Below are 56,094 nucleotides of genomic sequence, written 5' to 3' on the forward strand. Positions count from 1 at the left end.
AGGGAGTAGAGAACTAAAAATAAATAACATGAGTATTACTTTGAAGTAAGTGTGGCACATCCTTAATGGCTCAATACCAGACGTCTGCCTTACTGCCTATGTGTGGATAGTCAATTTGAACCGAAATAATTACATTATCAGGTTGTTTTAATTGACTCATGATAGTGACCGTATCTACAGATAATTCTTCATGGTAAATATTGTATTCTCTCTGTCCTCTCATTTCTTTACGGTTACTATTTTGGATGTCCCTCACATTTCTTTACATTATTATAAATAGTAAGTTTTTCTTATCATTACACCCACCATCTTCCCCCACTATATCATATTTAACAATAAAAACAACTATTACACCCACTACTTTCCTGCACTATCTCAAATCTATTATTAAATATTGATGGGTCCCACGACTTTACCCACTTTTCATATAATTTTATTCATTTTTCATACATTGTCAAACAATTGAGGGGGACGGAGGGAGTAAGAGTTTTAGCAGTCAAGAACTCATGTATGCATTTAATTTAAGCTAGAAACAACATATGTCACTGTAATCCAAAGATTCCCCACTTTAAAATGATCTCTATTGAATTTTCCTCCGGTGCTATAATATAATTTCGAACTTGTCAAATCTTAATCATGTCTGCATAAGACAAATATAAACACAGATTCATGGCTCATCACTAACTCAGATCGAAATGAGATTACGACGATGAATAAAAAAACATTTAAGGTGTAACAACTCTAAATTAGTTGAGTGTGTCTCCTTTTTTTCCTTTTTAAATCTTACAGTATTTGTGTAATTTTAAAAACTAGAAAGGCAAATTTCTTTTGATATTCGAATTTTCGACAACTCGTAAAAAACGATATCTAATGTGCTGGGGAAGTTTGTGGTAAGCAGTCTCCATCGTTTACTAATACTCCCTCTGTTTTTTAATATTTGACGATGAATACAAAAGACATTTAAGGTGTAACAACTCTTCCAAGAAAAAGGCGCAACAACTCTAAATTAGTTGAGTATGTCTCCTTTTCTTCCTTTTTAAATCTTATTTGTGTAATTTTGAAAACCAAAAAGGCAAATTTCGTTTGATATTCGAATTTTCGACATTTCATAAAACAATAAAGAACGATATCCAATATGCTATGGAAGTTTGTAGTAAGCAATCTCCATCGTTTACTAATAAATGTCAACCTACTACAATTTATTTCTCTGAGCACGTTATGATTTGGAAGTTGATAGGTATCCTACTTCTGCATAACACTGCCGTAGGCTACTGGCTACTACAAAATCTCCAATAAATTTGTTTCTGTAGATTGAAAATCAGGTCATGGATGATAATAATAATATCAGTAGTCCACTGGTGACAGAGGGTTCCAGGAATGAACTTCAATCCTGCTTGGAAGATACAATCGAACAATACATTGGTGATTTCGGGTGGAGTCAGCTCTTCCAAGTTGTGATCGTCTCATTTGTCTGGATTTTCGACTCCCAACAAGCATTCATCAGCATTTTCACTGATGCACAGCCTCAATGGCATTGTGTGTCAACACTCAATGGAAACGCAAACACTTCGTGCAGCTCGGATATCTGCCTTCTTCCTGAGAGTTCATGGTCTTGGGATCTGCCTCTGCAGACATCTATTGTATCCGAGTGGTCTCTTCAGTGTGCAGGCTCAATGATCTCCGGGATGCCTGCTTCGGCTTTCTACATGGGTTCCTTTGCAGGGGGGTTTGTACTAGTAGGGCTAGCGGACTCTTCTTTTGGCCGCAAGAATACCATGCTCTTGTCATGCCTAGTGATGTCCTTGGCCGGGTTACTCTCCACAGTCTCCACCAATATTTGGGTCTACTCGATCTTTAGGTTTGTTTCAGGTTTTGGCAGGGCAAACATAAGGACTTGTTCGATTGTGCTCTCGTCAGAGCTGGTGGGCAAAAGGTGGAGGGGCCAAACCGGGACTGCGGGATTCTTTATGTTCACTGCAGGCTTTCTTTCTCTGCCTCTGATTGCATATCTGAACAAAGAATCCTCATGGAGAGTGATCTACCTATGGACTTGTACTCCGGCAATCCTCTATTGTTTTCTAGTATATTTACTTGTTAAGGAATCTCCCAGGTGGCTTTTTGTGCAAGGACGGAAGGAAGATTTTGTCAGAACCCTGAAAAGTATAGCTCCTACAGACAAGGCCGACGATCTTACCTTGGCTAGCATTTCAAACATGTCATTTGAACAAAAACTAGAGACGACAGACGTCTACTATGCCATTAAGAAGTTTTTCGAGAGAAAATGGGCAATACGTCGACTCATGACAGTTATGATACTTGGCTTTGGTGTAGGCCTTGTATATTTTGGAAATTGGAATGCCATTAGGGGTTGGGAATTTAAACTTCAACATCTACCTAAGCACTGCACTTAATGCCGTGATGGAGCTTCCGGCTGCCATCATCACCTTCATCATCATAGGAAAAGCAAACAGAAGAATTGCAGTACTAGGTTTCTCTATGTTATGCGCGATTTCTAGTTTGATGTGTGCACTGACAAGTTCAAGTAGATGGAAGGGAGTCCAAGTTGCGATGGAGCTACTGTCATTCTTCAGTGTATGTGCAGCGTTTGATGTGTTACTGATATACACACTAGAGTTGTTTCCAACTTGTATCCGGAACTCAGCAGTAACAATTGTGAGACAAATGATGACTTTTGGGGGCGCAACGAGTCCATTGTTGGTTGCTATCGGGAGAGGAGAGGGTGCAATCACGTACTTGGTTTTTGGATCTGTCGTCGGGCTCTGCGGGCTCTTTGTAGGGTGCCTACCAGAGACTAGAGGCGAGACACTTTGTGATACAATGGATGAAGAAGAAATAAAGGAAAACAGGAGAAAACATACAGCACTTGCTAATGAAGGTGTCTAGGAGTGAATAACAGCCTTTCTATCTGGGTACTCCCTACCTCATTTCTAGTCCTCCAGTTAGTTTCCCTTTGCACAATTTTTAAATTTAGCTGTGTGTAACCATAGGTATTGTGCAAGTGAATTTAAATTAAGACAAACAGAGCAAGATCACATAAATGTAAACAGAGCAAGATCACATTGCATCTCACACAGAGAGTTGTCTTGTTTATTCTGGAGTAAAGGTGCACATAAGTGTAACATGTCCTAGAAAATTAAGCAAGAGGAGCATCTGTGCTTTATCCAGTGTACAAGCTAGCCCTAAAATATTCATCTGGATTAATCATACTTTCAAATTTCAATATTAGCTTATAGAATGATCTGCTATTATAACAAGATACAAAGCTACAGCTTACCTTTGAATCCCATCGCTGCTCAAATATGGAGGGAGAAAAAGCAACTGGTGTTCAACTACTAATTGTAAAACATTTTCATCTTTCCAGAAAAATAGCTCTTCCTTGCAAAATTCCTCTGACGAGGTTCTAAATCCAGAACATCATATCATGTTTGATTACGGAGAATCAAGAATGGTATGTAATGATTAAAAATTGAATGAAATAAGAAGAAAAATATTAAATTAATGCAAAATTGTTATGATTAGATTTGAAAAATATAGTTCAAATTTTATTATATTACTTCTATATTTATTCACCGCCACATAAAATTTATTCCATTATATTCATTCATCACAACCAAACACACTATAAAATTGGGCTAACAATTTACAGATTTCTTTTATTCAACGGTCAAATCTACTTTAATATTATTATTTCTAATAATGTAATTAAACACATTTCTCAGGCCTTTTTAACTATATTTTGACAGGCCTAATTAATTAAATATTATATTAACAGGCCTACTAAAAATAAGTTGAACAAATGTATATATTCATAAGTCTATTCGTAAATTTGAACACACAATTCTATAACAACTACATTCTTAAACAAAAATAAATATAAGCAAATTAAATTTTGAAATTTAATAAGAGAAGAAATATTGTCAGTGCACAAGGGATATAAGCTATACGATGTTAGAATTTGTAATTGTTTGTCCTGAATAAACATTATCCCATGTTGATATTGACCAAGTACTTGTCACCAAACTTGTATCGTACACATCAAAACATCTTTCTGAGCAACACATAGGTGCAACTTACAACAGCCAAAGTAACTGCTACACAGTATTATTACAAGTTTGAAATATATTCATTCAAACTTTACATAAAATAAGCTATTATAGGGAACAAGCTTGTAAGAAAATAGAGAACTAAACTAAATCTCTTAGCAGCCACCAAAAGAAAGTTAACATGAGCACAATAATGATCTCTGTACCTAGCAGCTCAATTTACCTGAGATCCAACTAGTAAAATTCCAATAAAAAGAATTATCACATCTCATTCGTGCTATCAGACAAGCTTATTTTGACTGCTCTGAGACCTCCCCGACCAGCTTAGACATGAACTGCCATTTCTTATCAATTCCCCACCCTGGATTGCTCTGCAAAACACAAAAACGACATGAAGGAAAGCTGGAAGAAGATGTTAAACTAGCAACAGAAAACAGTGGCTTCTGATGGTACTAATGCAAACAAGAGCAATGCAGATGAACTGAAGAATTTTTCACATCATCCTTGCATTCTATTTATGTTGTACTTGTTTTCAAAAGTTCATTATACATGAATGGTTTGCCATTCGCAACCAGGTGTGGATATGATAATATGTCTAATATGAAAAAAGTTAATAAATATTTCAATTTCTACTCAAGTGAAGCCCCAACTACTTTTTAGGAGTACTTTCTATTGTTTTACAATGTTAAACTATAACAATCATATAAACATAACCTCATATCCCCTCACAGAACTAATGACAAATGTTAGGAAGATATGTCATATGAGTTTGGCAACTACACAAGCAAGTAAGATGGCCGAGAAAATGAAGTTCTTGCTACTCAAGTATATTCTATGTCGAGAAACTGTCCCGATGATACACACTTCAGGAATTGCATATTTGCTTATAGTAATAATTTCGTCATTATGAAATTATAGGCTCACAATCGCATTTATGAAGGAAATGAACCCATCGACTTCTTTTCATTCCAGAGCCTGATTGTCTTTAAGGTTTGTAAGAACCATCAAAGTAAACAATTTTAGTTTGTTTCTTGCTACAGTACGTGGAAAATTTTCTCCACTTATACAAACACAAATATGTGCAATTGTGTCAGGGAGGTCTTAGTGATGGATACAATAAACATATAGCAGAGAAGGAACTCCCGGACGATACTCATTCAGAGGAAGGGCTTGCTTTGTTTCGCTTTCAGGGCACTGGGCCAGAAAAATGCAAGCAACTCAAGTAGAAGCAGTAGGTAAAGTTCTGTGAGGAAGCTCAAACAAGATGTTAAACTAGCAACAGAAAACAGTGGCTTCTGATGGTACTAATGCAAAACAAGAGCACTGTAGATGAACTGAATAATTTTCGCACATCATCCTTTCGTTCTATTTAGTACTCGTTATCAAAAGTTCATTAAAAGTTTTACGCATGAACGGTTTGCCATTTGCAACCAGGTGTGGATATGATAAAAATTAATTAAATATTTCAATTTCTACTCAGGTGAAGCCCCAACTATTTTTTAGGAGTACTTTCTGTTGTTTTATAATGTTAAACTTTAACAATCGTCTAAAGATTGTTCTTTGTTGTCCTTTATATAAGGTGTTATGTGCAAGAGGGCAAACCTGAAGCGACAGAACAGCACGATTTGTAAATCGTGCAACAGAATCTGGTACACTTTTAGGAAGAGTTTTTGCAATTCTATCCAGCTCTTCCATCTGTTGCTTGGCAGTTATCCTCTCTGGTCCACTATAGTATTCAACAATCTGTTCCATAAGGGGAACATTCTTCATTGTTTCTTCCACAGCTTCCTGTACAACGACAAATAACAAGGAACATATAGGTGAAAACAGGAAAAAGGACATAACTGACCTTCATAAATATATATGCACAAGAAAAGGAATAATGGACACCATAAAATAGCTATTGTTATCATTCAAAAACTAAAGAAACCAGATCTTATTTGTGAAAGTGTGCCCAAAAAAAATCACTTTCTAACATCTAAGAGATGTAAATTTTAATTTTATACCAGAAACTATTAGTACATAAAAAAAAGTCCACATCCACAATTAAAACTTGAGTATTATTCATTGTCATGACAGCATAAAGGTTTGGCGGGGTGATAGCAGGACTGGTCAAGCACATAACTGGGCAGCTGGTTGCAAAGGAAATACGAAAACAATTTATCAGGTCTGTGTGTATGCTTCATTAAGGCCATGCATTAGTAACTGCTGTTTAGTCTAAAACAAGATAATGCATACTATATTCAGACTCATGCTGAAGGTCAATATATTATTCTTGGATGACATTTCGCAAATTTTCCATGTATGTAAAAACAGGGAAATTTGGGTGCAAAAGAAATATTAGATAATCTAGACAGGTCGCAGACATCTCTTTCTTATTATTAAACATTATTAAATGAATATATAAAATACTTCCCATTTGTATTGTAATAATCATAAAAAAGCTACTTTCCATGTTCAAGTCAGCTTATGCAAAAATATTTTTATTTCAAATATAGTGCGCAGACACCATTTTTCTTTAGAACATATACAACACTAACAAAATCAATATCAAAGAATATAAGTAGGGCATTCAGAACCCCATTTACAGTTTTCAAGTCATTTCAGATTTAACAAACCATTAAAAAAAAAAAAGAACTCTGAAAGTAAAATAAACAATAAGTTTCAAACAGTTGGATACACATTGCCAAGGCAAAGATATTACCTCCCACTCTTCATGACTTTGAATATTTTCATAAGCCATTACAAAAGGCTTGGCCTTCTCCAAACACTCCCGAAGAGTCATAGGAGGTTTCTCATCAATATCAGGGTTGCTTTCAAAATCCCCCATTAAGTACTCTGGTTCACACTCAATCTACAAAGAAAACCAACAAGTTTATAAACACATAATCCACCAAAATACATATTAAACTAGTGAACTCAAGCTACCACATCAATACCGAGTAATTAAGATGCATTGCATCAATAAAAGCATCTTGTTGGGGTGAAGGCAACACACTTTCACTCATTTCTTCAAAGCCTTCCACCAATTTATTCATCATATCCGGTCCAAGTTTTTGAGCCAATTTCTCACCATCAGCAGGATCACCAATAAAACTTGCATCTTCATCATCATCATCCTCGTCATCATCATCATCCTCATCTCGACGCTCCCCTCTCCCTCCAAACCTCCCCCCTCTCCCACCTCTCCCTCTAAACCCCCTCCCTCCTCTCCCTCTACCCCCCCGGCCAGCGCCTCGTCCACCACTCTCCATCACCCGCTCACCTCGTCCCCCACTCTCCATCACCCTCTCACCTCCATCCCCACTCCCATCGCCTCTCGACAAAATATCAATGGCATTTTTCCTCGCATCCTCGAGATTACTGAACTTCTTCGACGGGGTCCTCACACTCACATTTTCATTCACATTTGCCTTTACATTCTCACGGGTACCCACATTTTCCTGTCTAGCCCTAATAAACCTATTCTCTTGCTGCCTAACTCCAATTCCAGGCCCAAAACCTCCCCCATTAACCGATCCACGCCCCGCGCCACCTAATACATTCAAAATCCCGGAACGAACTTCACTCTCATTCCCTTTCCCTCTATTCCCAACAAGCTCATCACTCCGGTCACCCGCTAGCTCTTCCTCAAACCTCTGAATAAACTCGGGCACCTTCCGCCCAAACTCCCTCGGGTCGGGTCGGGCCGGGTCACCCAAAACAAAATCATCATCCACAAAAGCCCGAGCGCCTGGAGCCCTAATCTCATCGCCGCCACGGCCATGGCCGGGACCGGAGACATTGGTGTCATCATCTACGGGTTGACCGGGAGCGGTACGGCTGAAATTGAAGAGAGGATCCCCGCCGGCACCGCGGCCGCGACCTCGGCCTGCGCCGGAGGAGAAAGCGGCGGCGTGTTTGCCGATTGGGGTGGAGAATCTAACAAAACTTCGTCTCATGGCGGTGTTAGAGAATAGAAATGGTGGAATTTGTTTTGATTGGATCAGGGTTTTAGCTCATTTTCTTCTACTGGGCGGCTACTGTTTTGCCATCTTAACATTTTTAATTTTATTAAATTTTTGTAAATATAATGATGAGCAAGTAATTATAAAAATGCATATTAAATTGGTATTAGAAAAAAAAGGATATGTATATTAAATTGGAATTAGCAAAAAGAAAGAATAATATGTAGTACCAGATCAGGATTTATTTAAAATTCATGACACTAGAACAAATCCAAGAGTATCTCAACAGATGGCTTATAAAAATAATAAAATATGATGTCCCAATAGTTTAGGACATCACATTTATACATTCACTCCAATAAGAATTATGTTTTTTTTGAAACGCAAGCAACAGAATTCATTAGATAAAAAGGAAATACAGCCCCTGAGAGTCTACAGACCATGTCCCAGTCTTTCTTGCTTCTAACAAAAGAAAACCCTAACGAAGACTTAGAAGCTTAGGTCTACATCTAAAAAAAACTTAAAACTATCTCAACAAAGACCAGGACATACAGGGGAAAAACACAGACTAGACACCATAACCCATCAGGTGCAGAACATGCTCAATAGTCATGAAATCAGGTTCCATTGCAGGGACATTAGCAGGAACAATCTCATGCATGGTATCCAACAGTGCATGGCGGAGCACATCTCTAGCGAGCAGTCCATTTCCTACTGGAGCATTCAGATCAACCACATCTTTAGTACACACCTTTTAAGCAGTTGCCAAAGACTTATCTTCCAGCAGTCTTATGGCTTGAGAAGAAAGGAAACCCTTGACATGTGTCCCACTGTCATCAAGCATTTTGGCTTTGCCCTTGTCCACACGGGCTAGTGAGAGCGAAGTGGAAGGACCAACATGGTTCACAGGTGCAGCAGCCACACTGGGAACAACAACAGGGCTACTAAACCGCACCTCATGCAGTTCAGATGATCCCCCAAGCTTCTGCCTCTTAGAAGGACGAGGAGGTAAGGCATCCTCCACTTCGCCGTCCCCTAAATCTGGAATCAGATCGAGGAAGGGCAGTGGGAGGGTCCTTCCCATGTCCCTCTCCAAGTAGAAGTGAAGGTCCCCCGCCATTTTCGAGGTCTTAGTGAACACCTTCGCATTGTTTAAGCCATAAGATGACAAAAACTAAGCAGCACTGTTCATGTGTGGTGGAATGTAGGGCTGTGCATTCGGTTAACCGAAACCGAAACCGAATTTTTTTTCGATTAACCGAAACCGAAGTTTACAAAAAATCGCTACCGAAAACCGAACCGAATTAATTTCGGTTTATAACCGAACCGAATTTTAAATTTCGGTTAAAACCGAAAACCGAATTTATTAACCGAAATTCTTAAATGATATATAAAAAAAATATGAAAATAACAGCCAAAATTGTTCTGTTCCATTGCAACAAGAAATGCAGAACTAACCAAAACAATTTGATAAAAATGAAATTATTCAGAGTCAAAACAGAGTGTTCAATAATATACTACCCCCGACAGTTGATGCTGATAAGGCAATAATAAGCCTGTTAACAAGTAGTACAGTAATGCATATACAGACTACAGTAATATAAATATATAGATTTTGATGCTGCATCAAGTCAGGAGCTTTATAATGTATATATATTATTAATATAAATACTATTTTTTTTGTAAAGTATAAAAAAATTCGGTTAACTGTTCGGTTTTCGGTTAACCGCGGTTAAATAACCGAAAAACCGAAATATCAGAATTTGGCTACCGAAAACCGAACCGAAATTTAAATTTCGGTTAACCGAACCGAAATTATTTCGGTTATTCGGTACAGTTTTCGGTTAACCGAACCGAATGCACACCCCTAGTGGAATGCATGCAATCTTTCTCTGTGTAGAACCTGCCTTGAAGTTGTTGACATGGATGGTATTGAACATACCGTAGAACTCAAGCTGATCATCATCCAAGAAGATGTCCTCTTGAATGCGAATGGTTTCATACACCTGTTGGTTCTCAGTTTCAATATGCGACAAATCAAGATCTTGCTTGAGTGCTTCAATGCATGCCGCCTGGATGGCCGTGAGGATGGCTTGTTCTTCAGAGCGACCAGGCATTGGGCCGAAAGCCATCCAGAGATTCTTACCCTTAGCATTCCTGATGAGTGCTGCAACACTGTTAGTGTTGCCATTGGGTAGTGGTTCAGCAACCGAGACATAGTGGACATTAATCTTAACATAACCATCTTTAGGAGCCTCCCAAATGAGTTCCATGGGTGAGAAGATAGGGCAGGTATAGTAGAAAGAGGTGAAAAGAGAAAAAACTCTGGCTTGGCTATTTAAATAGAATGTGGAAGATAAGCACTGTTGAGACTTGGGTATAGCAACAGTTCAAATTTTAAAACTATTGCACGGAGAACAGTCTGGCCAAATCAAGAATGAAGATATGCTCGGGTGACCACAAAATAATTTCGATGTCCGTCAGGTGCTGTAAAACTTTTGACAAGATAGACATCTTAGGTCTGCTAGTAGCCAGGAAACTCTGAACACACAGCCCATCCCCTATAGGACTTGGACAGTGGTAACTGTACTTTTATTATAAATAACTGGACCTTGAGAGGGCCAATTTTCAGACATAGCAGGTCTATGTAGTCCTGAGCTTGCCAAAGAAAGAGCATTTGAATTTAATTCTTCTGGGACAAACTGGATGAAAATGTTGGAGTGAATACATCTCTGTGCACCATCAGATAGAGATAAATGAGGGAATTCTACATGCACTCCATGATTAACAGCATTTACCGCCCTGATCGAATCTGAACATATTACACTGCGCTTTGAATGCCCATAATTGGAAGCAATCCACAATACCAGATGCAGAATAGCAATGATTTCCGCTTCCAACTGAACATGGGTAACAACAGGACCTGAGAAAATGTAATGAATTTTCCCAACTGTATCTTTAACGACTACCCCGATACCACCCTTACCAACCTGATATGGTGAATAAATTCCACGAGCCTCACAGATAAAGTCAAAGGAGCATCTAAGAAAATCTCAATACTTAGTGGACGCTTTATGAAAATATAAAGCCAGAGCTCCTTGAGGATTAACTCGCCATAGTGGCGTATTTCCACATTTAAAGAAATCAAGCGAGGAACCCCATAAAGAAACCCTCCGAAATATGAGCTCCTCTAGCTCAGGTTTCTTAATCCATACATTACGGAAGATAACCTCATTCCGTGCTAGCCATATGGACCACGAAGTAGCAGAGATAACAAGATGCCAAACTCGTTGTATTTGTCGTTTGTGAAACATTCTTAGCAGTTTTAATAACGAGAAACTATTGGAAAAAAGACCTGAGAAATTCACACTCCACCACTTACTGATGAAACTCCAAGCCCAACTTGATAGTTCACAATCCCACATCAAATGAGTCAACGTTTCCTGATCTGAATTACACCAGGGACATGATTTTGGCAAATTTTTTATGCGAGCAGCCAGAAACACACGAGTTGGAAGAATATGCCATAAAATTTTCCAGAGGAAAACGGAGATTTTCGGAGGTACTTGGATCTTCCAAATATAAAGCCAATCTATGTCCTGAGAGTTATCACAAAACCTAGTTGGATTCATTGAATGTTCCATAAGCTGATATGCATTCTTGGTGTTAAACTCCTTGTTCCCAATAGACCACACCATTGTGTCCACACCTTCTCTCAAGATGACATTCTCCAGTAAGCCGCTGAGTACTCTTATTGATGCTAACTGGACCTGCGTAGGATTAGAAGTCCAAAGAGAGGATTCTGCATCATCACTATTCCAGATGGATAGAAAGTTTTTTACTGACATGTGACTAATTGAGGAACACAAATACAAATCAGGGAACTTTGCCTTTAAAGACTTATCACTTATCCACCAATCTTCCCTGAACATCACCAAATCTCCACTCATAACACGCCACTTAAAATTCGAGCTACTGAAAAGCGGAGCTACAATCGGGTTTGATTTGAGATTGATCAGTCCTCTAACAATAGGAGAACATCTCTTAACATCAATCGAGCCCAGATCATACTTCCAAGTTGGGCCATATCGATCAGATAGAAATTTATTCCACCCACTATTTCTCTGACTATAAGCTTTCCCCCACCAACGCGAGAGCATTGCAGAGTTCCTCAACTTCATAGAAGCAATTCCCAGTCCACCCTGTGATCTTGGTTTGCAGATTTTGTTCCATGCTAGGAGGTGTAGTTTACGTTTGGAGTTCTGCTTGTATCCCCATAAAAATCTTCTCCTAATTGACTCCACCTACTTTAGCACACCTTCTGGTATTTTGAATAGGTTCATCCAATAAGAAGGGAGATTGTCAATAACAGCTTGAAGAATGACAGTCCAACCTGCTATGGAGATCGATGAAGCGTCTAAAGAATTGATTTTCGCTTGAATTTTCCTAATCAGAGGCTCCCAAAATTTAAGAGAAGAAGGAGAAGAGCCTAACAAGGCTCCCAAGTAAGCCAGAGAACCTTTCCCCGCACTGCATCCTAACATTGCTGCCCATGATGCTATACGACTTCCTTCCTGAGAGTACCCATATAGACAACTCTTCATAAAATTTATCTTAAGGCCAGAAATTACCTGAAAGCATTGTAACACTCTTTTGGCCCCCAATATCGCATTTTCCTCAGCATCAAGAAACATAACCACGTCATCCGCAAACTGTAAGTGTGTTATTTGAGATTGACATCGTGGTAGTGTTACACCTTTCAGAATGTTCAAGTCTTTTGCCTTGTCTACTGATCTCGAGAAAACTTCCCCGACCAGATTAAATAGGAGTGGTGACAGTGGGTCGCCTTGCCGAAGCCCCCTAGTGGGGACAAACTCCGCTGTAGGTGCTCCATTAACAAGTACGGATATGCGAGAAGAGCTGGAAATTCCAGTGATCCAAGTGATCCACTGCTGGGGAAAATCCATACGATCTAGAACTTGAAACAGGAAATCCCAACGGACACTGTCGAAGGCCTTCTCAAAATCAATTTTTAGGACCACTCCCTTTGTTTGCTTGGTCTGGATTGAGTGAATCACTTCGCTGGCGGATATTATACTGTCTGATATCTGCCTCCCCTTAATGAAAGCTGATTGTGATTGCCCGACAAGAGTATTCATCACTTTCGAGAGTCTCCTAGCCAAAACTTTCGAAAGGAGTTTAACTAAGGTATTCATCAAACTGATCGGCCTAAAATCAGAAGGCAGCCTTGGAGATTTCTTTTTTGGAATGAGGGAGATGAACGAGGAATTATACCCTGCCGGTAAGCTGCCAGAATGATGGAAAGAGGTGAAAAAAGAGAGGACCTCTTCCTTCATTACAGGCCACAGAGATTTGAGAACCCCGGCATTAAAACCATCAGGCCCCAGGGCCTTGTTGTTACATGTGTGAAAAAGAGCATCCAAAATTTCAGGTAATGTGAAATCTTTTACCAGGAACTGGATCTCAGAATGAGAAAGTTTTGTTATTAGACCATGATGCAAATCAAAAACTCTATTCTCATGTTTCATGGAGAGTAGTTCCTCAAAATGCTGCTTAAAGATCCTTTTGATTTCCACAGGCGATGAGAAGAACTTCCCATTAGAAATAGCACAATGAATAGTATTTGAGCTTCTGCGAATGGCTAATGCTCTATGGAAAAACCCTGTATTTCGTTCCCCTTTTAGTTGCCAGTTAAATCTCGCTTTTTGACATAGCATCCCGCATTTGACTTTATACTGATGAGCAAGTTTCTCACTACACGAAATGTCTGGTGAGTTAAAACCCATGTTTTCACCCTCCTTTTCCTGAATGGATTCCAGGAGCTTGATTTGTTCGTCTAAACAACCATACCTCTTTTTGCTCCATTCTTTCGCCATCATTTTCAGACCTTTGAATTTACCTCTTAGTGACAATCCTTTACCATTTGCCCACGTATTTTTTAAAAGCGTAACCATATTCTCTTCCTCCAACCAGCTGTTAAAAAACTTAAACGGCCTTGGACCCCAATTACTCAGATCACATTTAAGTACCAACGGCCTATGGTCTGAATTTTGTCTGTGCAAAGCCTCTGCTGTTCAGTTTCCATTTAGAACCCAATCTGAAGTAACTAAAAATCTATCCAGTTTACTCTTCTTATGATCCTGACCATACCAAGTAAAATCAGAATTCGTCAGTTGCACTTCAAACAAACCTGAAGACTGGATGAAATCATTGAAAAGTTGGATCTCAATCTTTTTGAAAGTGCAATTTTGCTTTTCACATGGGTTTCTCACCGCATTGAAATCTCCCAGAACAAGTGTTAGTGAAACCCCCTCCTGAATGATTGAGATTAGCTCATCCCATAACTGCTTTTTCTTTTGAGTACCCTGTGGAGAGTATACATTTATGCAAGAAAAATGCTTACCATCCGCCTCGCATTGCCCCTTGATCATGAGCCAGTTGCTTGATTTTACAGTTTCATGTATTGTGAACACCTCTGAATTCCACACCGTCAATAACCCCCCCCCCCCCCCCGGAGAGACCCTGAGATGGTAACTCTGCCCATCCAATGCTACTTCCCATGCCCAGAGTTTTTACTGACTTATCCGTCCATGCCAGACTTTTTGTTTCTTGTAAACACAACAGCGCCGGTTTGCTAGAGCCCACTAAGTTTCTGACCAGGAACCTACTGACTACATTATTTGCTCCCCTTAAATTCCACGATACATAAGCTTGTGTATTCATAATAACCGCTACTAATGACTAGAGGCAAGCGAAAGCATTACTGCAACCTCTCTCGTATAAGAGAGATCGAGTTCTCCTTTGATTGCAACGGAAGAAGACCCATTAACACTCCTGTTTCGAATATGGCCTCAGCCTCATCAAACCCTTCATTTAAAAATTAGTGTGATATTTGCTTCAACCCTTCACCCCTTCCCTTCTTTTTCCGAGGGACATTGAAATGTTTGTTGGTTACTTTGGAACTAAGTTTTCTCGGCCTACCTCGCTTCCTCTGTACCTTTAGATTTTCCAGGTCTTTTAGGATACTCGGGTGTATATCCTCTGACTCGAATTTAGCATCCGTATAGTTATCCACCTCTGAAACTTCATTGTCACTCAAACTTCTGAGCTGAGAGAGCGATGATTCGATTTCCCTAGGCTTCCAATTCCTAGTGGCCAGAATTTGTTCAGGTTCATCTTCCTCTTGTGAGAGCTCAGGGATTTCTTGCATCGGCTGTATTACTTCCGTCTCACAGAACTGAGGCGTATCATTTCCATATCTTGGAGTCATAGGATTTATGAGTGAACCATCTGCACTTTCCTCTGGATTGCAAGCCTCACTCACCCTATCCATGACTGTTTCAGAGCCAGTAACTGCACAATCATTTCCCCTCATCAAGTTTACCTCTGTTCGTTTTAGCTCTGCATTCTCCGGAGATGTTATATCTTTCTCATAGAATTCCTCATCAGAGTGTGAATCAACCACAATATTAGCCTGACCCTCTTGCACTTCCATTTCCATTATTCAGATCATGAAAGTGTGCCCAGAAAGCATAATTGTCCTAGTGACATCAATTGTTTCTAAGACCGTCGTTTCTATCATGACCCTTGGGGTTGTATAAAAGCTTCCATCATCTAAAGTTTTTCCAAAGTGAAGGATTTCACCCTATTCCTGGACTAACTTAATGTAGTTGTCTTCCGTCCATCCAATGATTGGGAGTCCTCTGAGTTCGATCCACACCTTTCTCATAGGGATTAGATCCTCCTTTGTCACCTCCCTTACCTCCATAAAACCTATTTTCAGGAAGTCAATATCGAGATCCTTCCAATCAGCCAAATCTTCGAAATACATTAGGAATTTCTTGCCTGAAATCCCTCTAATGGTCACATCCCTGAAACCAAATCCTTCCACAATCATGCCCACCGTTTCCACCGTTTCATGCTTCGCTGTTATTAGGCACAGACAACATTTCAGTTCCTCCGCAAAGTCTTCATTTACACTTAGCTCTATCACCTGGCCCTTCGCTTTGTTTTCGCACTTTGGGTCTTTGATATTGTCCACATTTATAGGCAGGTCAACCACATGATCTGTCTTAATGGGATCTTCTCTCATATCTGAATTGCCATTTTCAAAGCTCAGCTTTGGGGAGGTTTGTTGTGATTGCGACGACTTCTCTTTTCCTCCCTGGCTATGACCCGATGCAGAAGCCTTGTTGGACTGCTCCTTTGCTAGTGCCAAGTACAGCGTTCCTTTTCCCAATTTGACTCCATTTATTTTATTGATAACTTTTAGAGCATCCTCATTGCTCCAGGTTTTCAGAAAACCTACCCTATTACCGTAACGGTCTCTTTTCCTAGGGAGGATTATATCAACCACTTTGATCTCTTGCTTGAAAAGTTTCCAAAGTTCTCTGGCATGTGTTATGGTGTCAAACCCCGTGAAGAAAACAGTTTTGGATAGTTTCAATGATTTTGGGGAGCTAACTTTGATATTACCAATAGAGCTAAAGAGAGAGACCTTCTCCCCTGACTTGGTAGGAGAAATTAAAGCATCTTTAAATGACAAATATTCCATACCTTGCAGTGGCTTATGGGGTAGAGTTTTGTGATGAATTTGACCAAGAGCCAAAGCCAAAGCCTTCTCGTTCCCTGCCAAGGCATCCTTAAAAACTGAGGGCTCAATTAGGTGGCAATAGCTTTTAATAAAGTCTCGTATTATGCTCCGATTATCCCCTGCCAAATTACCTCGGTGCGGATCCTCTCCTATGATTCCCTCGGTATTCGTCTTACCTGATTGTGCCCCTTTAGTATTTTTACCTGCATTGAGATTGATTGACAAATTTGTGCTACTTTTCCCCTTTTCCTCTTCCGAAACCCTAGTTGCCCCTGCCTTTGAGCTCTATCTTGCAGCCTCAATAGAGCCGTAATGTATCTGATTTAAAGCCATGCGCACTGCCTCTCTATTCCCTTTGAGTGCTCCTACCCTTGTGTTTGGGTGAATGAGGTGTGCATAAGCGTTAAAAAAAGGTTGAACTGGGTCTGAAGTGTTCCCATTTTCACTTCCATCATAATCTGCTACTACAAGATTACTGGCCTTTTCCCAGCACCCATTGTTGTATAGGAGCTCGTGGATGCTCCAAAGAGCCTCTTCCTTCCCGTTGATGCCTTCAGTTAGTAATTTATCCGGTACTATTCCGATTAGGTAATTGACCCTGGCTTCAGCCATGGGTATCAAAGAGTGATTCTCTTTGTTAATTGCTCCCACCAAATCGTAATCAACGAGAAACCAGCGTTTCAAGATTTTATCCAGTTGTAGCTTCTTATTACCTTCTGTATGTTGAGTATTTCCGCTGTGAGCGTTGGTTGAGTCTTGTGATGAGCTTCCTTTCGCCTTCTTGCCTGCTTCTTGATCCCCATTCCTTCTTTCCTCGCCGTTGTTCTTGCCGGATTTGCTAAACGTTTTGCTATTACCCACTGGTCCGTTGCTGTTCCTTGCTTTTGTTACCGTTGCCATTCTTCTTTTTAAATACTTGCAACACTATCAACTAAACCATAAAATTTGGGAATTAAATATATTTAATAAGAAGTATGTGAGCATCTCCAATGCAACACCAAAACACCAAAATGGTGTTACATTTGGTGTAGAACTTGTTCCAACCCAACACCAAAATGGTGTAAAAATGACACCAAATGATTTGGTTGACACCAAATTTGGTGTCAAGTATTGATTTGGTGTAATTTTTACACCAAATTTGGAGTTTTTCAAAATGCCCACTATACCCTCACATTTGTTAAAGTAAACAAATTTATTCCTTCTGCATCTCATTAAAGTTGTTTTTATGTTATATTTTTTGTTTTCCAATTATAATCATTTTACTTTCTTTTTTTTTACTATTTAATTCATATTTTTTTATTTATTTCAAAATATCAATATATTTATATTCTTATATAGAAAATATCAATAAATTCATATAATTAAGTTGTCTTCTTTAATTGGTTGATGAATTTATAATTATTATAGGTCCTTGTTTCTTAAACATGTTAAAATTTAAGTACAAATTCAATATTGATATAAATAACTTAATAAAGGAAGAATATTCCATTTAATGTGTAAAAAATTCTTTTTTGGTGTAGGATATGGTATTGATGGGTTGGAGTGAAAATCCTAGATGGTGTAATTTTCACACCAAATTGGTGTAGTTTTTACACCAAAATGGTGTCATGGGTTGGAGATGGTCTTATCCACAAGTCCTATTATTAAAATATTAATATTTTGAATGATAAAGTAGAGGGAAAAGTAGTGGGGAGAGAGAGAGAATGATAACAGTAGGTGAGCCCTAAAAATAAGGTTAGAGAAGTTGTCATTTAAGGCATGACTAGGACATTGTTGTTGGACACTGTTGGAGCAATATTTTTAATCAAATGTCTCAAATTATGACGTAGGACATCATTTGAGGCACTTGCTCTGAATGGCTTGTACATTTTTTGTAGATTTCTAAGTATATTTCATCAAAAAAAATTTATATACACTTTGAAATGTGTAATTGTTCATCATAATCTTAATTTTTTTTCTTAATATTAATTGTTCTCTTCTTAGTTTTTGTAGTGATCGTGGTGGGACTTTAAATCTATTATATTTTATTCAATTTTGTTTTAAATAATATTTTAAAATCTATTCAATATTTTTTCAAAAAAAAAAATCTATTCAATATCATTTTTGAATTCATGATTAAAAAATTAATTTAATAATTATATGTTTGTAATTTTTATTTAAATACAAACACATCATTAAAAATATTAAAATATTATTTTTTATATTTCATTTACCATTTTTTATATTAAAGCATCCATTTATATATTATTGGAATACTATTACTATATCATTTCTATTTATTTGTATAAGGAACTTATATTTTTATTTAATTTTAATAGCTATATTAATTTAATAATAATACTAAAATTTAGTTTTCTTTCAAAAATAAAATACTTAAATTTAGTTTTTGTATCACTAATGATAATAATGACTTATCTTTTTGTGTGTGTGAGAGATGAAACTTTGATCACCCTTTATCCAATAACAACATTATTATATAACAGTTTTATCGTGATAAAAAAATTTGATACGGGACAAAAGGGAAAACACAAATATACAGGAACAGGGCTGAACAGAACCAAGCCTGTCCAAAATATTCTAGGCTTCTGGCAATAATTGTTTATGTTTGACTTGAAAAAAATGGAGGCCTTGAAGCCATTATCATTTATCAATTTATCACCACCACAGGTGACAATTTAACACAGTACTACTGACGGTGGTACAATCCACACAGCTTATAGCCACTGAACCACACAAAACAAAGGGAAAGAAAAGAGCAAAACCAGTTGGTCATTACAATTTTATCAGCAGTCATGAAAATAACTCAGAGCAATTGCTTCATTGTAAAATGTACTAACAAATGAAACTACTGTTCACATAGTGATCGTCGCAGTAAAGACCAGGACGCTGGGTGTAGCCCTCTTTCTTCAGCATTTCCCTGGCCTTGGTAACGAGCTCGTGATTAGTAACATGCCCGCCTTTCGCTTTAACTATGGCCTGAATTGCATTGCTGAGAGCGCCATAAGCTTCAGAAGAGTTTCCACAAGGGCTAGCATCAGCAGATGTTTGGTTAGTTTGGCAACCACTTATCATGACTCCACCTTCTGGAAGTGCCTTTTTGCTTGCTCCCGCGTAAACATCTTGCTTACTACCTACCTTTGCCTCCAATGCAGGTTTTGCATAGCCCTCGTCGTTGTCATTGAGCTTTTTCTTGATGAATTCTCCCACCATCCCCATTAATCCCCCTCCGCCTTCTCCATTACCACCACTTTGAACTTTGCCAAAAATAAAATTCATAAACTTTTTGACTTTGGGACTTGCATCATCTCCAAAGACATCAAAGAGGGTTGGCCTCAGATTCCCAACATCAACATTATCTTTGCCAGTTTGCTGTTTGAGTATGTCTACAAGGGTAGAGACGGGCAAGGATCTGCTCTTCACGTAGCCTCGATCCCCATATCCTAGGTCAACTTCTTCATCATCAACATCTTCTTTCTGTCCACGATGAGGGCGGAGTCCAGATGGGAGGTGCACTCCACGAGATTCAAGTGCATCATCCACAGTGCGATGCAAAAAGTTCTTAAAACCGGAACTTGACTCATCCTTCTTATCAGAAGAAGAATTAGTGCTCTCTCCTATCTGTTCTTCAACATCTTGAACGAGGCCACCACTGTGGCAAGAATCTGATACGATTGTTATTCTACATCCACGAGGTACTCTGTCTACAAGCTCCTTGAAATCATCATCTGCAGAAAATGTTAAATATTAGTTCAAATATGTAAATTTGTTATATATATTTCTGAGACATTGTTAGCCACCAAGATACGATCCGTAAACTCTCTCTTAGCGTCCTTTGGGATTGCATCATATGCTTTAAACAGAATGTTAAAGTCTTTTATCACAAATCAGTATTTCTCTGGCCACAAAACTATTACTCAAATGCCACATGAATTAGAAAATTTACAGGAAGATTCATATTAGATCAAAAGAAAAGCACAAAACTAAAGAAAACACACTTGACTGATATAACAATAGCAAAATGACATACTTATGATCATTTAAGTTTGTATTTCGACAACTCTTTTTTGCAATTCCACAGTTCAAGTCATTTCAGTAACGTTAAAACATACTGTATAACACAACTCTGTCGAATAATATCACACAACTACTGAATCAGCCAAAAAACACCAAATAACTAAGAGAATATTTGCCTAATGACTACCAATTCCATAAAACTCAAGATATAGCTCGGGGTGGAACCAGGAGGCTAACCTACGTCGAAGACCTGGTCGAGCCAGAAAATTATTGATAATATCTAATTTAGTCATGTTTTCCTTAAAATTAGAAGATTTCTTTATATTAGCAGCGAAAGGATTCAAATAACCAACAAAATAATTATTATTCTACGTATTAGTCCCGGGTCATTTCAATTTCTGGTTCCGCCTCTGCACCACAGTCTAAAATCTAAATTATACACCAAGCCATTTCTCACCGTGCCCAACGTATAAACAAGCTTACACAACAAGAATCATTCTAATCTTTCATATCAATATCTCGTAATTGATCTCAATAGATTCACAAATCTCAACCATATAAAACGCAATTTATAAATTACACTAAGATCAATATAAACATATCGCCATTAAAACTTTAGAAACCAACAAAACAAACGACTCAATCTCACCCGCAATAAGATTCATATCAGTTGGCACAATGCACTCATCATAACCAGTATCATCATCCTCCCCAGTCTCAGCCGGAAGACGCGTGCCATGACCGCTATAATGAACGAACAGAATGTCGCCAGAAGAAGCGGATCGAACGAGATTAGAGAGCGCTTTCCGGATGTTTTTGCCGGTAGGTTGAGTAGAAGATTTATCTGTGTCGATTAGAATGGAAATGTCATCGTCAGAAAAGCCGTACCGGTCGATCAAACAACGGTGCATTCGCCGGACGTCGTTAATGCAGCCTTTGAGCTCAGCTTTTGTGCCTTTGTAATTGCACCCTATTAACACTGCTTTTTTCGCCATTTCTGATCTTGCTCGAACGTTTCAGCTAGTGTTGAGGAATGGTTTTGTATTAGCGTGTGCTTATACTCCTGCTTAATTTGTATTTTTTTATTTGTATTTATAAAATTATCTGATTTTTATTCATTTTTCTTATGCTGATTATTCGTATTATTATAAGTCGTAGTGAAAAAAGCCGCGCTTCGCGGCGTCGTTATAAATTTTGATACAAATTAATATTATAATAACATAAAAATTATTTTGAGTCATCTTCCCGTTAAACATATCACTAATAAAAAAGTATTATAATTAGTATAAAAATTTGTTTAAGTGGTCATCCTGTCAAACACAATACTGATAATAAAATTAGTTCGAACCCCCTCCCGTCAAAGACAATATTAATCCATAATTATTATTTTTATAATAAAATTAAATATTATAATTTAGATCAAAATTAGTTTAAGCCGCTCTCTTGTCAAACACAATACCAATAACAAAACATTACTCCCTCCGTCCCCTTTTACTTGTCCTTTTTGAAAAAATAACGCATCTTAAGAAAATGTTAGGTGGATATCTTGTTTTCATACATATCCCTAATAAATGTGATGAATTAGATAGAGTTGTGTATATATATATGCTAGTCAAACATTGGAAGTTGTTACATTTTGAAAAAACATACAAAAAGTTGCTTTGAAAAGAGAAATGGACTAGTAATTAGGGACAAAAAAAAAATTTCAAAAGGGACATGAAAAAGGGGACGGAGGGAGTATAATTTAGATATTAGTTTGAGTCGCCTTACTGTCAAACACAATACCAATAAAAATTATTCTAATTATGATAATATTAAAGATTATAATTGGATAAAAATTATGTTGAACCATGGTCTTGTTTTAACAAAAAAATATATTATAACATAGATAAAAAAAATTATTTTAGCCACTTTCCTGTCAAACATAATACTAATAGAAATTTATTATTACCTAAATAAAAATTAGTTTGGGCCGCCTCCCATGCCCGTCAAACACAATATTAATTTATTGTAGCCACTTTCCTTGTCAAACATAATAGTAATAGAAAATTTATTATTACTGAGATAAAAATTAGTTTGGATCGCCTCCCGTACCCGTCAAACACAATACTAATCAAGAATCATTTACATTATCATAAAATCAATATATGATTCCTATTTTATAAATTCTATTTTATTTGTTTTTTTAAACCATCCTATTTTATTTGTTAATTATTTTTATTTTATGATTCCTATTTATTAGTTAAAAATTATTATTTTTTTATGGTTCTAATTTTATTGCTATTAGTTTTTTTAATGATTATTATCTTTACAATCTTTTATTTTCTAATTCGAAATTTAAGAAAATTATAAGACTAAATCGGAAAAAAATTGTGCGTATTACCTTACAAATCTTAAATATAAATTGTATTTTATATATGATTGTTAGTTTAAATAAATATAATCATATTCCTATTAGGAATCCTAAATAAGTTTAGAATTTAAAAAGAAAAGGATTGTATTGACTTTTGGAATCCTTGGACTTGATTTTTTAAATTATAATTATATTTTCTATCCAAAATTTAATAAAATTATAAGAAAAGAATTTTATTATTTTTAGAATCCAATAGAAAAAGAATTTTATTACCTTTAAGATCCTTGAACTTGATTTTTTGAATTATAATTTTATTTTCTATTCGAAAGTCAAAAAAATTATAAGACTGAATCGAAATCGAGATTGGTTGTAAATTCATGCATACTATTTGAATGAGGTTGCGAAGATCTCAGAGATGTTTTCATGATAGAGATGCTATCTTCTTGATCATTATGGAACGACGTGAGTTTAGCACTGCGAACCTGTTTAGATAATTTGATATTCCGGAAGATGTTAGGTTTTTATAATTTTTTAGATATACAATTTGAGACAAACTAATAAAATAAGATTATAAACTTTATAACTTTTGAAAATAAGAATTATACATTTTAATTATATTTGTTCTATAATTGTTATTCTAAGAAAATTATTTGTTAGATATATGCTTTGAAATTTTTTAATAACATAAGACTATAAGTTTTATTGTTAGTTTGAACAAATATAATTCTATTTCTTTTAGAATTACCAAATAAGAATAGAATTGTATCATCTTTGGAATTCAATAAGAAATACTAAATACGAAAAGAATTGTATTATCTTTAGAATTCAATAAGAAAAGAATTGTATCAATTTTAGAATTCTTAAACTTGATTTTTTGAATTATAATTATATTTTCTCTCTGAAATTTAAGAAAAATCAGAAAACTGAATCGAATAATTCTAGAGGCGCCCGCATCCTCCTTTATATATATATATTGATGCTCTCTTTATCTCTCTCATTCCTTTACGTTTTTTTTTATACTTTTTTTCAACTGCTTAATACATATTTTAAGACATTTTAAGATGTATATAAAAAATTGGTTCACAACCTTTTTCAAAAATATATTTATTCTTAAATTTTTATACAAAAGGAAAAACTTCAAATTAATATATCAAATTATATTTTATATAAAATTTAATATACATGCCTTCAATATAATCCCAAAAATTAAAGAATAGATATAATGTTAATGCTTCCCTCCCAATGAGTTAAAAGTTTACCATTACGTAGTTGTAGTTATTTGACGGCATTATTTAAGATAATATTATAATTATTTTCAAAATCACATAATTTACCAAATTTGCAGTGTTTTTTTTTAAAAATACGATATAATTATACACACAATTAATATAAAAATTAAATGCTTTCAACCGGCATTACAATCAATGTACAAGCTTAACGGTACTTTTGGATATAAGTTTTAATATATATAAGAGTATTTTTACAAATTTCCTTTAATCTTGAATTATTATATTTTAATATATTTTTTTGATGATTTTAAACTAAAATATGATATAGTATAATACTTTCTTTATTAACACATTTTGACTATTTTGACATGTATATTAACATGTAAAGATACAAATTTGAGTTTTTAATTTTGAATAAAATTTAGACTCTAAACTATGATTTGATATGAATATCATTAAAATTAATTATATTTGGATGTCAAGACTTTTGAGATTTGTTTTAGCAGTGTTAAACGGCTATCCATCAATCCTCCTCCATTTCTTCTCAAAATTCACCCACACACGCGCAAGACACCAACACACACAAATCATGCATGCATGTGTGTGCTGGCTAATTATCCTATTTATGTTGTGACTCTCTCTGTTGTGTCCCGCCATTCTCTCCCCGAGGATGTTGAGAACCAGTATTAAATTTTGACAACTGTAACAATTTTGCTAATGCTACTAGGTATCCTCTGTGGTTGGCCTTGTAATAATATTTCAAAACTTACTACTAGCTCATTTTTTGGGTCTTTTCTGGTTTTCTTCCTGCCCTTTATTCTCTCCAATTGTTTCTTTCTATATTCTTCGAAAATTATCATCAAATTCTGGAATTCCATCGCAGAGATTCATATATGAGTCAATCCATGAAATTATTTTTCGATGACGGAGCTAATGCTTTCTTGAATCACTGCTGGTTTGTCTTTCAGCTAAACTTTTATTTTTTCCTTGTAAATGATGTTGGATATATGGAATTTTTTCCTTGTTGTTGGTCATTTATTTCGCATCTTGAATGAAAAAAAAATGCTACATTGGATAGTTCATAGTTATATTTATTTGAATTGTAGAACATGATCATTATGGCCTATGGTTTTCGTATATGATTGAGCATTGCCACATTTCTGTTTTAACATTTTGTTTGATTGATTTATTGTATTTTCGATTTGTTTCTGTATGGATATGCTAAATATGTTTCTTTCAAAGCCATTGCATATTTGTTTTAAGAATAGAAGGACTAATGTCTTAATTTGTTAATGTAGCAGAATGTCACAGAAGTACAAATTATAAGAACAAGCGTCATGTGAGACTCAAGAAATGGAGACTTGTTTGGAAAATCATGATTCGCATTATAACAATGATTATAAAGAGGAGGCAAAATTAAATGATACTTTGAGTTATAACAATCACAATGCTAATAACCATCACCATCGCCACACCAGTAGCTTAGAGAATGCACCGTTAAGGCCTCATACTGGTGGTGATGTTCGATGGGAGGCCATTAACTCAATTACATCCAGAGAGCCTCTTTCTATTTCCCACTTTCGACTCTTGAAGCGGCTTGGCTTTGGAGACATTGGAAGTGTTTATCTTGCTGAGCTCAGAGGAACCAACGCCTTTTTTGCGATGAAAGTCATGGACAAGGAATCTATTGCTAGCAGAAATAAATTAGTCCGGACACAAACAGAAAGGGAGATTCTTGGTCTTTTAGACCATCCATTCTTGCCCACTTTATATTCTTACTTTGAGACTGATAAATATTATTGCTTGGTCATGGAGTTCTGCAGTGGAGGTAATCTTTATAGCCTTCGACAGAAGCAGCCCCACAAGTACTTTACAGAAGATGCTGCACGGTCAGTATCTGTTTACTTCGTTACATTTAATCTTCTGATCATTTGTGTCAAATGTTGCTCATATCCATTGATGAAAATGAATTATAAAATTTACACATCTAATTCTGTACCCGCAGTCTTCATTCCATGCCTAATAAACTCCGAGCTGAAACTTGAGTGGTTCATGTTTAAGCAACATGTCTGGCTCTCTATATTTTGTTAGTAATGCCTTAAAAAGTATTCTCTATAAGTCTTGACATAACTTGATAATTGCTAGTGATGAATTTTATACAGATACGTGGTCTATGCGACTATGCATTATTAGCTAGCTCCTGAGCTTATTGAGTTTCTCTGTTCTCAGATTTTTTGCATCCGAGGTGCTGTTAGCAATTGAGTATCTGCATATGCTAGGAATAGTTTACAGAGATCTGAAGCCAGAAAATGTGCTAGTGAGAGAACAGGGTCATATCATGCTATCTGATTTTGACCTATCACTTCGATGTTCTGTTAATCCAACACTTGTCAAGTCGTCCTCGGCTCATATGAACAGTGGTAATGCAAGTGCTGCTGGTATTTTAGAAAATGAGAATGTCACACATGGTGTGCACCCATCAAGTTTCTTTCCACGCATACTACCATCTAAAAAAAGCCGAAAATCCAAATCAGACTTTGGCCTCTTTGTGGGAGGAGCATTGCCAGAACTAATGGCCGAGCCAACAAATGTGCGCTCAATGTCATTTGTTGGCACTCATGAATATCTAGCTCCTGAAATTATTCGCGGAGAGGGTCATGGTAGTGCAGTGGACTGGTGGACATTTGGTATATTCTTGTATGAGCTTTTGCATGGAATGACACCTTTCAAGGGATCTGGTAATCGTGCCACACTTTTTAACGTTGTAGGACAACCATTGAAGTTCCCAGAGCATCCACATGTAAGTTCTGCAGCTCGTGATCTTATACGTGGATTACTGGTGAAGGAACCACATAAAAGAATTGCCTATAAAAGGGGTGCTACAGAAATCAAACAACATCCATTTTTTGAGGGAACAAACTGGGCTCTAGTAAGGAGTGCAACACCTCCCCACATACCTGATCCTGTGGACTTCACACAGTATGCTTGTAAAGATGCAGCAGCACTAGATAAAAAAGTGGCGGATGCTATACAAGATAAGAATAATGCAAATGGTGATGATCCTTCTTATGTCGATTTTGAGTATTTTTAGGAGTTGCATTGTCATTGGAAAGTGCATTAGGTAATATTGTAGAAATCTTCATTTGTTAAAAGTTTAGTTGCAGAAAACAGTAAAATACAGCTGATATAGAAATTTGTTTTTGTAACCATTTTTGAATTTCAGATAGATTTTTTGCCAGTTGCATAATTAGTTATCTCAATTTAGTATACTTTCATAATACTGGCAGCCCTTAGTTTTATGATCTGATGTACTAGACTACTAGCTGTATTGAGGTCGAAAGCCAAGCATCATCATTATGTTTTATTTCGCCTGGAGTGCAGTCCATTTCTGCATTTTGTTGAGGCTTCATTGAAAACACACTTGACACTGCCAGAAAATTGCACTATATCACAACATAATTTTTTTTCCCTCTAATTTTGGTTTTTGGTACAGGATCACTTTTACCGCTGATTCATTGACATGTCTTAAGTTAATTTCACATAACTTTTCACCCTTTTGTACGAGACACAGATATCTTGATTTGAAGACATCTGTTCTGGTATATATGCAGTATCAAGTTTTCATTTTTACGGTTTCTAGTTTCAATTACTGTACATCCTGGTTCTTAAGTCATGAATGTTTCAGAAGCATTATATGAGTATTTTACCCTTTTAGACCTTATTCGAGCTTCCATCCTCATTATATTTGTTATATTTCATGATGTGATTACTTGTAAGTTTGCTAACTATACACATTTTGATCTCTACGAACTCCTCGCTGAAAGATCACCACAGAAAGAGCCTGGTTCAACTATGTTTTGATATTTAATTGTTGAGATATTACAAGGAGGCTCTTTTCTCTCAATTTCCAACCTTTTATTATGAGATCTAAGACTCCTATATATAATATCCTATTGGTTCTAGAACCTTTCTTCTTTGTGGGCTTTGCCTTCTTGGGCTGGAGGCCCAACATTAGTCCCCCTCCAACATAGTACCAGATCTTTAGATGTGGATTGTCGGGCTTATCGTTGGAGGTGATGTCTTTGGGAAGAAGAAGCCTTGGGGCGTGATACCTAAGACCCGTGTGGAGCTGTTGAACCATTTTCCCGAAACTCTGCTTAATAATTGTTTAGATAAATTTCACGGGAGATCTGAACAACTAGGAAGTCAGAGCCACCCGGTGACACGTTGCAAGCTTTCGAGAACTTGAGAGTTGGAAGTAGATTGGTAGCTTTAAAAGTCGCAACCAATAGGAATCCTCCTATGAGGCAAGGAGCTTCATAACCTTGGAAGTCATTGACGACTAGGGCTTCGGACGTTTGAGGAGCCGTTGAAGGAGGCAGAGGCGCTGAAGCGAAGAGGCCATTTGACGTCAAGGAAGTTGTTGCAATAATGAACTAGAGCCGCTGAAGCGATGAGGCTGATCATTGAACCATTTTAGATGTATGCAGATCTTTAGATATGCATTCCAATATAAAAAGAGTAACGTTTCAGCTATTGCTGACAGAGATTGGAAATGTCATCGCCATGATGGAGAGGAGTACTCGTGTCATCATCACAAGGAGTCTAAATAAGTGATGAAGCCTCGAACTGAAGAGGCGGCGAAGATAACTCTTTCTGGAATTTATTTTTTCTTGATTTCTATTGAGGTCTCCACAGTGTGACTTGGTGAAGTGTTTATCCACTGTAATATTATCATCTAAGAGAGCTCTTAGAGTCCAAGAGTTGGACGCTCCAAGAGTTGTAATTTGTATTGAAGGATACGTCAAAAACGTGATATTTAAGAATTTGTAATTTGTATTGAAGAATTGTAAGTTGTATTGAAGAATCGTAATTTGTAATTTGTATTGAAGAATTGTAAGTTGTATTGAAGAATCGTAATTTGTAATTTGTATTGAAGAATCATAATTTGTAATTTGTATTGAAGAATTGTAAGTTGTATTGAAGAATCGTAATTTGTAATTTGTATTGAAGAATTGTAATTTGTGTTAAAGAATTGTAATTGGACGCTCAAAGAGCCATTAATGATACTTCAAAAATTGGACGCTCAAAGAGCAATTAGTAATGCTTCGAGAGTTGTATTTAAGAACGCTTCGCAAGCAGGACGCCTTACAAGCGGGACGCCTCACAATCGAGACGCCTCACAGGCATGGCGTCTCACAGAGGAGCGCTTTAAAAATTTGGACGCTCAAAGAGCAATTGATAATGTTTTAAACATTGGACGCTCAAAGAGCAATTAATAATGCTTCAAAAGTTGGACGCTCGAAGAGCAATTAAGAATGCTTCAAGAGCTGTTTAAGGATGCTTCACAAGCGGGAACGCTTCACAGAGAAACGCTTCACAGACGGGACGCTTCACAAGCTGGATTTAACAACGCTTTAGGCTCTGACTTTTAAGGATGCTCCGTGAGTTAATTTTAAAACACTGATGAGCTGGTGAACTGATGAACTTAACAAGGTCTGTTAAGTTTTTTGGTTCAACAGTTTGCGAGAATGAGACACATGTCGGATCTCTGATCTTAGCGGCGCGTAGGTCAGCCGCTGCGATGGCACATAGCTCCACAATATTGACAAAAGTTGAAGTCGCCGGGAACGGAGAACACATTGTTTACGCCTATCTCAACGAGACTCCGAGTTGAGTGACGCCTCAGCATCACTTCCGACGAGTTAAAGCTGATTAGAGTATTTGCAACTGTCTGAACAACATCGTTCGGCGGTCACAGCTCCGATTTTCTTGTCTATTGTAGAGATGAAAAGTCTATGTGTTTGTTTTTCAGATCTGAAAATTTTCTCAATCTAGCACTCCCGTCTTCCTCGTTTTCCATTGCCAGAAAACCTCGTCCTGAATTTCGTTTTCAGCGCCACAACTCTATGGAGCGAGGCGGCAAGTTGTTGAACCATTCAAGCGCTGTACTCTTGAGGCATGTACAATAGAAACGGCACCTTCCTATTTCAGCGTGTCCAAAAAAGCTCATTCTTGCATCAAACATATTGATAAAGTCCAACGGATCAGTGGTTCCATCGAACTGCTCAATCGAGGGTATTTTCAAATGCCTATCTATTTTCGCATTTTCAATATCCTCCGATAATGGACTATCACCAGGAAGCCTCCAGACCGCGTCTTCACTAATTTCTTGAGAGCCGCCATTTTGGCTCACAACCTCACCACTTCTGACGAATAACCTTAACTTGAGCAATCCTTCTTCAATTCCAAATGCTCCGACCAATCATCTGCAGATGCTTTCTTCTTGCGTCGAAACGAGCTATACGAGTCAACCGAATCCTCCCTTCTAGAGCGTTCACTATACGCTAAACCTCGAAAGGAGGGTTCGTAATCCTCTGTTGGATACTCGGATGAAGCAACATGCTCATCGTTCTTTTTCGCAAATTCCTCTTCCCATTTCTCAGTCGCATGCCTCTACTTCATCTGAAACTCTATCCATCTTCGCTCGCGGTCAAGGGCGTTAAGTTCGCTCTTGATCGCTTCATGGTTCAACTGCTCCTTATTTTTAACAGCCAATCTTTTAGCCTTAAGCTTCTCTAAATGCATAGAGCTGGTGAACCGATGAGCTGGTGTGCCGATGAACTACGGGAGACGATAGGGCATAGAGGCAAATCGTTAAACCACTTGAGGGCTGTGCTAGATACTTTTCTGAAAATTTCCCTGCTATATCGGTTCAATGGTTCAGCGCCTCCTTTTCCGATCAGATCTGAGAACATCATCTCTCCGCTCAAATTCAATTCCAGCTCCTTATCAAAAATTGCTTATGCCTTTATTCAAACCTGGAGATTTCATCACCACGCCTGTCTTAGAATCAAGCTTTTACTTGCCTTCCCTCCTTCATTTTGGTGTTAGTAGATCTAATTTTACAAAGATATTTTGTAGATCCACTTTGCTCTTTACAATATTTTGTATGTATATAATCATATCTTCTAATTGTTGGCTTCCATGTTGGACTCGCTTACACCTGGAGCAAGCTTGCGTCGCAGATTGATTTCCGACAACTATAACACCCGGATTTCGTGTGTTCTCGCTGCAATTGTTTCAGATCTCGGACCTATGAAGAGGCCATGTTTTTCCCGATTATGTTGCTGCCTTCGGCCATGGATTCCAAAGTCCATGATTTTCCGATGTCGTTGGATCTGTATGTATATTTTGTGTATGTATGTTTTTTGTGGTTGGATGAAAAGAGCCCCTCCTTCTAGCGCCAAATGTTGAGATATTACAAGGAGGCTCTTTTCTCTCAATTTCCAACCTTTTATTATGAGATCTAAGACTCCTATATATAATATCCTATTGGTTCTAGAACCTTTCTTCTTTGTGGGCTTTGCCTTCTTGGGCTGGAGGCCCAACATTAATAAGACTATGAAACTATAGTATGTGCTTCATGTGCATGCCTCATAAGAATTGGTGAAACTAGAAGCAGAGGTCTGTGAGATTGATGCAGGAGACCTGAAAACTTTTTATTTTCATTTAAATCTTTAGCTATGAAGTTGCAGTTATTCTATTGGAGCAAATCCAAGGCAACATCTCCCTATAATGAGTCTATGTGGACAAAAATAGGGGTTCTAAGTAAAAATTGTCCACTCCAACCCTTCTTTGCTTACTTAAAATTTTTAGGTGAGATAAAACAAAACCCCTTCTTCGGGGGATAGAAAAGCAAGACCCTCTCTCATTTTCTTTTACTTTTCATTTTCCCTCTTTTTTTTTATCTCCCCCATCATAGTAGAAGTTCTGATAAAATATTATTTTTTCAAATATAGGGATGATTATAAGGAATACCATTGAAGTAAAACAACATTTCGGTTACTTATATTTTTAGGTGACCATTAATTTACTATATTTTAAGGGTTCAAAATAAGTAAAACCATTGGAGTTGCTCTTAGAATTACTTCAGACCAGGTACTACCACAAATCAAAGACATAACATTTGAAACCTGTCCTTTTAAATATCAAAGCTTGAACACGGAGAGTTAGAGAGACTTCAGATTATCTGTACAACACATCTAATAAATTCCAAGAACTCAGTGCAGTACCCTTGTGTACTGGTCATTGTGTTTTCTTTTCATACATATTATATAAGATTGCGTGTTTCATTTCCTATTTTGGATAATTTCATTTCAAATAAATCGAAATTCAATATTTTTATATCCAAACATATTATTTGATTAAATTCAAGATACAAATGAAATCCAAAATTTCTAAACAGGCCACAACAAATGTAAACTTCGAATTCTGAGAATACCAGAAATAATGGTAAAAAGCTAAAATCAAGAATAAGGAGAGTAATATGTTTTTACTTGTTAGAGCATCTCAACCCTCACAAACTCTTAACTAAAAGTTTTCCAAAATTAAATTTTATAGTCAATATTCATAAAAAAAAAAAGAACTCCAACCATAGCAACACCTGTGTATAATTATAGCCATCCCCTGTCGATCCGCTACAGATCTGTAGCGAATTCCACGTCATCTCTCGCAATTTATTTTCCTCCTTCCCACTGATTACATATTATTTATTACCATATTAAACTGATATATCTTATTTATAATAATCTAAATATTAATAACATACTATTTTTAAATTATAACCCACCAATATAGCCAATACCATGGTTCGGCAAATTTTACAAGATCCAATTTAGCCAACGATTATAGTCAACGTCAGTAGAGACTCTTAGCATGCGTATATCACAACCTGCTTATTTGCCGGAATTTTTCAAAGATATTTTCATTATTTTCTAGTGTGACCTTTTTTCTGGATACCGCTTTTCAGTCATGAACGAATGAAAATCAGAAATCTGAAAACTATTTTTTTTATGGGATATTAAAATAAAAGTGGTTTTCAAAAGATAAATCTATGAGGCTTCCGCCGAGTAATTAAGATTCATTGTGTTAAGCAGTCTGGAAACAATGCGGCTATTTGTTTAGCTCGTTTTATTGTTTATTAACCTGATTGCATTGTTAGTTGGGGATCTGTCTCGACTAGACTTGTTTTAATTTAATGGAGTGAATTTGCATTTTGTCAAAAAAAAAAAAAAAAAAAAAAAAAAGATAAGCATGCATATCCCGAAACGCGGAGCTCTAAATATAAAACCCCGCGTGATCGATGATTCAGTTTGATCAGTCTTCTTGAGTCCAAAAAATGGGTGCCATAAAATCAGCGATGGGCGATTTTCTGTTAACGTTTATGTGGGTGTTCTGTGCTTCTACGCTAGGAATCATCACGTCCATAATCGGCACTAATTTTGGAGTGAAAGGCCTGGTGTATGAATTGTTTTGCATGGCATGTTTTATACTCGTTATGTTGTTTGTGTTCACTTTCATCGGTGAGGCATTGGGTGGTGCTGTTTTTAATCCCACTGATCTGGCTACCTTTTACGTCGTCGGTATCCGTACTGAGTCCTTGTTCTCTGCCTCTCTCCGTCTACCTGCTCAGGTAAATCTGTAATGTATATCAAATACGGCGTGATTTATTAGATGAATCACGAGCTAGCAGGTAAAATTTTATGTTGGTATATGTACTAGTGATTTTTCTTTGTATTGGTAATATTGTATATTCAGCGGTGTGTTTTGCAGGTAGTTGTTTGTTTGGTTTTAAGGTTAAAATGACTTTAAGCTAAATGCATAAAAATAATATAATATAATCTACTGTTGGGCATTTTTTTAGGGACCAGAACTCCGGAAGGTTTTAGATGGGTGGTTTGGTTACTTAACATGGTAAGGAGCTCGATTTAGAGGGATCTTGGATTCAAGTCCTCCCACCTGATATGTTTAATCTAGTTCATGCTCAAGCCTCTGGTAGCCCATATGTTAATGAATTGATTGGTTTGTTTGAACCTGTAAAAGATAGGTATAATAGTTTTTTTTCCTTTCATCAGAACATGAATAAGATAATTCTAACTTATAAGTGAGAAGGTTCTATGTGCAGGAAGCCATAAGATTAGCAAACTATGTATTTTTTCGAAAAGGAAAAGGAAAACCTTAACACAAGAACTCTGTATGTTAAAATTGGAGCACATTTAGCTTGGAATGATCTAGCTTAATTGATTGTCAGTCTTAACCTTAAAATCACAAAGTTTATTCCTAATTTAGCTGTGTATTTCTGTTATTGTTATTTACTTGCGATTCCTTTAAATTGCTGGCCAATATTCAAGTCGGTAGACCATAAGATTTCAACAATATTGGTTGCCTCTTTGATTGTCTTTCATAAAGTTTGTAATGTCAAAGCTAGTATCTGAAATTCGTTTTATCCATTGTAATCCTGGTTTGTTCTGTCTGAATATATCTTCATTTTTTAAAAATATTGATTTGCATGCAAAGAAAGAGCTGAATAAATCGTCCTTTACAGGCAGCAGGAGCAGCTTTTGGTGCACTGGCAATCATGGAGGTGACGCCAAAAAATTATAAGCACATGGTGACAGGGCCTTCTTTGAAAGTGGACTTGCACACTGGAGCGATTGTTGAGTGTGTGTTGACCTTCGGGATTACCTTTCTTGTGCTCCTTATAATCCTTAAGGGTCCTAAAAACACACTTATGAAAAATTGGCTGCTTTCCGTGTCAACTGTGGTATTAGTGTTTGCAGGATCAGCGTATACTGGCCCTTCTATGAATCCTGCCATTGTAAGTACCGAATTCATCTTCTCCTCCTGCTTTAGCTATAATGTACTCGATTGTCAGTTGTGTTTGATAAACTAATATGATATGTACATTTTTTACCTTAAAATAAGACGCAGTTTTATATTGTCATTACTAGGATGCCTCTTCTCCTGGTTTGTTTAGCCTCAAGATTTTTGCATCTCTGTTCTACTTTGATAATAAGTTATTATAAACCTTCACTGAATGTTAATGAATTTAGTGTACTTGTTGGCTAGTTCAGTAAATGAAGTACAATACTGTATTTTAATTTGTATTCAAGGATTTGATGGGACTGTTAGCTTCAGATGAATTATTTCTACAAATGGCTGTACTTAACCGAGCAACTCCCTTTTGACAGTAATCGATGTATGTGTGCAGGCCTTTGGTTGGGCATATGTAGATAAACGACACAATACGTGGGAGCAGTTCTACGTTTTCTGGATTTGTCCCTTTGTTGGGGCAATATCATCAGCTCTACTTTTCCGAGTTATTTTCCCTCCCCCAGTTAAGAAGCAGAAGACAGCCTAAGAGTCTAAGATTGCTCATTTCAACATGAAAGCAATTCTATTCTGCTTATCAGATACATATATTTTTTTTACTTTTGTCAGTCTTTTCAATTCTCTCATTAGTTGTATATTAAGAATATGGTGTTCTGCTGCAAAGCAATGAAGTCAACTTTCAGGAAATTATGACGAATATCATCCCAGTTTATTTTGTGTATCAGTATATCATTGTTCTAATGTTTTATGCAAGTATTAACTATTAAGTATATAACATTTAATCTGGTTATCTGTCCATCTCTAAGGTGGCTGCACTGCTGTATGTCTACAAAAACTGCAAGGTTATGCATCTGACTTAATTTGGCCTCAGACATATATATTTTTTAAATGAGTTCACTTGGACACGAATCCATGTTGGGAACTTCCAGCCAGTCCTTGTAAAAAAAAAATATGATATACTATGAGACCAAAACTGTAATCGGTTGGTTGTGGACTCTGAACTGTCTATAAGATTGCATAGGAGCCATCTGCATCATTGTTTTGCATATTGAATAATAGTCTATTCTTTCTGAATTATGTTAGCTTTTGTTGCTGCTTCCTGATTGTTTCGCAATCATTTCACCTTAATTACTTTCTTGTGTTGTTTCTGGTTTTGAAAGGAGCTTATATGGTGGATCAAGTTAATGTTGGTTCTGGTTTCTAGTTGTCTGTGATATTTTTCCTTATTTTTCTTTTCATACTTCTTATTTGCCAGCTGAATTTTTTTATTATAATTAAATACAATTACATATCCACAAGAACCTATAGTCAGGAACTCGGGTATCTAGAATCTTAACATGGCTGGTTACAACAATTTACCGACTACTCCAAAATCGAAAGAAATGTTGACTAACTCCAAAATTGAAGAAACTGTTGCTATCAAATTGGAGTGTCACAAAATCGTGTACAGAAAACATGCTACAAGGATCATTCTAGTTAAAATCTATAACATATCATGTTATGTATAAATTTTTATACACTGTTTTATTCTATACACCAAGCATTTTTCTAATATATTATCCCTATTTGTCCTCTTTTTTTTCCCTCGTTACAATTCACACATTATTTTCTCCTATATTGTTTTCATTCCACATATATGATGAATTTTGTTAAGTCTTGATACGTGACCATACAATGTAATTAGCAAACAAAGAAAGATGATATCTTTTAAATTTTAAAAACGAGATTTTTTAATTATTTCAAATATAATTATTATATCATCATTGAAAATTTTTATTTTCATTAAAATAAAAATCTTGACTTCAATCATGTATATATAATCAGCATATCAATTATTAGCACAAATTACATATATTAATAATATATTTTTTAAAAATTTCAGTACATTAAATAAATTATAAAAATAAATTTGTATTCTAAAAAAATATAGGTGCATGAGACAGTACTATACAGTGGCCCTGTTTGTTTACCGGAAGCAGATCTGGCTTCTACTTTTCTTGACCCGTTTGTGTAAAGAAGCAGAAGCACTTTTAAGAAGCTGAGAATCCTAACTTCTCTCACAGCTTCTGCTTCTTTTCCAAACACTTTATTCACTTATTTACTTCTCACTTCTGCTCCACTTCCCTAATTTAAGTAAGAAATCACTTCTTTTAAGTTTGCCCAAACGGCCTCAGTATATACACACATAAAACTTATCGACAGCGCGCACCACGAATTTTACGCGTAGAAGATTTAGCGGGTATATGCAGATCCGCAAGCACCGAGTGATTTCTTGCTCTTTACATGACGACCATCAGCCCCATCATCATCCTCATCCCTCACCATGAGTCCATGACTGCGTACGTCAAGTACTAAATTCTCGTTATACCAATTACCAAACATATATAGTTCCTCCGTCTCATTTAATTTTATATATTTTTTTTCATTATTTGACACGCACGTTTTAAAAAATATAATTTTATAACTTATTTTTTAAATTTTTTTTCTGAATAAAAATAGAACATTCATATTTTTATTAAAAAAAAAATTTAAAAATAAGTTATAGAACTATATCTTATATTTTAGAGGAGTATCAAAGTCCGTACCACGTCTCCGTCCCCAATGTACCTGGGGAGGGAGTACATTCAATGATCATTTAAAACCTACGAAAATATATTGAACCTACATCCACCCGCCATTTCACATTGGAGTATTGTTAGTTTGTTACCCTGTGTAGTGTGTATATACTCATCTCACCTGGGACTGTAAGCTGGTCGTCGGACCGGATTATAATTTGATAATTAATTTTATATTCAGATTTATTTGATTTATGGTATTTATATATGACCGATCAAAACTGGATATTAATACTTTATATTTTAATCATATTAATTTATAATATATAGTAATATCTAATTTTATTGTCAATACAAAATTATGTTAGATAAATCTACGTTTTTTTCATGGATTCTAAATTAATTAACATATTTGAGTTAATATATTTTTATTCAGTGCATCAACTAAGTTATTTATTAATTATGTTAAATAAATCCTTAATAATTATCAAACCAGTCAAAAAACTAATTAAAAGTTGGACTAAAGAGATATGTATTAATGAGTATATGTAAACATATTTTAATTATAATAAAAGACCTAATAAACATGTTATAAATTAAGTAGGTTCGTATGTCTAAATACGGAATATATTTTAAATATATTTTAATTATAATAAAAATTTAGATAATATATATTAAATTAAAAAAATATGTACATTCACATATCTATTGTTCATACCAAACTTTTAATGTTTCATTTGTGATATGCTAAGATCACATATAAATTAATGGATTTTCTGTCGGCTTATTTTTCGATAGAGTTTGCTATAATAATTTTTGTACAAATCTATTAAAAATTGATAAACATACGTACATTAGAGTAGGGGAGAGCACGGTGCGGATCGGTGCGGTTTTAGGGTAAAACCGCAACCGAAACCGCAAGTGTTCGGTTTTTAAAATTGAAAACCGCAACCGCAACCGAACCGCCGGATCGGTTTCGGTTTCAAAAAACACCGGTTCGGTTTCAAACGGTTCGGTTTCGGTTTTAAAACCGCAATAAATAAAAATAAGAAACATACTTCCAAATTAAATTAGTAGATAATTTATGTTGATTCGATATATACTTTAAATTTAATAATGAACCACATTATTATATTATCGGATTTAAACAAGATTAGATTACAAATGAAACTTATATATTATGTGGGGATCATGATGAAAGTAGATTAGCGGACTCAGTTGTAGTGATACTAAAATAAAGTACTCGGTGGAAGAACTCATCCGGATAAAACAATTTTAACAAAACAATGTCAGCACATTTCAACCCCACTTCCCAGTAATCTCTCTTGTCTTCATTTTACTTTCTTCATTACATTTACATATTATATATAAATATTTATATAAATTATGTGTAATATACATATATATAAATATAAATAATATTTATTTTAATAATCGGTTCGGTTCGGGTTTTTGCGGTTCGGTTTTGGCCTAAAACCGGAACCGCAACCGTTATAATCGGTTCGGTTTTTAAATTTTCGATTTCGGATCGGTTCGGTTTTAGGCGGTTCGGTTTTTATCGGTTTTCACCGGTTTCGGTTACGGTTTTGGTTTCAATTCGGTTTCTTGCTCACCCCTACATTAGAGTAATAAAATTAGTTTTCTGATTTATAACATAAAAAGTAGATTTAAGAAATGACCAGATATATTTTATCTTCTATACTCTTCATTTTTCTTACTCTTTCTTTTTCATATTCCTCTTAATTATATATATTTAAACAAAATTTAAAAAATAATAAAATCTTCTAATAGATAATTAATTTCATTCATTATTTTCATTGTTTCCGATCTCTTACTTTATAAAGAGTCAGTTGTGAAATAATGTATAAAAGTAAACGAGCTAGGTTGGAATTTCTTCCCGGGGTCTACGTGTACGAAGAAGATCCTTAATAAAACAAGTTCCTACCCTACAAGTTAATAGCAAGGTTATAAATTAAAGCAATTTCTGGATTAGTATGACTGAGCTTCCTCGCATCTCAACCGGACAGTTGATAAAAGAATGTTCTAGAAATTCAAATACAACCTACATATTTGTGTGTGTAAAATAATGGCCTCTTGTTAGTATGAAACAGTTTCAGAATATTACATAAGAGAACAAATTAGACAAATAGATAGAGACCAAGCCAACAAAATAAGCTTTCAAAGCTTGTCGCATAAGTTTCCTTGGCGCCTACGTTTCTCTTCGCTGTCTAATACAGTAACAACGAACCTCGATCTTTCTTTTTCTATCAACTTTCATTTTTTTTCTTTCATTTCATTCTATAAATCACCACTTTTTATCCCCCTTTCTGTTCTTCTTTCTAATCTCATCATTTCTTCCTTTACACAAACTACCTACTTGAGCTCCTCACTTCTCCTTTTCTACACCAACACACACAGTCACACACACATATAGTAAATCTCTTAAAATGGAAGGTGCTTTTGTAAATCAAGGAGACAGCTATGGTATTAGTGCTAATCAGGCTGTTGATCAGCTGGATTTGCCTCCTGGGTTCAGATTTAATCCCACAAATGAGGAGCTTATTACTCACTATCTACTTCCCAAAGTCCTCGACTCCAACTTCACTGCAGCTGCCATCGGGGAAGCCAATCTCAATCGATGCGAGCCATGGGACTTGCCAAGTAAGGAATTCAGCTTTTTCATGAGTTTGTGTATATGCTTCTTTTTATTTTATGCAGAAGAATATTTTATTATCTGTGTATTAAATTTTATTGATTTGTATATATGTGGAAAGTCGAAAGAATAAGATCTCGTTTTGAAAGTATAAGATCTAAAGTATGCTTTAAATCTTTTGTTTTGTCAGATTTTAGATGCCTTTGTTTGTTTGATAGTCCTCTTTAGATTGTTCCTGCCAGGTTATTGGTTCTCCTAAAACCTCGAAGGTGTTGAGAGGACCCGAGCTTTAGTATGACTTAGTTGGATCTAATTATGGTGTTAAACATTTCCCTTAGAGGGATTGCACCAAGCTAGCAAGGCATGAGAACTGATCGGTGTGATTAATTATTAATGATTACTTGTATATGTGTATTTGTGCAGAGGAAGCTAAGATGGGAGAAGAAGAGTGGTACTTATTCTGCCAGAGGGACAGGAAGTACCCGACTGGGATGAGAACCAACAGGGCGACGGAATCAGGTTATTGGAAAGCCACCGGAAAGGACAAGGAGATTTACAGCAAGACCGGGAACAGCAGGAAGCAACTGGTTGGAATGAAGAAGACGCTTGTTTTCTACAAAGGAAGAGCTCCCAAAGGAGAAAAGATGGATTGGGTTATGCATGAATTTAGACTTGAAGGCAACTACAGCTTCCCTGCCAAGGCAAAGGTAAATTCGTCTTCATACGATTAAGTTCTTACAATCTTGAAAATTCTCTTTATGCTAGTTGTTGAGTTTTGATACCAAATTATGATTATAATTAGAAATTATTTGATTAATACAAATGCTGCAATACACCTGATTTGGAGGTTGTTTGCCTGGACTTAAAGTCAGGGCTTCAAGCCATTTTCGTCTTTAAGCTAAAAAAAATGTCTGTTTGTGTAATAAGTCAAAAAGTCAGGTTAAAATTAGAAATAAGTCGGAAACTAACTTAAAGCCACAAGTTAGTTTGAGGTACCTTCTCAGTGACTTAAATTTTTTAACTTTCTTTTGATAAAAATTATTCATAAGACATAAGTTACCCATAAATCATTTTTATTATTATATTTTTAATAACACATAAGTTATTAATAAGTCAAAATTACCCAAATAGTCATTTTAAGCTCCCAGTTTATCACATAAGTCACATTAAATCACAAGTCATAAACTCAGCGAAACGGGCTCTAAGTCTGTGACGTAAGTACAACCACTCGACTTACTCTCAGACATATATGCACACAATACTTAAGACTAACCACCAAGAGAATTTACTGAATGTGCACTTTTGTCGTTTAATCTTTTGATATACTTGTACTACATGTATTGCAGGATGAATGGGTTGTATGTAGGATTATCCACAAGAACACTACAACAATCACGAAGCCAGGTTCAATGCTAGACCTTACAAGGATGGACTCTTTCATTGAAGGTCTGTTGGATTCTCCTTTGTTGCCACCTCTTATAAAATCTCAAATTCCAGAAAACAACGAAAAAACACATGCTTCAAACTCCACCAAGATCATTATAAATACCTCTTCTAGAATACCAGATTCTGGAGGAACAGCTCCACCAAATTATCCGATAACAACCGGATCTTTAGATGCAAACGATATCAACTACCACCCAAACCTAATGCTACCAAAAAATCACAATGCCACAAGTTTCAGCCCCACTACTAATTACAAAATGCCCAACTCCATCAGCTACTCACAAAATCCTTACCATACTTCTTTAACCACTTCTTATAATTTGTTGCACCAACAAAACTTGGGCCAATTCACTCCACGCGTTCCTGGATCCTACAATCCTCAGCAAGTTACTGATCAAGCTCTTCAGAGGCACTGCAAGGTGGAGCAGTTGTCGTCGAATCAATCAATGGTCAGTCGGTCTCAAGATACCGGGCTCAGCACTGACGTCACTGCTGAGATATCGTCAGCAAAGCAAGAGAATAATAGCAATGATGTTGGAAGTTTCCATGACATTGAGGACGGTCCACTTTCAGATTTGGAATCTTTTTGGAGTTATTAAAGAATTAAAAAATAGGAAGTTACCACAGAAGCTATACGTATTGGTAGCATCGAATTCTGCATAATTTTTTCTACAGGATGACTAGTTCAATAGTACAGAAGGTTCATGGCAATTTCATAGGATGTTTTTTAAGTAATTTGACTGATTTGTTTGTAGCTAGTAGCTAGATATAGCTTAAATTTAAGCTTGAGCTGCTACATTTCTGATAATACCTGAGTATAATAATGGCATGATACATTTGTAGACAGTTATACTTTTCACATGATTATGTTGAATATTTTGGCAAGCCTCTATGCTCTGAGTTTATGGGTGCTGCTGAAGATGGTGCTGCAGAAGGTGGCCATGGAGATCTTAGGGCCTAAGATTCTTTTCTGTTGTCATGTACGTTTAGGTCCTTTCAGTTGTTTTGCTTGTAGCCCTTCAGTTAAGCTTCTTTGTTTGAGTTGGGCTCGTTTGTTGTGAGTTGTGACAGCCCTGTGGACTTTTCGTAATAAGGATTGGGAGTGAGCATTTGTTGTACTTTGAGCGAGTAAATTTAGTTACCAAAACAAAACTACTTCCGTGCTTTTTAGTTGTCATATTTCTATTTTTGTTGGTTATTTTTGATCAAAAATTATAAATCACTCTTTCATTATTTTAAAAAACTGAAAATTACATCTTAAAATAGATTAAAATTTATTTCCAGTAACATATTTTTTTAATTGATAAAATATTAATAAATTTGAATTAAAATTTAGTCAATTTGGCCGGCACAAAACCAGAGGTAACAACTAAAAAAGGATGGAGGAAGTATCAAGTAAATTAAACGAAACTATCAATCAAGTAATTTATAACGGAGACAAAAATTATTGTATTTAACCCCCACAATTTTCTATATTTTTTAAAATTACATATTTATTTTCGAGTCAACGTTGTGACGTGTAAAATGTAACTATTTCATTATATAAATATATCCGAAACTAAAAAAAAATAATTTTCTATTTTTGATGATTTTCTTCCAAAAATTTTAGAAAGAAAAATATATGAGAGGCGCATTCAGAGCATATCTGAAACTTAAAAAATGTAGTTTTTTTATTTTCAATAATCTATAATGATTTCCATGCATAGTCCCGTAAAATGAAGATAAATTATTTAAATAAAATTTCAACTATACCTGTTATAGACTTATAGTACATATAAAATAAATAACTAATTAGGTTTAGAAAAAAATTGATTTTTCTAATTTGATTTAAAATATTTATATCTTTTTTTTGAAATTTTAGATTGAGTGGTCGCGGACCAATTCTTATTTAAGTTGACATACCTTTTTATTTTTAAGCAGAGCATATACTTATTTTATTCTAATTTACATTTATTTGTATATTATAATTTAAACTGGTCATTTGAGCATATTTATATTCTTACATAAATAATTGTGAAAATTTATTTTTCAAGTTAAATAAATTTATATAAATCCCAACACATTTGATATCTTATTTACTTGAATTCAATCTTAAAGATTATATGATAAATATATATATACTAATAAATATAATTCTAGTTTAATACAAATACATCTTAACAAAATTATGATAGAATATACTCCCTTCTCATTTTAACTGATGTTTGACTTTCTAGCACGTATATTGAGATGTAAAAAAACAATATCTACACTTAATAAAATAATTCAATTCTTATATCAAATAAAAGTTTAAGTTCTAAACTTTTATTTGATATAAATTTTATAAAAAATTATTATGTTTAGATGTGATTTTTTTAACATCGTAAAAAAGTCAAAAGCAGTTAAAATTGGACGGAGGGAGTATTATATTATTTAAATTAAAATTTTGAAATAAGACATATTAAAAATTACCCGAGCTAAGTTACGCATGAAGTAATTGGGACCAGTGTTACAGAAATCGGGAATCGGACCTAATCGGTTGAGCTACCGATTCAAGGATTAATCGGAAATCGGGGATTAATCGGAATTAAAATTGGGTTTATTTTAATTTTAAAATATTATTTAATATTTAGTTATTATTATATTAGCTATTTAGTAACTAATATATTTACTATATTTATAAACTCTATAATTATTCATATTTAAAGTAATATAGTATTTTAATTTTAATAATTTATCACATATACTTCGATTATGAAATATATATAAGGATTAATCGGATTTCAAAAATCGGATCGGTGACCGACCTTGCAGGGGATTAATCGGGGATTTATCGGTTAAATCGGGGATTTTTAGAACACTGATTGGGACACAAAACTACAGAGAGGAAATGATTGAAGTTTGTAAATAAAAGTCGACTGATTATGTGTGGATGAAATTGAAAATAGAAGTCGACAAGTGATTTGTGGATAAATATACAGTTATGCAACTGTCCTACATTGTTGTAACCATACATGAGGTGGCATTCTAGACTCTTCTTTCTTCTTTTATCGTTTCCAACTTGTCTCCATCTTTTTCATTCATTTCTGTGATCACAAGTTTCAATCCCCCTATAAAATTTTAGAGGTCATAACAAAGGAAACCTCTGTGTATCTTGTATATTATTTTCAAGAAAATGGCTGATATTTTGAGTAAAACCAATGTTTTCTCTAGCAATTTTCACCACCAAAATCATAAAATACGTACATGGGACTCTGTTTCTGGTGAAAACAAATCTGCCCATGTTTCTTTTAAACCTTTTAATGTTAGATCATCATCTCGTTCTTCTTTTTCGAATTTTTCGGTTCGTAAAGTTGTCGCTGGGAGACCAAATGCTCTGAAAGCTGCAGCTGGTGCCTGTAATTCTAAGGTTTGTTTTGTATACTTTTATAGCATTTGTAGATGATATGTGTGATGTATGTTTGTGTTTCTCCTAATCACAATTTGATGATCTTTATGCATGAAAGTGTGCGAGAAATTAAAAATTACTTTTCACTTATAAATAACTTCCTACTAATAATCAATAAACACTTCTTTTAGGTTAAGCCAAACGGTCTCATGAAGTAATTTTTGTTAGTGCATTGATCGGGATTAGTTTGTTATGTAGATGAGCATTGGACTGAAAAAAGCTCCAGGTTGGTGGGAGAAAGGGCTCAAAACAAATATGAAAGAGGTTGAGGGCCCAAATGACCTCGTAGAGTCTTTGTTGAACGCGGGAGATCAGTTGGTTGTTGTTGCTTTCTTCTCCCCTGGTTGTGGAGGCTGCAGAGCACTTCATCCCAAGGTTTCTTGCAATCCTCTACATCTGTTTATTTGTTTAGTTGTTTGATCTGTTACATTGAAGGAGTTAATTAAGGTGACTCGTAATTATGTGGCTAGAGTGGGAAAAAATTGAGCAAAATTGTTTGTGTGTTTGCAGATATGTCAGTTGGCAGAGATGAATCCGGATGTACAGTTTCTGCAAGTAAATTATGAAGAGCACAAATCCATGTGTTATTCACTAAATGTCCATGTTCTCCCTTTCTTTCGCTTCTACAGAGGGGCTCATGGTCGTCTTTGCAGCTTTAGCTGTACCAATGCCACGGTTAGTTGCAGTTTCCACTTCGAATTATTGTTAATCATTAGTTTTCAATCATGATTAGTTACTAAATATATGGCTTATATCTCAGTCTCTTGATCTTAGTTTGTTTTGAGTTCAATTAAGTTTCAGATCTTGTGAGTTAAAAATATGTAACTGGTTCTTGATCCCTACATCTCGAATTGTAACCTTTAGCTTATGTCAACTTGTTATTCTTGGTAGTTTGTTTGATATATCAAGGCTAAGTTGTGCTCATGCAAATCATTATAATATCGCAGATCAAGAAATTCAAGGACGCATTAGCAAAGCACAGTCCAGACAGATGCAGCCTAGGTCCAACGAAAGGTCTAGAGGAGAAAGAGCTGGCTGCACTTGCTGCAAACAAAGATCTCTCGTTCACATATAAACAAAAAACGGAGCAACCGATGGATGTTCCTGGTCAAGAGAAGATATTAACAGCATCAGCATCAGTATCTAATATAAATTCCTATCCCCCTCTTCCTCTTCCCCGTCCTCTGCAATCAAATACAACATCCAACGCCATCAAAGACACGGACAATAACACATTGATCACGTCGGGAAGATGATAAAGAAAATTTTCATTCAATCCACCTCTATCCGTGTACAGTAAATATTTTGGTTCGAGTTGTGTTCGTGTAAATTGTGTGGTAGACTCAACTCAGAACAACATTAGACAATGTCTAAAGTGAGTTGCAGGCTTCGAGATCTCTTTGCTTTTATCTAACCTGATCCAGGCCAGCAAACATGAGGGTTGAAAAGTGGATCACGGGCGCCCATATTTGAGGCAATTAATATCTTCGTGTCTATATTATATTGTGGGAATATTGGAGGTCACGGAGTGGGGAACTTGAGACCTCCGTCAAATCTGATCTCCTATACCATGTTGAGAACCGGTTCATCTAAGATTGAGGAAGCCCCACATATAGTGAGAATCATTTCTTTAGTAGTGTATTGGTCTCCTGCAGAAGGACAGATATCCTTTCACTTGTAATAAATTAAATATTTCTCTATTTAGCAGAAGTAAATATAATATTTCCCTAAGATTTGCACTATAAATGCTTTTCTTTTCTTTATAAATCAACTATGGAATGCTTTTAGTTAGAGCTGATTTTAATAGAACAAGTACAGTTTGTCTTCTTACACCGGGACTACATTGTTACACTAGTTTCCTTGACAAACGTTGTATGTTCAAATACTAGCTTCCCTGGTGACAAAACCTCCAATATATCTCCCTCGAGACTTAGGTTGTGTTCACTTGGAGTGAATGGAATGGAGGGAGAATGAAATGAATTTTGTACTCTAAAATGATGTTGATCAAAGAAAATGTGTATAATTTTCATTCTTTCAATCATTCCAACCTTACTATTTTAACTATAACTCTAACCCACATGTTTTGGAAGGAATGCTCATTCCATTTCAACATCATGTTTCTTCACAATCTAACAAAAAAATTAACTACATTCATATTTTGTCACCATTATCTCATACTTTCTTCTTTCTTCTTAAAACTTCTATATAATTTTTCATTCCATTCTCCCCTCATTTCATTCCATGAAGTGAACACAGTCTTATAATCTGGTGGAACAAAGTGATTTTACCATAAATATATGTTGAACTTGGTGTTTGGACCACAAAAGAAGCCTCTTGGATCACAAAAAAGAAAAGAGGCATTTGGATAACATAATTAAGTGTCTGTCCAGGAGCGAATGAAATCGTATGGGTCAAGAAGAGATAGGTGTCATTTTGCTGTTGGTGGGGACGGTGCCCCCATTTGCTCAGTATAACGTGGCCTCTTTTGCTTTACACAACAACAGAAAAAGATATGGCCTGTTTTGTGGGAACGATCTTTTACCAACACAAATTTCATTCTTTCTACTGCCATGGAGTCGTGAAGTGGATTTTATAAATATTAGATCGATCACTGTTAAAATTGAAACTGCTTGAGATCTCACATTGTTATCAAGTTAATTGATAGCAAGCTGAGTTGCTTATGGAAAATCTTACAAATTTTGATACATAAACTGAAAAGCAGAAAAGAAGATCAAGAAAAAGTTTTTCTTATCGTATGTTAAAATTTTATTGTCTAAACAATGATGATAGACTTAGATAAAATGATTGCTTCAGTCTAACTTTCGCCGAGTCAGATCTCTTGAGATTCATTCTCTCTGAATAAAGAACATGGATTTCTTACTGGATTTCATGAGTAATCACCACATTTTTTCTGTAAAAATCCATGTGCAAAAAAAGTTCTACATGGATTATGTCCTACATTTGCCTTTCGAGATTGAAAATTGAATTAGTTTTAGCCCATGAAGTTCGGACTCATGAGTTTCAGATTTCAGACAACCATGCGAGGATTCGCGTTGCTATGTGAAGTTGACAGTAAGAGCAAGGGCAAACCAACTCCAGTGACAGGCTGACAGCCTCTTATATTTTCAGGACCTAATCAAATGCTGGGCCTTACAAAAAGGTCCAATCTAAAGGCCCAGATCTCAACTTTTTGTAGACCATACTTGGTTAATTTTATAAGGCGAATTCAGTGAGGAGAGCTAAAATACAAGAAAGCGAAAGTAATGAAAGAGTACACGGTAAACTACAAATTAAGAGAGCTGATGTGCAAATAAAAATTTTAAGTTTGAAAAATGTGTGCATAATAAATCATAAATTGTTTTCTAAATCAAAATAATTAATTTGATGCCAAAAATCAAGTGTAAACTTTGACTAGTATATTTTAATTTTATGATATTAAAAATTGATCTTTTCATTTAAATAAATAAATTATCAGATTTCTTTTTATAATCATAATTTTAATATTTCAGATATCCAAACATAATATTTAAACTCGAACTCAACACGTTATCACGGTAAATCATAATTATCTGTCTAAATTCCCTCTAAACGGTATCAGGATCGATTTTTTCAAACCTCACCATTATAACATGACAGATGTCAGATGGAGTAAAGTGAACACCAGAATTCCAGATAATTTTAAATCAGATTAACGGTCCAATTATAAGATATTAACAATAACACTCGCATCATTTATAAAAAAACAAACAACTTTCTCCAAACGTGGGTCCTGCACCACCAACCAGCCCAGATCAATGAAATTATTATATTTTCAAATCAAATTCCAGTTTAGTTTTCGATATTACCTAAGAAAAAATATAGCCGTTGAGAGGGTACAGCATTGCCTCCAGAAAATCTTGTCCAATGTCCAAGTCAATCTACACACAATTTGGCAACGCTCCATATCTATCTCCTCCATATACTTGCTATATATATACATGGTAACCAAAACATTAATACATAAGCAACATATGTTCTTTAATCTCTCTCTCTCTCACTCTTACACACACACACACAAAAGCTTTATTCTTACCTTTTAAACCCACACTCTTGATTAATCCTCACAGTCCTAAAGATCTTATTTTTTTAATCCCCAGAAGAAAAAAAGATTGGATCTTTTTGATGGGTTTGTGGGCTACTTCATTATGTGTGTTACTTTTTGTGATCTTTGAGGGTTTTAGAGTAGAGTGTCTAGGAGTGAATTGGGGTACAATGGCAACTCACAAGTTGCCACCAGAAGATGTGGTTCAGATGTTAAAAGACAATGGGATTAACAAAGTGAAGCTGTTTGATGCAGAGCAGAGCACAATGAGTGCTCTTGCTGGATCTGGGATTGAAGTTATGGTTGCGATTCCGAATGATCAACTTGATTCCATGACAAGTTATAAAAGAGCTGAAAAGTGGGTGCAGCACAATATTACTCGTTACACTTTCAATGGAGGTGTTAACATTAAGTAAGCATCTGTCCCCTTTTGTCTTGCACACCCCTTTTAAGTAAATTTTTTATGCTTATGAGTAAATTTATAAGTGTTATTGGGATTTTATTGATGCAAAGTTTGTTAGAGATTTTCTTGATGTATTGTTAGATATTTTTCAAATTCAATATTTGTAAGATTACTTGCCATGACTAATTGAAGACTGGCCACTATATCAACGAATTATCGATAACTAGTTTGCCCTTTTTTTATTTTCTATTACCTGTGAATCAAGTTGTGTTCTTACATCATTTGGGAGGAAAAGATAGAAATAATTTTTTCTTATGTTGAGAAATTACTCATAGATTAATGACAAGTTTGCACGAATTATTAGGTATTGTCTTTCAAGATTTCATCTGTCTTCATTACCCGAATATTGCACAAATTTTGTACAAATTATGTCTGCTATGTGATGCAGCCTAACTGATCATCTGTATACTGGACCTTCTGGTTGCTTTCCTCTAAATTTTGCTTAATGATGTATACTTTGACGAGATACAACTAAATTAGAAGATGTGAGTAAGTCAATTGCATCAGTGAACTTAATCAAATACAACAGTAGATTGCAACTAGTTGTACCTATCAGATTAAAAGCAATGGAAAGATTTTGATATTGAGGGTTCTTATAATTACTTTATTCTTGTGCAGATATGTAGCAGTTGGTAATGAGCCTTTCCTGAAGTCCTACAACAACTCGTTTCTTAATATTACCTTCCCGGCACTTCAGAACATCCAAAATGCGATCAATGAAGCTGGTCATGGCGACACCATAAAAGCAACTGTTCCTTTAAACGCGGATGTCTATGGTTCACCAGAAGATAATCCTGTCCCTTCTGCCGGAAGATTTAGGCAAGATATTCTGGGACAAATGACCCAGATTGTGCAGTTTCTAGACAAGAACAAAGCACCATTTACTGTGAATATCTATCCCTTTTTGAGTCTCTACGGCAATGACAACTTTCCCATCGACTATGCCTTTTTTGATGGAGCAACTCTTCCTATCCGTGATAACGGAATCGACTATCTAAATGTTTTCGATGCCAACTTCGATACCTTAGTTTCGTCATTGAAAGCAGCAGGTTTCGGTGACATGCCCATCATTATAGGGGAGGTTGGATGGCCCACAAATGGCGACAAAAACGCTAATGTGAGATATGCTCAGAGATTCTACAATGGGCTTCTATCAAGACTTGCAGCCAATAAAGGCACCCCACTGAGGCCAGGGTTTATTGAGGTTTATTTGTTTGGACTTATTGACGAGGATGCTAAGAGTATTGCTCCTGGCAATTTTGAGCGCCACTGGGGTATCTTTAGATATGATGGACAACCCAAGTATGAAATGGATTTTTCTGGTCAAGGGCAGAACAAATTTCTCGTACCTGCACAGAACGTGAAGTATCTACCTCAGCAGTGGTGCGCGTTTAATCCAGATGCCAAGGATCTAAGCAAACTCGCTGAAAATGTCAATTATGCTTGCACATTTGCAGATTGTACTGCCCTGGAGTATGGATCATCTTGTAATGGCTTGGATGCTAATGCAAATGCCTCTTATGCATTTAATGCATACTTCCAGGTCCAGAATCAAGGGGACTTGAGCTGTAATTTTCAAGGACTTGCATCGGTGACAACACAAAATATATCACAGGGTGAATGTAATTTCACCATTCAAATCATGTCTTCGTCACGATCTTCCAGCGCAGGTCCCTCACTTGTGGTTATACTTTTTCTTGCCTTTCTCACTTTAATCATGTTTTACTAGCCTGCAATTTGATAGTCGTCCTCATTTTTGATGTCACGGTTCTTGCTATCAATGTAGATATTTTTCTGAAAGTTTTGAGTATGTGTAATGGATGTTGTTGCTTAATTATTCAGATTCGAATTAAAGATTATGTTATTTATTAGATCTGCATTATATAAATTTTTTTTTTGATCTCTGTCTTTTGGATGCAAGCATCTTTCTAAACCTGTAATCAGAAAAGAAAACATGTTCACTTCACTGCATCAGAAGTGAAATTAGCTTGGGTGCATGATTGTCACGGATTTCCTTGTTAGTGCAGTAGTGCTATCAATGTAGATATCTTCTGAAAGTTTTGAATATTATCTTCTGCAAGAATCTTTCTGACCCTGTAACCAAAAAAACCTTCAAGTCGGTTTGTCTTTTGAAACTAATTCATGGGAGAATTATTTTAAGTATACAAAATGAAATGATCAACAATGTCTTGGTTCAATGATATTTCTCTTGCTATTTTAGGGGACGTCGAGTATTCGAATCGGAGTGTGCGTGTATTTAATTACCAAAAAGAAAAGAAAAGCAAACTGAAATGAAATTGCTGAGCTGCCAAAGCATGCATGTCTGTACATTATTGTTCTTTTATTGTACGTAGGTGCAAGTTACATACCTCGAACGATCGAGGTTCTAAGAACTAACCTTCCCAAGAAGCTTAACCACCACAAAGCCAAACAACAAAGATTAAAAACGAGAATATCACAAGATCAAATCACAAATTTGCAAGCCAAAGCATGTTCAGTGACAAGCCTTACCTGAAATCAACAAGTGTCTGAACACGGAACACCATATCCAATAGTTTCGGTCATGAGAAAGTTATGAGCCACAGCACGCTCTCCAAACTTGTATGCCAACTCGAGCAAGCCCTGCGAGTCGACGGAGCCTTTCTGAACAGGATGAGTCACTCTGGCACTCCCTCCAAACGGACACGCATACTCATAAAGCTCCTTCATGGACAAGTTCATCTCACCAATGTACCTATCTCCAAGAATTCTGCTGCAGTAGAGCTTAATAACAAGCATGCTAGTATAGCTTGTCAGCATAGCTTCGCTTATGATGAAGTTGATTGTAAAGTTCCATGAAGGGTTCGTCCCTCCATGACCCACCGGAGTTCTCTTCTCCGATTCCGGGTGGTTTCCGATGGAAACTCTAGCATGAACCTCCATTTTGAACACTTTTCGGACATCCTCGAGATCCCTTGCTGAGTTTATGGTTACCTCGAAGTTTCGATACTCCATGTTGCTGTAGTGCTAATTATAGCTCTATATGGGAATTTATACTATACAAGGAACGAGGGAATATTAAAATCCCACAACTTAAAACAAAAAAATAATTGCATATACAAAAATTGTAAGAACTCACAAAATTATTGTGACCAAATTTTATTTATAATTCGAATCATTTTAATAACGAATTAAAATGTTTTTTTCCTCATTCATACTTTTTTTTAATAAAAATAAATCTAACCATAATCCTGCATCGGCCACAACACTTTGTCTAAAGCAGTAGCTGTCATTCTACTTGGTCGCTGGATGATTAAAAATTCGCAAGTGCTAAATTAATCGTTTGACAAAAAGAAAATGAGATTTACAATGTACAGTGGACTAGTTGAGAAGATCAAGAAATGGTCGTATCCATTATAATTTTAATTGATTATATTCTCCTAAGTTGTGATTGAGCGATTCATCTCTTCAACACGTTGAATTACTATTATAAACTTAGGCATCTTTGTTTTTATTTTTTGGTCTTAGCTTTTGCGGATTTCAATATTTTAGCTGGTTAGAATACTGATTGATAGTAGTACTTGTACCGGTCTCAATATAGGGGTTGGTTGGAATATAAGTTGACATTAATTATTTATATTTCTACATTTAAGTAAGTACTATATACACAGATACACTCTGACCTTTTTCAGAATATATTTGGATTCACACAATTTTTAATTTTAACAAATTTGTGCTATATCAATGGATAATAAAAAAATTATTTTATGAGTAAATTCTACTTTACATCCAGTATCTAAGATTATTTTTGCGATTTAATCTCACTGTTAAATCATGACATACTTCATAGGGAGGTGGGTATGAAACGTGGGTTTCAGGAATCAAAATGTTTTCTTTTATTTTCATTATTATTTATATTATCTACTTATATATATATAATAGCCCAACACGTTCGTGTCAAGCCTCTCTCCTGAGCAAATAAATTACCTACCTCCGAACCCCTAACTCCGAACCTACCTCCTCCTCATTTATATAAATAAAATGTTTTTAGCAAGAATTGAACTCGTGACCTCTTTAATTCATTTGCACTACTTAAACCACTTGAGCTACACAAGTAATCAACATGTTATTCAAAATCATTAACCACATACATTAAAACTATTGTATTTATATTTTTTTCAATATCTTATTTATTTAAGATAAGTTATTATTTCAGCTAAGTCTCATATATTGAAAAAGAATCTGAATAATAGGGCTCGAATCATGATTCCACTTTCTAAAAATAGATATAATTCATATCCGAATAAAAATGAACAAATTCAAATCTAACTTAATAGTTTAAACGAGTATCAATACGATATTATAGAATTTTAAAAAATGAATGTGAGAAATAAGCTCAAAAGCTAAGATTTCAGTTAGCATATCTGAAACAAAAAATTGATGGGCTTTTAACATGGACTATGTCATATTAAAATTTTTTATATTCTAATCTAACTTAATAGTTTAAATGAGTACAATACAATATTATAGAAATTCTAAGTCATAGATGCGATAAGTAACAAAAATTGAGGTTTCAGTGAGTATCTTTGAAAGGAAAATTTGATGTACTTTCAACATGGACTATGTCATATTGATTTATTTTAATTATAAGAGGTGATTTATAAGGAGATTACAATGTTTTGGAGAACATGAAATAAGATAACTGAAAGAATATTCTTATTTAGATTACTTTTAATATTAAACTTAAGAATTCAGAATTCAACGTGTAACTAAATTTTTTTTAAAAGAAAATTATAGATATAAGAATAGTAAGAAAGACATCAAATTTGATGTTAGAAAATATGTTAGGTCCAAAGTATCGTAGAAGGGGGGGTTGAATACGATACTCACTACAATTTAAAATTCTTTCGAATCTTGCGGATAAACAAATTGCAGTTCTGTAATGGGTTTCGTGTTCCGGATATCTATTGGGTCGGTTTCTGAGGATATGAAAATATTAAACCAACACACAATATTTTCCAAGGTATATCTGTATATTGATAAATACCTCGAAGGTGCTATAAATCCAAACCCGAAGGTTCGGCTACAATGGCCACTACTCTCAATATTACAAACTCTAACCACTACTGATATTTCTATTACAAAGCTAGGCTAGGGTGTGTGTATAGTGGGAGTAGCCGTGCAGAGCACTTGGCCATTTCATCCCGAAGGATGTGTGTAAATTGTGAGAACCACAATCACATATTTATAGGCTTTCATAAACTAACCATGGTTAACGAGTTCGTCCTGGACGACTTGAGTTCGTCCTGGACGGATTCGATTTAACAAAATAAATCTAACTCCAAATTGCTTGAACTTGCGCCTGTGAATGGATGGTCAAAGTTGGCGCTTGGTCAAACCTTGCGCCAACACTCAGTCCAGTGTACCCCTGTGTGGTACTTAGAAAAAAATCCGAGTGTAGAATGAAGTTGCGCCAAGGGAGATGAGTGGAGGCGCAACATTTGACTAAAGTCAAATGTTGCGCTTTGACTGAATGTGGCGCCAGTAAGTGCAGTGGTGTGTATTACTTAGAAAAAATATTCTAAGTAATATCTTTGAGCTTTTGCCAGGTCAAAATTCGCGCCCCTGTCCCAGTCAAACTTGGCGCCCCATCACAGAAGCCACTGTAAGCACTTAGAATCTTTTCTAAGTAAAAGATGAGTTGACTTCAGTCAAGAGTTGCGCCTTGACTGAAGTTGCGCCTCATAACCTCAGTACACCAAGCCATGTACTTAGAATATTTGAGCATTGTTTCCTTCACAGCATATGGCGCAAACTTTGACTTTCTTTTAGTCAAAGTTTGCGCTTCGTTCCATTGTGCACTCCTGTATGACTTAGAGAGTTTTGGCTCTTCTATTCTTTGTACCAATAATTAAATAAATATATATATATATATATATACATACATAATTAATTGTGTTTTAATTAATTACTTGAAATATTTATATCCAAGTAATTCACAATTAATATATATATATATACATATATATATATATGATTATTTAATAACTCAGGCAATATTCTGGAACAGCTCGATTGACTTGATCAATTAATCCGTTGATCGAATCCACTGAATACTTTCGTACGTCCTGACGTCCTGTGCACTGGTCTGGTTCACGAACGACTCGAACTGAAATGATTCCTTGAATCCTTTGCTTGATAATATACTTGATCAGTCATTCCGGGTTAGTTTATGCTTCAGTTTGTTGATTATAAATAACCAACCAAGATATATAAAAATATCTTGCTTCAGGGGTTGCACTGAAATCTTTCGAGTACTTGGACAACATCTTCATTGCTTCCACAATCTTGAATACTTCAATCCTTATTCTTCACTGAGGCATGAACATATTAATGAACTTCTTCCAGTGAGCTTATTCCTTCAAGACTGTAGATGGCTTCTTCAACCTTTGTCTTCGTATCTTCCGATTCCGGTGCAGGCGTAGTGTTATTTACTTGTCCTGTTCTATTGTTGAGTTATCATCCCTATGTAACAAATAAGGTTGTCTTTACATTTAGACTTACAATCTCCCCCTATTTGTTTGTTAATCATAAC

The 56,094-nt window shown here is 35.6% G+C and overlaps 9 protein-coding genes across 9 annotated transcripts; 6 read left to right on the forward strand and 3 right to left on the reverse strand.

Moving 5' to 3' along the window:
• Positions 1-1,325: 1,325 nt before the first annotated feature.
• On the forward strand, positions 1,326-2,411 carry LOC108213550 (organic cation/carnitine transporter 3-like). Its single transcript, XM_064089777.1, has one exon. It carries the CDS (start codon positions 1,326-1,328, stop codon positions 2,409-2,411), a length of 1,086 nt encoding a protein of 361 aa, XP_063945847.1.
• Positions 2,412-4,012: 1,601 nt separating this feature from the next.
• Positions 4,013-8,093, reverse strand: LOC108210512 (uncharacterized). Its single transcript, XM_017381836.2, has 4 exons — positions 7,004-8,093; positions 6,769-6,918; positions 5,667-5,852; positions 4,013-4,435 (listed from the first exon to the last, which is right to left on the reverse strand). Exons 1-4 carry the CDS (start codon positions 8,003-8,005, stop codon positions 4,355-4,357), a joined length of 1,419 nt encoding a protein of 472 aa, XP_017237325.1. The 5' UTR covers positions 8,006-8,093; the 3' UTR covers positions 4,013-4,354.
• An 11,286-nt stretch (positions 8,094-19,379) lies between these two features.
• LOC108213419 (metacaspase-4) lies at positions 19,380-21,634 on the reverse strand. The gene is made up of 2 exons (XM_017385208.2): positions 21,289-21,634; positions 19,380-20,350 (listed from the first exon to the last, which is right to left on the reverse strand). Exons 1-2 carry the CDS (start codon positions 21,632-21,634, stop codon positions 19,458-19,460), a joined length of 1,239 nt encoding a protein of 412 aa, XP_017240697.1. The 3' UTR covers positions 19,380-19,457.
• Positions 21,635-25,574: 3,940 nt separating this feature from the next.
• LOC108212196 (serine/threonine-protein kinase AGC1-7) lies at positions 25,575-27,312 on the forward strand. Its single transcript, XM_017383922.1, has 2 exons — positions 25,575-26,110; positions 26,451-27,312. Exons 1-2 carry the CDS (start codon positions 25,575-25,577, stop codon positions 27,310-27,312), a joined length of 1,398 nt encoding a protein of 465 aa, XP_017239411.1.
• A 6,082-nt stretch (positions 27,313-33,394) lies between these two features.
• Positions 33,395-35,594, forward strand: LOC108213885 (aquaporin SIP1-2). The gene is made up of 3 exons (XM_017385672.2): positions 33,395-33,696; positions 34,609-34,881; positions 35,275-35,594. Exons 1-3 carry the CDS (start codon positions 33,403-33,405, stop codon positions 35,422-35,424), a joined length of 717 nt encoding a protein of 238 aa, XP_017241161.1. The 5' UTR covers positions 33,395-33,402; the 3' UTR covers positions 35,425-35,594.
• A 4,101-nt stretch (positions 35,595-39,695) lies between these two features.
• On the forward strand, positions 39,696-42,395 carry LOC108211915 (NAC domain-containing protein 87). Its single transcript, XM_017383633.2, has 3 exons — positions 39,696-40,111; positions 40,527-40,810; positions 41,450-42,395. The coding sequence occupies exons 1-3, from the start codon at positions 39,898-39,900 to the stop codon at positions 42,146-42,148; spliced, it is 1,197 nt and encodes a 398-aa protein (XP_017239122.1). The 5' UTR covers positions 39,696-39,897; the 3' UTR covers positions 42,149-42,395.
• A 2,196-nt stretch (positions 42,396-44,591) lies between these two features.
• On the forward strand, positions 44,592-46,676 carry LOC108211818 (thioredoxin-like 1-1, chloroplastic). The gene is made up of 4 exons (XM_017383512.2): positions 44,592-44,937; positions 45,175-45,351; positions 45,487-45,651; positions 45,924-46,676. The coding sequence occupies exons 1-4, from the start codon at positions 44,704-44,706 to the stop codon at positions 46,230-46,232; spliced, it is 885 nt and encodes a 294-aa protein (XP_017239001.1). The 5' UTR covers positions 44,592-44,703; the 3' UTR covers positions 46,233-46,676.
• Positions 46,677-48,980: 2,304 nt separating this feature from the next.
• On the forward strand, positions 48,981-51,391 carry LOC108211356 (glucan endo-1,3-beta-glucosidase 8). The gene is made up of 2 exons (XM_017382934.2): positions 48,981-49,469; positions 50,139-51,391. Exons 1-2 carry the CDS (start codon positions 49,138-49,140, stop codon positions 51,247-51,249), a joined length of 1,443 nt encoding a protein of 480 aa, XP_017238423.1. The 5' UTR covers positions 48,981-49,137; the 3' UTR covers positions 51,250-51,391.
• A 646-nt stretch (positions 51,392-52,037) lies between these two features.
• LOC108213943 (protein SRC2) lies at positions 52,038-52,514 on the reverse strand. Its single transcript, XM_017385726.2, has one exon. It carries the CDS (start codon positions 52,512-52,514, stop codon positions 52,038-52,040), a length of 477 nt encoding a protein of 158 aa, XP_017241215.1.
• Between the last annotated feature and the right edge of the window lie 3,580 nt (positions 52,515-56,094).

Source organism: Daucus carota, chromosome 3 (genome assembly GCF_001625215.2).
Source record: "Daucus carota subsp. sativus chromosome 3, DH1 v3.0, whole genome shotgun sequence".
NCBI lineage: Eukaryota > Viridiplantae > Streptophyta > Magnoliopsida > Apiales > Apiaceae > Daucus > Daucus carota.

What these genes read in the sequence shown, in the direction of transcription:
- LOC108213550 (XM_064089777.1), top strand. Translation starts at nt 1,326, where the DNA reads ATGGATGATAATAATAATATCAGTAGTCCACTGGTGACAGAGGGTTCC.
- LOC108210512 (XM_017381836.2), bottom strand. Translation starts at nt 8,005, where the DNA reads ATGAGACGAAGTTTTGTTAGATTCTCCACCCCAATCGGCAAACACGCC. An exon ending in CAATGCATCTTAATTACTCG is followed by an intron (nt 6,919 to 7,003) that starts GTATTGATGTGG and finishes TTTTCTTTGTAG; the next exon opens with ATTGAGTGTGAACCAGAGTA. An exon ending in GTGCTGTTCTGTCGCTTCAG is followed by an intron (nt 4,436 to 5,666) that starts GTTTGCCCTCTT and finishes TGTGTTTTGCAG; the next exon opens with AGCAATCCAGGGTGGGGAAT.
- LOC108213419 (XM_017385208.2), bottom strand. Translation starts at nt 21,634, where the DNA reads ATGGCGAAAAAAGCAGTGTTAATAGGGTGCAATTACAAAGGCACAAAA. An exon ending in TGATATGAATCTTATTGCGG is followed by an intron (nt 20,351 to 21,288) that starts GTGAGATTGAGT and finishes CATTTTCTGCAG; the next exon opens with ATGATGATTTCAAGGAGCTT.
- LOC108212196 (XM_017383922.1), top strand. Translation starts at nt 25,575, where the DNA reads ATGGAGACTTGTTTGGAAAATCATGATTCGCATTATAACAATGATTAT. An exon ending in TTTACAGAAGATGCTGCACG is followed by an intron (nt 26,111 to 26,450) that starts GTCAGTATCTGT and finishes CTCTGTTCTCAG; the next exon opens with ATTTTTTGCATCCGAGGTGC.
- LOC108213885 (XM_017385672.2), top strand. Translation starts at nt 33,403, where the DNA reads ATGGGTGCCATAAAATCAGCGATGGGCGATTTTCTGTTAACGTTTATG. An exon ending in CTCTCCGTCTACCTGCTCAG is followed by an intron (nt 33,697 to 34,608) that starts GTAAATCTGTAA and finishes CGTCCTTTACAG; the next exon opens with GCAGCAGGAGCAGCTTTTGG. An exon ending in CTTCTATGAATCCTGCCATT is followed by an intron (nt 34,882 to 35,274) that starts GTAAGTACCGAA and finishes GTATGTGTGCAG; the next exon opens with GCCTTTGGTTGGGCATATGT.
- LOC108211915 (XM_017383633.2), top strand. Translation starts at nt 39,898, where the DNA reads ATGGAAGGTGCTTTTGTAAATCAAGGAGACAGCTATGGTATTAGTGCT. An exon ending in CGAGCCATGGGACTTGCCAA is followed by an intron (nt 40,112 to 40,526) that starts GTAAGGAATTCA and finishes GTATTTGTGCAG; the next exon opens with AGGAAGCTAAGATGGGAGAA. An exon ending in GCTTCCCTGCCAAGGCAAAG is followed by an intron (nt 40,811 to 41,449) that starts GTAAATTCGTCT and finishes CATGTATTGCAG; the next exon opens with GATGAATGGGTTGTATGTAG.
- LOC108211818 (XM_017383512.2), top strand. Translation starts at nt 44,704, where the DNA reads ATGGCTGATATTTTGAGTAAAACCAATGTTTTCTCTAGCAATTTTCAC. An exon ending in GCAGAGCACTTCATCCCAAG is followed by an intron (nt 45,352 to 45,486) that starts GTTTCTTGCAAT and finishes GTGTGTTTGCAG; the next exon opens with ATATGTCAGTTGGCAGAGAT. An exon ending in TTAGCTGTACCAATGCCACG is followed by an intron (nt 45,652 to 45,923) that starts GTTAGTTGCAGT and finishes ATAATATCGCAG; the next exon opens with ATCAAGAAATTCAAGGACGC.
- LOC108211356 (XM_017382934.2), top strand. Translation starts at nt 49,138, where the DNA reads ATGGGTTTGTGGGCTACTTCATTATGTGTGTTACTTTTTGTGATCTTT. An exon ending in AATGGAGGTGTTAACATTAA is followed by an intron (nt 49,470 to 50,138) that starts GTAAGCATCTGT and finishes ATTCTTGTGCAG; the next exon opens with ATATGTAGCAGTTGGTAATG.
- LOC108213943 (XM_017385726.2), bottom strand. Translation starts at nt 52,514, where the DNA reads ATGGAGTATCGAAACTTCGAGGTAACCATAAACTCAGCAAGGGATCTC.